At 42.7% G+C, this 72089-nt stretch overlaps 1 long non-coding RNA gene and 15 other non-coding genes across 16 annotated transcripts; 13 read left to right on the top strand and 3 right to left on the bottom strand.

The window, feature by feature from the left end:
* Positions 1 to 29890: 29890 nt before the first annotated feature.
* Positions 29891 to 29962, top strand: trnar-ccu (transfer RNA arginine (anticodon CCU)). The gene has a single exon. It is a non-coding gene; the product is annotated as a tRNA-Arg (tRNA).
* Positions 29963 to 42448: 12486 nt separating this feature from the next.
* On the top strand, positions 42449 to 42532 carry trnal-uag (transfer RNA leucine (anticodon UAG)). The gene has a single exon. It is a non-coding gene; the product is annotated as a tRNA-Leu (tRNA).
* A 1223-nt stretch (positions 42533 to 43755) lies between these two features.
* On the top strand, positions 43756 to 43837 carry trnal-aag (transfer RNA leucine (anticodon AAG)). The gene has a single exon. It is a non-coding gene; the product is annotated as a tRNA-Leu (tRNA).
* A 1254-nt stretch (positions 43838 to 45091) lies between these two features.
* On the top strand, positions 45092 to 45173 carry trnal-uag (transfer RNA leucine (anticodon UAG)). Its single transcript has one exon. It is a non-coding gene; the product is annotated as a tRNA-Leu (tRNA).
* An 884-nt stretch (positions 45174 to 46057) lies between these two features.
* On the top strand, positions 46058 to 46129 carry trnar-ccu (transfer RNA arginine (anticodon CCU)). Its single transcript has one exon. It is a non-coding gene; the product is annotated as a tRNA-Arg (tRNA).
* A 565-nt stretch (positions 46130 to 46694) lies between these two features.
* trnal-aag (transfer RNA leucine (anticodon AAG)) lies at positions 46695 to 46776 on the top strand. Its single transcript has one exon. It is a non-coding gene; the product is annotated as a tRNA-Leu (tRNA).
* Positions 46777 to 49430: 2654 nt separating this feature from the next.
* On the top strand, positions 49431 to 49512 carry trnal-uag (transfer RNA leucine (anticodon UAG)). Its single transcript has one exon. It is a non-coding gene; the product is annotated as a tRNA-Leu (tRNA).
* An 872-nt stretch (positions 49513 to 50384) lies between these two features.
* Positions 50385 to 50456, top strand: trnar-ccu (transfer RNA arginine (anticodon CCU)). Its single transcript has one exon. It is a non-coding gene; the product is annotated as a tRNA-Arg (tRNA).
* A 562-nt stretch (positions 50457 to 51018) lies between these two features.
* On the top strand, positions 51019 to 51100 carry trnal-aag (transfer RNA leucine (anticodon AAG)). The gene has a single exon. It is a non-coding gene; the product is annotated as a tRNA-Leu (tRNA).
* A 1220-nt stretch (positions 51101 to 52320) lies between these two features.
* Positions 52321 to 52402, top strand: trnal-uag (transfer RNA leucine (anticodon UAG)). Its single transcript has one exon. It is a non-coding gene; the product is annotated as a tRNA-Leu (tRNA).
* A 1254-nt stretch (positions 52403 to 53656) lies between these two features.
* On the top strand, positions 53657 to 53738 carry trnal-uag (transfer RNA leucine (anticodon UAG)). The gene has a single exon. It is a non-coding gene; the product is annotated as a tRNA-Leu (tRNA).
* Positions 53739 to 54617: 879 nt separating this feature from the next.
* On the top strand, positions 54618 to 54689 carry trnar-ccu (transfer RNA arginine (anticodon CCU)). Its single transcript has one exon. It is a non-coding gene; the product is annotated as a tRNA-Arg (tRNA).
* A 565-nt stretch (positions 54690 to 55254) lies between these two features.
* On the top strand, positions 55255 to 55336 carry trnal-aag (transfer RNA leucine (anticodon AAG)). Its single transcript has one exon. It is a non-coding gene; the product is annotated as a tRNA-Leu (tRNA).
* Positions 55337 to 56109: 773 nt separating this feature from the next.
* Positions 56110 to 56226, bottom strand: LOC114567421 (U5 spliceosomal RNA). The gene has a single exon (XR_003694183.1). It is a non-coding gene; the product is annotated as a U5 spliceosomal RNA (small nuclear RNA).
* Positions 56227 to 56763: 537 nt separating this feature from the next.
* On the bottom strand, positions 56764 to 57831 carry LOC114566711 (uncharacterized). Its single transcript, XR_003694083.1, has 5 exons — positions 57768 to 57831; positions 57625 to 57675; positions 57415 to 57459; positions 57266 to 57330; positions 56764 to 56911 (listed from the first exon to the last, which is right to left on the bottom strand). It is a non-coding gene; the product is annotated as an uncharacterized LOC114566711 (long non-coding RNA).
* Positions 57832 to 59760: 1929 nt separating this feature from the next.
* LOC114567411 (U2 spliceosomal RNA) lies at positions 59761 to 59951 on the bottom strand. Its single transcript, XR_003694172.1, has one exon. It is a non-coding gene; the product is annotated as a U2 spliceosomal RNA (small nuclear RNA).
* Positions 59952 to 72089: the final 12138 nt, after the last annotated feature.

The following is a 72089-nucleotide window of genomic DNA, read 5'->3' as shown; positions in this document are numbered from 1 at the left end:
GTAGTACCACAGAGACACAGACAGCTAACGGGGACACTGTAGTAGTACCACAGAGACACAGACAGCTAACGGGACACTGTAGTAGTACCACAAAACACAGACAGCTAACGGGGACACTGTAGTAGTACCACAGAGACACAGATAGCTAACGGGGACACTGTAGTAGTACCACAGAGACACAGACAGCTAACGGGAACACTGTAGTAGTACCACAGAGACACAGACAGCTAACGGGGACACTGTAGTAGTACCACAGAGACACAGACAGCTAACGGGGACACTGTAGTAGTACCACAGAGACACAGACAGCTAACGGGGACACTGTAGTAGTACCACAGAGACACAGACAGCTAACGGGACACTGTAGTAGTACCACAGAGACACAGACAGCTAACGGGGACACTGTAGTAGTACCACAGAGACACAGACAGCTAACGGGGACACTGTAGTAGTACCACAGAGACACAGACAGCTAACGGGAACACTGTAGTAGTACCACAGAGACACAGACAGCTAACGGGGACACTGTAGTAGTACCACAGAGACACAGACAGCTAACGGGGACACTGTAGTAGTACCACAGAGACACAGACAGCACTAACGGGACACTGTAGTAGTACCACAGAGACACAGACAGCTAACGGGAACACTGTAGTAGTACCACAGAGACACAGACAGCTAACGGGAACACTGTAGTAGTACCACAGAGACACAGACAGCTAACGGGAACACTGTAGTAGTACCACAGAGACACAGACAGCTAACGGGAACACTGTAGTAGTACCACAGAGACACAGACAGCTAACGGGAACACTGTAGTAGTACCACAGAGACACAGACAGCTAACGGGGACACTGTAGTAGTACCACAGAGACACAGACAGCTAACGGGGACACTGTAGTAGTTGTACATTTTGATTCCCAATTTGTATATACGTTTGTACATTGTTTTCCTTCGTGTTTTTAGTCTTTATTCTTTGAATAGTTGTTGTTATATCCTATTTGTTATGTATTGTGTATGTGTGCTGTGTGTCTGATATTTTGCTGCTGTGGCACTGACATTTCCCAATTTGGGATCAAGACAGACACAGACAGAGACAGACACAGACAGAGAGACAGGCAGACAGACAGACAGACACAGACAGAGAGACAGGCAGACAGACAGACACAGACAGAGAGACAGACCGAGACAGAGACAGAGATAGACAGAGTCAGAGAGACAGGCAGACAGACAAAAAGAGACAGACACAGACAGACACCGACAGAGAGCGAGAGACAGACAGACAGAGAGACAGACACAGAGACAGACAGAGAGAGAGACAGACACAGACAGACAGACACACACACGGTCTACAGGCCTAAGTAGTTCTTTACGTTTAGTTTTAAAAACCTAATGTTTCTATGACTACTGCTCTGTTTTATTGCTCTGTGAAGCACTTTGTAACGTGGAATTGAGAAGTGCTCGACAAAAATAAAGATCATCATCATTTCTGTCTTACACATTCAAACTTTCAGCTTCTCCCTGTGGCATCCGGGGACAATTAGTCCGTCCAACGATATATAAAGACACCACTAGGAGGATCCAGGCTGGAGCCTGAGGCTGAGCTGACGGCAGCTTCCTGCCTGCGCTCGGCACACTCACCTCAAACGATAAAACAAGGCGACATTTTCCGACTGCACGTACGCCCATAAAAAAAAAAAAAAAAAAACCTCTCTGAGGTTAAATTTAGAGCCCTCGCCGCGGTGTACATCCCTCCTTCGTTTCATCTCATCCACTCTCTCACCCACATACTTCCTCTGCTAACCTTCACATTCGTCACTTCGCTGACACTGTGATCCAGACTTAGATTTACAACAACTGAGCCCCGTGTCTCGCTCGAGGACACTTTGGCAGAATGGTGTGGTGGAAGAAGTATTCAGATCCTTTACTTAAGTAAAAGTACTAATACCACACTGTAAAACACTCTGTTACAAGTTAAAGTCCTGCATTGAAAATGTTACTTATGTGGTGCTCATAAGTTTATAAACACATGTTAAAGTTGACTAAAAAGAGGATTAAAAAATAAAATCATCTTTTGGAAATTGTTCTTAATGTCTTAATTAAAAAAAATCCAACCTTTAAGGAGACCAATTTTCTTTGTGAATGAGTAATGTATCGTAAAATAAATGAATAAATAAATGTTCTTCCTTAAAATACAGGGGGCATAAGTCAGTCCACCCCTATGTTAAATTCCCATATAGGCAGGCAGACTTATTTGCAAATGATCAGACACACAGACAGACACACACACACACACACACACACACACACACACACACACACACACACACACACACACACACACACAGACACACACAGACACACACACACACACACACACACACACACACACACACACACACACACAGACAGACAGACAGACACACACAGACAGACAGACAGACAGACAGACAGACACATACACACACACACACACACACACACACACACACACACACACACACACACTCACACACACACACAAACAAACAGACAGACAGACAGACAGACACACACACAGACAGACAGACAGACAGACACACACACACACAGACAGACAGACATTCAGACAGACACACATACACAGACAGACACACACACACAGACAGACACACTCACACACAGACAGACAGACAGACTCAGACACACACAGACAGACAGACTCAGACACACACACAGACAGACAGACAGACACACACAAATCTACGGTTCATGGCTATCCGAGGCGCTAGCGTGCGCCCGGACTTCATTCATCAGTCAGTCGACAAACACCCCCGCTGCTGTAGCGAGCCCGTACCTGGCGTGTGGTGGTGGAAGCTGCCGTTGCCGGCCTGTGCGTTGGCAGCGTTGATGCCCAGCTGGGTGAGCGTGGAGGCCAGGTTCCCCGTGCTGCTGCCCCCGCTCAGAGAGGAGGATCCTGGGTAGCCCGGCTCGTCCTGGTCCAGTGGCGTGGGCAGCGGCGAGGGGAAGTGGAGGCTGGACAGGTCGGGCAGCGAGCCGCCGGTGTTCAGCGCCGACGGGATGCCGTGAGAAGGCGTGGACGGTTGCTCCGGAGACGTAAAGATGCTGGGAGGAAACAGAGAGGGGGGTGAGAACCTCCTGGGCATTAAAACATCCTGAGAAATAATACAATACAACAACATGGAGGCTGCTCGATTATGGAAATAAATATAAATCACGATTATTATTTCGGTCAATATTGAAATCACGATAATTTAACCCGATTACTCGTTGACTTCTGGAAAGATGTTGCAATTATTGAACTTTAAAAAACAGTGGAAAAAGTTAAATAAATACACAAAAAACACACACACACACAACTGTGAAATTTGCCTTAATACTTTTCCTATTTAAAGTTTATTTTTTCATTCAGAACACAAAAGAAAAAATAAGAGTTTACTTGCAAAAGCGTAATGAGCGAAATAATTGTTTTTCTCCATTATTCTGTTTTTGTGATCGTTGGGAGCCAAAATCATAATCACGATTATATTTTTTCGATTAATTGCTGCTGTCCCAACCTCAGACTGTAATGGACAGCAAACTTCATTCAGGGCTAATACTCATTTTAACCAATACTTTTTCATGACTTTTGGCAAATTTCCATGACTATGTGTTCCTGTGAAAATGTCACTCGACATTATACAGTAAGAATACTAATTTGTGTTAAAGTTGTACCCTCAGAGGTTTAACTATAAAATGAATGATAATATCTGTGGTTCATAGAGGGATTACAACGCTGAGGTTAAGACGACATGAAAATACATTTATTAATCACATGTTATTATGCTGTGTTAAAAATAATAATTCCCAATTTCCAAAACTTTCTTGGTCTTTTTATGTTTCCAAAACCTTTCCAGGTCTGGAATTTGTATTACTCCATTCAACTATCAGTCCCTCCAGAAAAAAATTGTGATTATGTGATCGCATAATTCAACGCATAATCAGCCAAAGTCGGCATTTTTTTTTTCAAATACGCCAGACTTTCGCCGATAAATTGCCGATTTCTGCGGAAAATATGCGGTGCTTGCATGATTTCATAATCCAGCATTTTCGTTGCAAAAAAAACACACATATTTTTATTATTTTTTCATAATATGGGCACTTTAATATGCACATAAATAAATAAATAAAATAAAAAAACAATGTGTGCGCTCAGTGTTTTTAGACAGACTTACTTGATGCCAGGGACTTCACAGGACTTGGGTCGGGACGACAACAGAGGCAACTGGGGATACAAATAAAAATAATAAAATAACAAAATTACTTATTACTTACTTAAAAGTATTTATTTTCCTTTTTTTTTTTTTAAACATTTTTGCCACTTTTTCACCAATCCTGTTTGTAATATTTATGGACAGGATATTTAGGCGTAGTTGGGGTGGGGGGGGGTTGCAGTTCGGTGGGCTGGGGATCTCATCGCTGCTCTTTGCAGATGATGTGGTCCTGAAGGCATCATCGGCCTGCGACCTTCAGCACTCACTGGATCGGTTCGCAGCCGAGTGTGAAGCGGTTGGGATGAGGATCAGCACCTCTAAATCTGAGGCCATGGTTCTCAGCAGGAAACCGATGGAGTGCCTTCTCCAGGTAGGGAATGGCCCAATCCCAAAGTCCGGACTCACAGACTCACGGACTTTGGTGCGGCGTTCTGCCGAAATTCGTGAAGGGCTTAGGGTTGTCCCAATGTCGAATTTCAAAGGGTGTGAGGGTTTGAGTACACACTTACCGAGCCCTTTCCGTGAGTCTGCATCGATGCAGACTTCACCAAAGGGAATTACCCACAGTTCAAAGCGTTGTGACGTTTACCGCGGAGACCGTATGGAAATCCGGAAATTACAAAGGTAAACAACAGCATGACACACGGCCACGGAACAGACCCTATTTGAGCCCATGTGGCCTCACACACTCACTCACTTAGCACCTGAGATCAATTAAGTCTGTGAGTCTTTAGTCCTTAGTCCTCAGGGCTCACTTTGGGATTGGGCCAATGAATCCTTACCCCAAGTGAAGGAGTTCAAGTACCTTGGGGTTTTGTTCACGAGTGAGGGGACAATGGAGCGGGAGATTGGTCGGAGAATCGGCGCAGCGGGTGCGGTATTACATTCAATCTATCGCACCGCCAGACGAAAAGAGAGCTGAGCCAGAAGGCAAAGCTCTCGATCTACCGGTCAGTTTTCGTTCCTACCCTCACCTATGGTCATGAAGGCTGGGTCATGACCGAAAGAACGAGATCCAGGGTACAAGAGGCGAAAATGGGTTTCCTCAGGAGGGTGGCTGGCGTCTCCCTTAGAGATAGGGGTGAGAAGCTCAGTCATCCGTGAGGAGCTCGGAGAGAGCCGCTGCTCCTTCGCGTCGAAAGGAGCCAGTTGAGGTGGTTCGGGCATCTGGTAAGGATGCCCCTGGGCGCCTCCCCTAGGGAGGTGTTCCAGGCACGTCCAGCTGGGAGGAGGCCTCGGGAAGACCCAGGACTAGGTGGAGGGAGGTCCAGCTGGGAGGAGGCCTCGGGAAGACCCAGGACTAGGTGGAGGGAGGTCCAGCTGGGAGGAGGCCTCGGGAAGACCCAGGACTAGGTGGAGGGAGGTCCAGCTGGGAGGAGGCCTCGGGGAAGACCCAGGACTAGGTGGAGGGAGGTCCAGCTGGGAGGAGGCCTCGGGGAAGACCCAGGACTAGGTGGAGGGAGGTCCAGCTGGGAGGAGGCCTCGGGGAAGACCCAGGACTAGGTGGAGGGATTATATCTCCAACCTGGCCTGGGAACGCCTCGGGATCCCCCAGTCGGAGCTGGTTAATGTTGCTCGGGAAAGGGAAGTTCGGGGTCCCCTGCTGGAGCTGCTCACCCCGCGACCCGACACCGGATAAGCGGACGAAGATGGATGGATGGATTTTTGCCACTTTTTAACATTTGTCACTTTTTTTCTGACATTTTTGTCACTTTAACATTTCTGTCACTTTTTTCAGACATTTCTGTCACTTTTTAACATTTGTCACTTGACATTTTTGTCAATTTATCACATTTGTGTCACCTTGTGTGAACTTTTTTTCACTTAACATTTCTGTCACTTTTTTCTGAACTTTGTGTCACTTTTTTCTGACATTTTTGCCACTTTTTTTTTTTTTTTTGCCACTTTAACATTAATGTCACTTTTTTCTGCCATTGTCACTTTTTAACATTTGTGTCACTTTTTCACATTTGTGTCAGTTTTTTTTCTGACATTTTTTTTCTTTTACATTTTGTCACTTTTTAACATTTCTGTCACTTTTTCGGGGTCCAAGCCGAAGTCTGGAAGAAACGGGCGTAACCTATTGTTTCTAAGTTTTTAATAGCTACGCCGTTCGCACAGCAGGGCTGTGGAACCCTATTGTTTTTCTAAGGATTTTTAGGGGTCCAAGCCCGAGTCTGGAAGAAACGGCGTGTAGCAATAGCTACGCCGTTCGCACAGCAGGGCTGTGGAACCCTATTGTTTTTCTAAGGATTATTAGGGTCCAAGCCCGAAGTCTGGAAGAAACGGGCGTGTAGCAATTTTTTTGGGCTGGAAACCTATTGTTTTTCTAAGGATTTTTTTTTTATTATTCTTCTTCTTCTTCTCCGCCTAAAACTCCGACTGCAGCCTAAACCGTACATAGTGGGGAGTTGCCATTTTCAGGACTGGTCCCAAACCCCGCAAGGACCTCAGGCGCAAAATTCACCCATTTCCACCACTAGGTGGCGCTATTTCAGACAAAAAACGCGTTTGGCCCCATAACTCCCAAACCGTACACCCGACATTCAAAAACAATACATCTACGCGTTCCCTGGATCCAACTGAATCACGTGATATAGGCCACGCCCATTTCCGCCTGGACTTTTATGCCTTTAAAATCGCAATTTATCAAAAACCTACTTTTTGAACTCCTCCTACACCGTGCGACCGATCTGCACGAAACTTGGACCGTGACATCTCCAGACTGGCCTGACTAAAAGTTATGGAAATAAATTTTATACGATAAAAAAATTGCGCATATAACGCACAAGCAAATTTGCGTAGCTAACTATGAAAACACCAACTTTTCCATATCTCAGCCAAAATGAAAGCTATCAACCCCAAACTTTAGATTATTCTTTGCCATGCCCCTCTGGAGGGACCCCATGCGTTTTACGAAAATTGGTCACTAGGGGGCGCAACAACTAAAAAGTTTATATCTCATGAACGGCTCATCCGATTTATACGAAATTTGATTCGTACCATCTGGGGCCAATCCTGAGGCCATCCCTAGAATGGAGTACCGAGGGGTCAAAGTGGGCGTGGCCTATGGGACCCAATGTGACCCAACTCTAGATTCACCACTTACGCTAATGTGAACAACTTTAAATTTACAGGGTAGATGGACAATGGGCCATGGATCACACCTACCAAAAATTACACATGTGGACCACTAGGTGGCGCTGTAATGGTTTTTTGTCATTAACTCCCACAATACACATCAAACATTAAAAATTCTTACATCCACTTATTCCTTGAATCAAACTGAATTGCCTGATATAGGCCCCGCCCATTTCCGCGCAAACGTTTTTTCGCAGTATCGCGCAACTTGCAAAACAAACTTTCGCGAACTCGTCCTAGGCCGTTCGACCGATCTGCACGAAACCTGGTAGTTAGCATCTCCAGATGGACCTGACAAAAAGTTATGGAAATCGTTTTGCTACGTTGAAGTATGCCAATTTGACAACCAAACAAATTGTCCTAGATAGCTCGACACACGTATCATATCATATCTCGGTTAAATTTAAATTTATCACCAAATGACTTGAGATCCTTGTTCACCATTCCACTACGATACTGTGTACCAAATTTGGCGAAGATCGGCCTTTAGGGGCGCCGTAAGTAAAGTTTATTTGTTTTCCGCCAATTTTCTTAGTACATTTCAAAGGGAAATTTGCTATTGCAATATCTCTGCCACAGTAAAAGCAATCAACACAAAATTTGTGGTGCTCTTTCGGGATGGCTTTCTGAGGCGCTGTACCAAATTTGGCGAAGATCGGCCTTTAGGGGCGCTATAAGCAACGTTTATTTGTTTAAAGCCCACTTACTCAATGCATTTAAATGGGAAATTTGCAATTGCAATATCTCTGCCACAGTAAAAGCAATCAACACAAAATTTGTGGTGCTCGCTCGGCATGGCGTTTAACCAAATTTGGCGAAGATCGGCCTTTAGGGGCGCTATAAGCAACGTTTATTTGTTTAGCCCACTGACTCAATGCATTTAAATGGGAAATTTGCAATTGCGATATCTCTGCCACAGTAAAAGCAATCAACACAAAATTTGTGGCGCTTTCGCTCGGCATGGCGTTCCGGCGCTGTACCAAATTTGGCGAATTTGGTCCATAACTTTTGGACCACCACCCTCTCAGTCACTCTCTCATTTCTCTCTGCTGTCCCCTGTGGTCAGGGGGGTTAAGAAGTTTGTTTATAGTAGAGAATTGTTAAAAGCAGTCTGTGCATGCATGGAGACGAACTGTTAACCACTACATTTTCAAAAGCAGAGTACCGCAGACCTCGCGCATCAAACCTCTCGATATTCACCGACGTGTGCCCCCCTACTCAATGCTTGAGTCCCGCATCGGGCGCAGCTTCGCGCTTCTTGGGCGCGACTGGCGCGGCTCCGGGGCATCGCGGACGACGGGCATCGGGGCGAATGGCGTCCGGAGGCGGGAGCGGCGGAGGCTGGCGGCGATGGAGGCTGGCGGCGTCGGAGGCTGGCGGCTATGGAGGCGGGCGGCGTCGGAGGCTTGGGCCCCGTTCATAACTGCTTGCAGTTCTAGTTAGGGGTCCAAGCCCGAGTCTGGAAGAAACGGCGTGTAGCAATAGCTACGCCGTTCGCTTGCCCCTATTGTTTTCTAAGTGTGGAACCCTATTGTTTTCTAAGGATTTTTTTTTTTTCTATTATTCTTCTTCTTCTTCTTCTTCTTCCTAAAACTCCGACTGCAGCCTAAACCGTACATAGTGGGGAGTTGCCATTTTCAGGACTGGTCCCAAACCCCGCAACGACCTCAGGCGCAAAAATTCACCCATTTCCACCACTAGGTGGCGCTATAGCAGAAAAAACGCGTTTGGCCCCATAACTCCCAAACCGTACACCCGACATTCAAAAACAATACATCGACGCGTTCCCTGGATCCAAATGAATCACGTGATATAGGCCACGCCCATTTCCGCCTGGACTTTTATGCCTTTAAAATCGCAATTTATCAAAAACCTACTTTTTCGAACTCCTCCTAGACCGTGCGTCCGATCCACGAAACTTGGACCGTGGCATCTCCAGACTGGCCTGACTAAAAGTTATGGAAATAAATTTTATACGATAAAAATTGCATATAACGCACAAAGCAAATTTGCGTAGCTAACTAAGAAAACACCAACTTTGCCATATCTCAGCCAAAATGAAAGCTATCAACCCCAAACTTTAGATTATTCTTTGCCATGCCCCTCTGGAGGGACCCCATGCGTTTTAAGAAAATTGGTCGCTAGGGGGCGCTACAACTACAAAAAGTTTATATCTCATGAACGGCTCATCCGATTTATACGAAATTTGATTCGTACCATCTGGGGCCAATCCTGAGGCCATCCCTAGAATGGAGTACCGAGGGGTCAAAGTGGGCGTGGCCTATGGGACCCAATGTGACCCAACTCTAGATTCACCACTTACACTAATGTGAACAACTTTAAATTTACAGGGTAGATGGACAATGGGCCATGGATCACACCTACCAAAAATTACACATGTGGACCACTAGTGGCGCTGTAATGGTTTTTGTCATTAACTCCCACAATACACATCACACATTAGAAATTCTTACATCCACGTGTTCCTTGAATCAAGCTGAATTGCCTGATATAGGCCCCGCCCATTTCCGCGCAAACGTTTTTTTCGCAGTATCGCGCAACGTGCAAAACCAACTTTCGCGAACTCGTCCTGGGCCCGTTCGACCGATCTGCACGAAACCTGGTAGTTAGCATCTCCAGATGGACCTGACAAAAAGTTATGGAAATCGTTTTGCTACGTTGAAGTATGCCAATTTGACAACCAAACAAATTGTCCTAGATAGCTACGACACACGTATCATATCATATCTCGGTTAAATTTAAATTTATCACCAAATGACTTGAGATCCTTGTTCACCATTCCACTACGATACTGTGTACCAAATTTGGCGAAGATCGGCCTTTAGGGGGCGCCGTAAGTAAAGTTTATTTGTTTCCCGCCAATTTTCTTAGTACATTTCAAAGGGAAATTTGCTATTGCAATATCTCTGCCACAGTAAAAGCAATCAACACAAAATTTGTGGTGCTCTTTCGGGATGGCTTTCTGAGGCGCTGTACCAAATTTGGCGAAGATCGGCCTTTAGGGGCGCTATAAGCAACGTTTATTTGTTTTTAGCCCACTTACTCAATGCATTTAAATGGGAAATTTGCAATTGCAATATCTCTGCCACAGTAAAAGCAATCAACACAAAATTTGTGGTGCTCGCTCGGCATGGCGTCCCGAGGCGTTCTACCAAATTTGGCGAAGATCAACCTTTAGGGGCGCTATAAGCAACGTTTATTTGTTTCGCCCACTGACTCAATGCATTTAAATGGGAAATATGCAATTGCGATATCTCTGCCACAGTAAAAGCAATCAACACAAAATTTGTGGCGCTCGCTCGGCATGGCGTTCCGAGGCGCTGTACCAAATTTGGCGAATTTGGTCCATAACTTTTGGACCACCACCCTCTCAGTCACTCTCTCATTTCTCTCTGCTGTCCCCTGTGGTCAGGGGGGTTAAGAAGTTTGTTTATAGTAGAGAATTGTTAAAAGCAGTCTGTGCATGCATGGAGACGAACTGTTAACCACTACATTTTCAAAAGCAGAGTACCGCAGACCTCGCGCATCAAACCTCTCGATATTCACCGACGTGTGCCCCCCCCTACTCAATGCTTGGAGTCCCGCATCGGCGCAGCTTCGCGCTTCTTCGGGCGCGACTGGCGCGGCTCCGGGGCGTCGCGGACGGCGGGCATCGGGCATCGGGGCGGGCGGCGCCGGAGGCTGGCGGGCGGCGGAGGCTGGCGGCGTCGGAGGCTGGCGGCGATGGAGGCTGGGCGGCGTCGGAGGCTTGGCGGTTATGGAGTCCAAGCCCGGCAGTTCGGGTTAGGGGTCCAGCCCCGGAAAGCTGTGGGCCCTATTGTTTTTCTTCATAACTGCTTGCAGTTCTTGTTTTCTAAGGATTTTTTTTATTATTATTCTTCTTCTCCGCCTAAAACTCCGACTGCAGCCTAAACCGTACATAGTGGGGAGTTGCCATTTTCAGGACTGGTCCCAAACCCCGCAACGACCTCAGGCGCAAAAATTCACCCATTTCCACCACTAGGTGGCGCTATAGCAGAAAAAACGCGTTTGGCCCCATAACTCCCAAACCGTACACCCGACATTCAAAAACAATACATCGACGCGTTCCCTGGATCCAAATGAATCACGTGATATAGGCCACGCCCATTTCCGCCTGGACTTTTATGCCTTTAAAATCGCAATTTATCAAAAACCTACTTTTTCGAACTCCTCCGAGACCGTGCGTCCGATCTGCACGAAACTTGGACCGTGGCATCTCCAGACTGGCCTGACTAAAAGTTATGGAAATAAATTTTATACGATAAAAATTGCGGATATAACGCACAAGCAAATTTGCGAAGCTAACTAAAAAAACACCAACTTTGCCATATCTCAGCCAAAATGAAAGCTATCAACCCCAAACTTTAGATTATTCTTTGCCATGCCCCTCTGGAGGGACCCCATGCGTTTTAAGAAAATTGGTCGCTAGGGGGCGCTACAACTACAAAAAGTTTATATCTCATGAACGGCTCATCCGATTTATCACGAAATTTGATTCGTACCATCTGGGGCCAATCCTGAGGCCATCCCTAGAATGGAGTACCGAGGGGTCAAAGTGGGCGTGGCCTATGGGACCCAATGTGACCCAACTCTAGATTCACCACTTACACTAATGTGAACAACTTTAAATTTACAGGGTAGATGGACAATGGGCCATGGATCACACCTACCAAAAATTACACATGTGGACCACTAGGTGGCGCTGTAATGGTTTTTGTCATTAACTCCCACAATACACATCACACATTAGAAATTCTTACATCCACGTGTTCCTTGAATCAAGCTGAATTGCCTGATATAGGCCCCGCCCATTTCCGCGCAAACGTTTTTTTTGGCAGTATCGCGCAACGTGCAAAACCAACTTTCGCGAACTCGTCCTGGGCCGTTCGACCGATCTGCACGAAACCTGGTAGTTAGCATCTCCAGATGGACCTGACAAAAAGTTATGGAAATCGTTTTGCTACGTTGAAGTATGCCAATTTGACAACCAAACAAATTGTCCTAGATAGCTACGACACACGTATCATATCATATCTCGGTTAAATTTAAATTTATCACCAAATGACTTGAGATCCTTGTTCACCATTCCACTACGATACTGTGTACCAAATTTGGCGAAGATCGGCCTTTAGGGGGCGCCGTAAAAAGTTTATTTGTTTTCCGCCAATTTTCTTAGTACATTTCAAAGGGAAATTTGCTATTGCAATATCTCTGCCACAGTAAAAGCAATCAACACAAAATTTGTGGTGCTCTTTCGGGATGGCTTTCTGAGGCGCTGTACCAAATTTGGCGAAGATCGGCCTTTAGGGGGCGCTATAAGCAACGTTTTTGTTTGTTGTGCCCACTTACTCAATGCATTTAAATGGGAAATTTGCAATTGCAATATCTCTGCCACAGTAAAAGCAATCAACACAAAATTTGTGGTGCTCGCTCGGCATGGCGCGTCCGGGCGTTCTACCAAATTTGGCGTTCGACCTTTAGGGGCGCTATAAGCAACGTTTATTTGTTTTTCCCCACTGACTCAATGCATTTAAATGGGAAATTTGCAATTGAATATCTCTGCCACAGTAAAAGCAATCAACACAAAATTTTGGACCACCACCCTTCTCACCAAATTTGGCGTCCATAACTTTTGGACCACCACCCTCTCATTTCATTTCTCTCTGCTGTCCCCTGTGGTCAGGGGGTTAAGAAGTTTGTTTATAGTAGAGAATTGTTAAAAGCAGTCTGTGCATGCATGGAGACGAACTGTTAACCACTACATTTTCAAAAGCAGAGTACCGCAGACCTCGCGCATCAAACCTCTCGATATTCACCGGCGTGTGCCCCCCCTACTCAATGCTTGAGTCCCGCATCGGGCGCAGCTTCGCTTCTTGGCGCGACTGGCGCGGCTCCGGGCGCCGCGGACGGCGGGCATCGGGGCGAATGGCGGGGCGGGCGGCGGCCGGAGGGCTGGCGGCGGCGGAGGCTGGCGGCGTCGGAGGCTGGCGGCTATGGAGGCTGGGCGCGGAGGCGGAGGCTTGGGTTCGGGGGAAAAAGAGGCTGGCAGTTTTTCTATTTTAGGGGTCCAAGCCGAGTCTGGAAGAAACGGCGTCGGAGGCTTGGGCCCGTTTCATAACTGCTTGCTGTTCTAGTTTTTCTAAGGATTTTTATTCTTCTTCTTCTTCTTCCCGCCTAAAACTCCGACTGCAGCCTAAACCGTACATAGTGGGGGAGTTGCCATTTTCAGGACTGGTCCCAAACCCCGCAACGACCTCAGGCGCAAAAATTCACCCATTTCCACCACTAGGTGGCGCTATAGCAGAAAAAAAACGCGTTTGGCCCCATAACTCCCAAACCGTACACCCGACATTCAAAAACAATACATCGACGCGTTCCCTGGATCCAAATGAATCACGTGATATAGGCCACGCCCATTTCCGCCTGGACTTTTATGCCTTTAAAATCGCGATTTATCAAAAACCTACTTTTTCGAACTCCTCCGAGACCGTGCGTCCGATCTGCACGAAACTTGGACCGTGGCATCTCCAGACTGGCCTGACTAAAAGTTATGGAAATAAATTTTATACGATAAAAATTGCGCATATAACGCACAAACAAATTTGCATAGCTAACTAAGAAAACACCAACTTTGCCATATCTCAGCCAAAATGAAAGCTATCAACCCCAAACTTTAGATTATTCTTTGCCATGCCCCTCTGGAGGGACCCCATGCGTTTTAAGAAAATTGGTCGCTAGGGGGCGCTACAACTACAAAAAGTTTATATCTCATGAACGGCTCATCCGATTTATACGAAATTTGATTCGTACCATCTGGGGCCAATCCTGAGGCCATCCCTAGAATGGAGTACCGAGGGGTCAAAGTGGGCGTGGCCTATGGGACCCAATGTGACCCAACTCTAGATTCACCACTTACACTAATGTGAACAACTTTAAATTTACAGGGTAGATGGACAATGGGCCATGGATCACACCTACCAAAAATTACACATGTGGACCACTAGGTGGCGCTGTAATGGTTTTTGTCATTAACTCCCACAATACACATCACACATTAGAAATTCTTACATCCACGTGTTCCTTGAATCAAGCTGAATTGCCTGATATAGGCCCCGCCCATTTCCGCGCAAACGTTTTTTTCGCAGTATCGCGCAAACGTGCAAAACCAACTTTCGAACTCGTCCTAGGCCGTTCGACCGATCTGCACGAAACCTGGTAGTTAGCATCTCCAGATGGACCTGACAAAAAGTTATGGAAATCGTTTTGCTACGTTGAAGTATGCCAATTTGACAACCAAACAAATTGTCCTAGATAGCTACGACACACGTATCATATCATATCTCGGTTAAATTTAAATTTATCACCAAATGACTTGAGATCCTTGTTCACCATTCCACTACGATACTGTGTACCAAATTGGCGAAGATCGGCCTTTAGGGGGCGCCGTAAGTAAAGTTTATTTGTTTTCCCGCCAATTTTCTTAGTACATTTCAAAGGGAAATTTGCTATTGCAATATCTCTGCCACAGTAAAAGCAATCAACACAAAATTTGTGGTGCTCTTTCGGGATGGCTTTCTGAGGCGCTGTACCAAATTTGGCGAAGATCGGCCTTTAGGGGCGCTATAAGCAACGTTTATTTGTTTAGCCCACTTACTCAATGCATTTAAATGGGAAATTTGCAATTGCAATATCTCTGCCACAGTAAAAGCAATCAACACAAAATTTGTGGTGCTTTCGCTATATGGCGTCAACCAAATTTGCGAAGATCAACCTTTAGGGGCGCTATAAGCAACGTTTATTTGTTTTCCGCCCACTGACTCAATGCATTTAAATGGGAAATATGCAATTGCGATATCTCTGCCACAGTAAAAGCAATCAACACAAAATTTGTGGCGCTCGCTCGGCATGGCGTTCCGAGGCTGTCCAAATTTGGCGAATTTGGTCCATAACTTTTGGACCACCACCCTCTCAGTCACTCTCTCATTTCTCTCTGCTGTCCCCTGTGGTCAGGGGGGTTAAGAAGTTTGTTTATAGTAGAGAATTGTTAAAAGCAGTCTGTGCATGCATGGAGACGAACTGTTAACCACTACATTTTCAAAAGCAGAGTACCGCAGACCTCGCGCATCAAACCTCTCGATATTCACCGACGTGTGCCCCCCCTACTCAATGCTTGGAGTCCCGCATCGGCGCAGCTTCGCGCTTCTTCGGGCGCGACTGGCGCGGCTCCGGGGGCGTCGCGGACGACGGGCATCGGGCGCGAATGGCGTCGGGCGGGGGCGGCGCGGAGGCTGGCGCCGGAGGGCTGGCGGCGATGGAGGCTGGCGGCTATGGAGGCTGGCGGCGTCGGAGGCTTGGGCCCGTTCATAACTGCTTGCAGTTCTAGTTAGGGTCCAAGCCGGCTCTGGAAGAAACGGCGTTCAATAGCCGCCGTTCATAACTGCTGTGGAACCCTATTGTTCTCGAAGGATTAGGGGTCCAAGCCGAGTCTGGAAAAAGCGGCGGTCTAGGCCCCGCCCATAACTGTGGAACCCTTTGTTTTTCTAAGGATTTTTTTTCTTCTTCTTCTTCTTCTTCTTCTTCTAAAAAACTCCGACTGCAGCCTAAACCGTACATAGTGGGGAGTTGCCATTTTCAGGACTGGTCCCAAACCCCGCAACGACCTCAGGCGCAAAAATTCACCCATTTCCACCACTAGGTGGCGCTACAGCAGAAAAAACGCGTTTGGCCCCATAACTCCCAAACCGTACACCCGACATTCAAAAACAATACATCGACGCGTTCCCTGGATCCAACTGAATCACGTGATATAGGCCACGCCCATTTCCGCCTGGACTTTTATGCCTTTAAAATCGCAATTTATCAAAAACCTACTTTTTGAACTCCTCCTAGACCGTGCGTCCGATCTGCACGAAACTTGGAGCGTGGCATCTCCAGACTGGCCTGACTAAAAGTTATGGAAAGAAATTTTATACGATAAAAATTGCGCATATAACGCACAAGCAAATTTGCGAAGCTAACTATGAAAACACCAACTTTGCCATATCTCAGCCAAAATGAAAGCTATCAACCCCAAACTTTAGATTATTCTTTGCCATGCCCCCCTCTGGAGGGACCCCATGCGTTTTAAGAAAATTGGTCGCTAGGGGGCGCTACAACTACAAAAAAGTTTATATCTCATGAACGGCTCATCCGATTTATACGAAATTTGATTCGTACCATCTGGGGCCAATCCTGAGGCCATCCCTAGAATGGAGTACCGAGGGGTCAAAGTGGGCGTGGCCTATGGGACCCAATGTGACCCAACTCTAGATTCACCACTTACACTAATGTGAACAACTTTAAATTTACAGGGTAGATGGACAATGGGCCATGGATCACACCTACCAAAAATTACACATGTGGACCACTAGGTGGCGCTGTAATGGTTTTTGTCATTAACTCCCACAATACACATCACACATTAGAAATTCTTACATCCACGTGTTCCTTGAATCAAGCTGAATTGCCTGATATAGGCCCCGCCCATTTCCGCGCAAACGTTTTTTTCGCAGTATCGCGCAACGTGCAAAACCAACTTTCGCGAACTCGTCCTAGGCCGTTCGACCGATCTGCACGAAACCTGGTAGTTAGCATCTCCAGATGGACCTGACAAAAAGTTATGGAAATCGTTTTGCTACGTTGAAGTATGCCAATTTGACAACCAAACAAATTGTCCTAGATAGCTCGACACACGTATCATATCATATCTCGGTTAAATTTAAATTTATCACCAAATGACTTGAGATCCTTGTTCACCATTCCACTACGATACTGTGTACCAAATTTGGCGAAGATCGGCCTTTAGGGGCGCCGTAAGTAAAGTTTATTTGTTTTCCGCCAATTTTCTTAGTACATTTCAAAGGGAAATTTGCTATTGCAATATCTCTGCCACAGTAAAAGCAATCAACACAAAATTTGTGGTGCTTTCGGGATGGCTTTCTGAGGCGCTGTACCAAATTTGGCGAAGATCGGCCTTTAGGGGGCGCTATAAGCAACGTTTATTTGTTTCGCCCCTTACTCAATGCATTTAAATGGGAAATTTGCAATTGCAATATCTCTGCCACAGTAAAAGCAATCAACACAAAATTTGTGGTGCTCGCTCGGCATGGCGTCCCGAGTAAAAATTTGGCAATCAACATAAAACGTTTGTTTGTTTTCCCTTTTCTCAATACATTTCTCTGGGAAATTTGCTATTGCAATATCTCTGCCACAGTAAAAGCAATCAACACAAAATTTGTGGTGCTCTTTAAATTGCGTTCCGGGGCGCTGTACCAAATTTGGCTGAATCGGCCTTTAGTGGGCGCTATAAGCAACGTTTATTTGTTTCTGCCCACTGACTCAATGCATTTAAATGGGAAATTTGCAATTGCGATATCTCTGCCCCAGTAAAAGCAATCAACACAAAATTTGTGGCGCAGTCGCTCGGCATGGCGTTCCTGTTAACTGTACCAAATTTGGCGAATTTGGTCCATAACTTTTGGACCACCACCCTCTCAGTCACTCTCTCATTTCTCTCTGCTGTCCCCTGTGGTCAGGGGGTTAAGAAGTTTGTTTATAGTAGAGAATTGTTAAAAGCAGTCTGTGCATGCATGGAGGCGAACTGTTAACCACTACATTTTCAAAAGCAGAGTACCGCAGACCTCGCGCATCAAACCTCTCGATATTCACCGGCGTGTGCCCCCCCCCCTACAATGCTTGGAGTCCCGCATCGGCGCAGCTTCGCGCTTCTTGCAGTTCTAGCGACTGGCGGCGGCTCGGGGGTCGCGGACGGCGGGCATCGGGGCGAATGGCGTCGGGCCCTAGGCGGACGGGCGGGAGGCTGGCGGCGATGGAGGCTGGCGGCGCCGGAGGCTGGCGGCTATGGAGGCGGGCGGCGTCGGAGGCTTGGGCCCTATTGTTTTTTCTAAGGATTTTTTTCTTCTTCTTCTTCTTCTTCTTCTCCGCCTAAAACTCCGACTGCAGCCTAAACCGTACATAGTGGGGAGTTGCCATTTTCAGGACTGGTCCCAAACCCCGCAACGACCTCAGGCGCAAAAATTCACCCATTTCCACCACTAGGTGGCGCTATAGCAGAAAAAAACGCGTTTGGCCCCATAACTCCCAAACCGTACACCCGACATTCAAAAACAATACATCGACGCGTTCCCTGGATCCAAATGAATCACGTGATATAGGCCACGCCCATTTCCGCCTGGACTTTTATGCCTTTAAAATCGCAATTTATCAAAAACCTACTTTTTCGAACTCCTCCTAGACCGTGCGACCGATCTGCACGAAACTTGGACCGTGGCATCTCCAGACTGGCCTGACTAAAAGTTATGGAAATAAATTTTATACGATAAAAATTGCGGATATAACGCACAAGCAAATTTGCGAAGCTAACTATGAAAACACCAACTTTGCCGTATCTCAGCCAAAATGAAAGCTATCAACCCCAAACTTTAGATTATTCTTTGCCATGCCCCTCTGGAGGGACCCCATGCGTTTTAAGAAAATTGGTCGCTAGGGGGCGCTACAACTACAAAAAGTTTATATCTCATGAACGGCTCATCCGATTTATACGAAATTTGATTCGTACCATCTGGGGCCAATCCTGAGGCCATCCCTAGAATGGAGTACCGAGGGGTCAAAGTGGGCGTGGCCTATGGGACCCAATGTGACCCAACTCTAGATTCACCACTTACACTAATGTGAACAACTTTAAATTTACAGGGTAGATGGACAATGGGCCATGGATCACACCTACCAAAAATTACACATGTGGACCACTAGGTGGCGCTGTAATGGTTTTTGTCATTAACTCCCACAATACACATCACACATTAGAAATTCTTACATCCACGTGTTCCTTGAATCAAGCTGAATTGCCTGATATAGGCCCCGCCCATTCCGCGCAAACGTTTTTTTTGCAGTATCGCGCAACGTGCAAAACCAACTTTCGCGAACTCGTCCCTAGGCCGTTCGACCCGATCTGCACGAAACCTGGTAGTTAGCATCTCCAGATGGACCTGACAAAAAGTTATGGAAATCGTTTTGCTACGTTGAAGTATGCCAATTTGACAACCAAACAAATTGTCCTAGATAGCTACGACACACGTATCATATCATATCTCGGTTAAATTTAAATTTATCACCAAATGACTTGAGATCCTTGTTCACCATTCCACTACGATACTGTGTACCAAATTTGGCGAAGATCGGCCTTTAGGGGGCGCTATAAGCAACGTTTATTTGTTTTCCCGCCAATTTTCTTAGTACATTTCAATGGGAAATTTGCTATTGCAATATCTCTGCCACAGTAAAAGCAATCAACACAAAATTTATAAGCAACGTTTATTTGTTTCACCCACTGACTCAATGCATTTAAATGGGAAATTTGCAATTGCGATATCTCTGCCACAGTAAAAGCAATCAACACAAAATTTGTGGCGCTCGCTTGGCATGGCGTTCCGAGGCGCTGTACCAAATTTGGCGAATTTGGTCCATAACTTTTGGACCACCACCCTCTCAGTCACTCTCTCATTTCTCTCTGCTGTCCCCTGTGGTCAGGGGGGTTAAGAAGTTTCTTTATAGTAGAGAATTATTAAAAGCAGTCTGTGCATGCATGGAGACGAACTGTTAACCGCTACATTTTCAAAAGCAGAGTACCGCAGACCTCGCGCATCAAACCTCTCGAATATTCACCGACGCTGCCCCCCCCCACTCAATGCTTGAGTCCCGCATCGGGCGCAGCCGCGCTTCTTGAGGGCGACTGGCGCGGCTCCGGGCGTCGTGGGCACGACGGGCATCGGAGGCGAATAGCGTCGGAGGCGGACGCGCCGGAGGCTGGCGGCGGGAGGCTGGCGGCGTCGGAGGCTGGCAGCTATGGAGACGGGCGGCGTCGGAGGCTTGGGCCCCGTTCATAACTGCTTGCAGTTCTAGTATTAATTTGTTGCTTTCCTTTTTGTGTTTATTTGTTTCAGAATGGCTTTGAATAAAATTCTGAAAAGTAGACCGGAGACACCTTTTTACAGGCCGTCGCCTATTCATGTTGTAGCGGTAAATACCAAACCAAAAAAGAGAGTGATCTCCTGGTCGTTCGACAGCGGGGCGGTGCGACCCTTGGTCTCCAAAGAAAATGTTACTGTAATTTTGTGTGATGGAAATTCCCTCACAAAAATTACACTGTATGAGGAATTTGCCGCAAAGGTCACTAAAGGTTCCAGCTACATTATGAGAGGCTACGGACTGCGGGGCCAGGCGCCACCATACTCTATTAACGTGACTAAGGAGACACAGTTTTTTCGTTCTGCGTCGGTTGAAGTGACTGATGCACTAAGGGAAGAGGCGGAGAAGCTCCTCTGCCCTACGTCAGTATCCACGGCAATAATGGAAGCTGACAGGGCAGAGGGGCTTCTCATGATCCAAGGACAGGTTGTGGAGGTCAGTTAATGAATTTAAAAAAACAACATTATGTCAATTGTGGTGTTGTGAGTAAAATGTGTTGTAAGTAGCCAATAAAAAGTGTAGCCCATTTAACATTAATACATTGTCCTTGTTTTTCAGGTCTCAGCCATAAAACAGGTCCAGGTGGGCAAAGAAACAGTTCCGTAAAGACCATTTCATTGGCGCGGGTAGCTATAAAGTAGGCCTACTGATAGTGTTTGGGAAGATGAGCTTCAGTTTCAGAACCATGGACAGCTCCAGAAAGAGGAAAAAAGAGTTATGGAGACTTTATATGGCTGCCTCTTGCTAAACAGATGAAAAAAGAATACCAATACTTGAAAGGTGGTCCTGTATTGTTATCTGTGACAGTGTTTCTTGAAGTCAGTCTGTTAAGGGTGGGATATCCTGTCGCAGCCTTGTCAATGAGAATCACAGAAATAATATCGAATCAAAATACAAAAACGTACACAGACTACTCAACTGACTGATTAAGTTGGCTAGTTCTGTTTAGTTAATGTTGTTTTATAGATTTATGTTTGTTAATAATGTTATGTTGTTATTGTTGTTGTTATAGACTACATTCAGTTGACATGTTTAATTATGTTTTACAATATTGGCTGTTCAGTTAATCATTCATCATTTCTTTAGTAAAAAATATTTACACACTTTTGACATTAACATAGTTGCATTTACTGTTGCTTCTGTAAAAGTTTCATGAAAAGGTTTTATGCAAGACTACTAACTACATTAGGAAAAGGCAAGCTATTAGGCTACCTCTATAGTCACCAGTTCACACACTCGGTAAGAAAAAAAGTAGTTTATATAAGATAGATGGGATTAATTATGTTTGAAAGTTTGTAAACACTATATGCAGCTAAAGTTAATACCGATTTATGTTAAATAATGATCGCCGAAAGAGTTTTCCTGCAAGTTCAGCCCGGCGAGCAGTGCAGTAGGCTACCATCTGATGTCCATCAATGTCTGGTGGGTTGCAGTGACCTAATCATAATAAGACAATATTAACATAACATTGGTTATCAGACACTGATAATGTTTGTGACCTGACAAAACATTTTTTATAGTAATTGTAACCCATATAGAATATGCTGTCACTAAAGGGTTAACTAGTTGAGTGTCAAATTACATGATGCCAGTAGAGGGCGCCTTTAGCGCTGTTTTTTACACCGTCATTGGGAATTTTCTGTTGTATCGAGTTGCATTAGAAGAAAGCTCTAGTTCATCTGGTGGAAATAGATCGAAAAAACCGTAACATATCTAGTCAATTCTAATCAGGAGTTGTGTGGATAAGATTATTTTGTACTAAGTAACCCAAGGACTGCATTGTGGGGAACGCTTTTCTGTTGTTCTTCCTGCCGAAACCTCCAGTGAGTTTCTGTTATCTCAACGTGCTCATTAGCTTACCATATTGCTAGCTAGCATGAGGTGATGCTATCAGTAAACACTATGAGGTTTTAAGATCTCATGCTATTATACAACAACAAAAAACAATCTGAGTGACATGAGAGTATGGTAAGATGTTTATATTGCACTTAGCTTGTAAGATGTTTATATTGCACTTAGCTCAGAATGTGTGAATTTAGTGTTTTACTGAATTGAGCATTCAGCTAAGTACTGTGTTATAAATGTGGTTCCTTGACGTAAAATGATGAATGGGGAAATAATGCATTTATTCTTGTTCAATAGTTTAAAAGTATACATTTCATTATATGTTATGATTTAAAAATGCATTAATACTGTAAGGAACATCATTTATTTAGGAAAAGAAATGCTATTGTTTAATTTTGTACCACGTTTTGACTTTGCCAATGCAAAGTATGGTCTCTAGTCAAACAGACTTGTATGGAGCATAGTCGTAGTGTGATTTGAACAGTTCTCTTATAACCGTAGCTAATAGGTTTAAATATGTAACTGGTTTATCGAGAAAAAAAAAGTAAATAAGGTACCGTATATGGAAAAAGAGATAGAAAGAATTATAACTGTGTTTTTTTATCTATTCTGTACTGCTACGTACAGATTGGTTTTTATTCTGGATTTAGTTTGGTTCCAAACCACACCGAGTACGATGGCGAGCCTGTCCCAGTGAGTGATATCCCACAGAAGGAACGTTGGACACAGTGTGGCCAGCTGTGTCAGATTCTCTTCCGCGGAGTGACTGAACTGATTTGTATCCAGATCTCGGATATTGGATTCCATGGATTCCAGATAAGGAAATTGAAGGTTTTTTTGGTTTTCTACCCAGGTAGAGTGACTTTTATTTTGCCAAGGACTATTTATTTTGTTTTCCTAATTTTAAATGAAAGAGCTCTATTTTATTTTGGGGTATTCTCTAATGTAAGGTAAAATTCTGTGAATAGTGTGTTACACTGTGATTGTGTAATAAACCTGCCAGCTGTTCTGTTTAAAAAAAGTAAAGTCTCCTTGTGAGTCTTGTCAATTACTGCTCAGAGCCTAGGTAATAGATATATAGCTATCATTCTAATTCCAGTTAGAGGTGCTACATAATTCTGCTAACGTTTAATTCGGCTTTCAGTTGAACTCCGATTTAATGAATCAGTAGTTATAAATGTGTTACCTGCGTTGTTAAGATAGCAATATCTGGGAAACAACATTAACAAATGTACATGCAGCTAAAGTTAATACCGATATATATTAAATTATGATCGCCGAAAAGGTTATTCTGTTAGTCTGTTTATGAGTCTTAATAAATCATAAATGATCTTATATAAGTAGGCTACTAGATGTTTACTGGTAGGCCTAAGCTCAGCTCCGTTTAATGAACTATATCTTGACGGATGTTTTAGGTATAGAAAACATATTTCTACACTAAAGTGACAAGGTTAAGTTGACTCGGTGTGGTAGGAGATTTAACGTTAGCTAACTGCAACCCCACACTATAGTGTAAAATCGTGAAATATTATAGGCTAATACAAGTTGGATTAGAATTTGGAAACAAGAAGCTGCTTGCCGTCGCTTCTCTATCGTGATTGTGTTAAACCCGCCAATAGCGCGCCAGGTGGATAAGCCAGTTTGTGATTGGTTCCCGCAAAATTGTGACCTGAAGCAGAATTAAACGTGCAGACTGATCATCCAGACGGCGAAATCAAATCGCCGTCAAAGTGGGCAGGGTTTACCCAGTTACCCAGGGGATCAGAGCAGATCTGTAACAGTATGTTGATGACATCAGGAGTACAAGATTCACTCAGTGTTTTTTGTGATATGAGAAATATTGTCAAAGTACTAATTTTTGAAAATACACAGAAGTAGGATCGTAATATTAGGCAACCTTAGCCGATTTAACACAGTGTGAGTTTCTAGGGATGCCTACAAACGTTATAGTAAACAATGACACTACTGTAACCCCTGTTAGCGAATACCATTACACTAATATGGATATGTCAATAGTCTGTATTCCATCGTTGATGGTAAAATTATTCACATATTCAAAGCAGTCACTTTTGATTTAATAGTTTTGTTTTGAATCATATGTCTTAATGCATGTTTCCATTTTTTTCTTCCAGGTGTGCTGCTGCTGCCCTCCATCTTTTCTCCATCTCCTTCTATCTCTATATATTGAAGGTTCTTTTCACCTCTCTCATTTCATGCTCTACCCACTCATCCCTTAATATAAGGTTTTCTATCTCTCCTGTCAAATCTAATAAATCTATCTAAATTTGAGGTTTTCTATCATTCTATCCTTCTAATTCTATCCCACTCTATCTACATTTGGTTCTGCACTTGCAAGTTACCCTTTGGTTCTTGTTCAAAGATTATTATACCCATTTGTTCTGGTTCTAACATTATACCCATTTTGTTCTGGTTCAGACATTATACCCATTTGCTCTGGTTGCTGCCATATTTATGGTACTGAAGCTACAGATTATTGGTATCTGTTTTTGGTTCTCCAGGTTGTTTGGTACCTGATCATTCTGTTTTATGGTTCTGTGAGTTTCTCTGCTCACACTTTTTCTACCTCTCCTGTCTCTCTCTGACATTTGATTTGATCTTTTCAATTGGCAGAAACCTAATTATTGTATTTTTTAATTATCCATATTGTTTTAATATATTCTATTTGGTAACAGTCATAATTAAATAAATTAAGAATAGAATTTAAATTAATTGAAAATACTAATACTAATACTAATAAACACATATATAACACATATATAACATACATTTTATCACAAACATTGGACTGTAAAAACTAATTCAAATCTGGTACATTTCCAAATATATAATTTGCTGTTATAAAGTATATCATTAAAGAAAACTCTTTTGTTAATGTACATAATAAATTGAAGTCCCTGTTTGACAATTCACTGACAGCCAATGTTATGCTGGTGTTTTTTTTCCCCCACAATCAGAGTAAAGTTACATATAAAGTTACATATTTGCATATATTTGTAGTGTTTATTTAAGCAAGATAGGCCACAGAACCAACAACCTCTTTTTTTTTATTTAGTTGTTTTTTTTCAAAAATGGTTACTACATGTACCTGGATTTAATAACATAAAGCTACAGCAAAGAGAGGGGTTAGGGCATGGGTGAGTCTCCCCACCCACACCCTTCCTACCAGTCGGCCACCCTTGATCACAAGTCCGATTCCCTAACCAGAAAAGGGCTTTGTTGTGATATGATACATAACACGATGCAGGGTTTATGAGTCAATGTATTGAAATTTTTTTTTTATTTGTATAGCACATTTCAGCAACAGGGCAATTCAAAGTGCTTTACATAAAACATTAAAGACCAGTTAGAAAACAATTTAAAACAATTTAAAAACATTAAAAGACAAGAATAAAATTTATAGTGCAATATAAGAATTTAAAGACAGATATCTCAAGCAGTTCGGTCCATATTTTTGGCTCATCTCACCAACAATGGGTCCTGAGGCTTCACATGGCTTGGAGGTTTCGTTACCCATGATGACAGAAACTTTAGTATATTTTTCAATGTGATCGTCACCACAAGGCTAGGTTATTTTTTTCGGCAAACCTTTGTCAAAACCCGGAACGGACTCGCAGACCGTCTCTTATCTTTGTTTTTAATTGAATAGTCTACTTGAGACTACGTCTGTTCAATTGTAATTGTGTAGACTCTCAACCTATCTTTGTGTGTAAGGAGATATTCTAATTTCTGTGACATTATAAAGGCATTATCATGTGCATAACATTGTTTTGAAAATGTATACAGTATATATACTGTATATATGTCTGTATATACAGTATAGTAAAATATCGCAATACTCAAATGTATTGATTTTACAAAAAATGGTATATAAACATTACAAATAACGGTATAAATTGAGTTAATTAATAATAGCATACAATTACAATAGAGGTACAATATGAATATTGAGGTAAATGTTTTGAGCCTGCAAGACTTAAAACGTGTCCCACACTAGCCTCATTATGTCTGTGAATACAATGCATATTGAATGTAATGCATATTTTTATGTCAACAGTTTTTATATTTGTGACATTTCTCAACTATAACCCTTCATAACAGTAATGAAGAGACTGTGATTACTTACATTTTATATTTATTCCATAGTGCCTAAGCCTGCTGCATCCACCTATCTTACACCTTACACCAGCACTCCCACCCTGGCTCCCCCTCCCCTCACTACCCTCACCCTACCTCCACCAACCCTCAAGACTCTCCCACCCTGATTCCCCCAACCATCACCACCGTGCCTCCCCCTACAATTTCTACTCTCACCCTGCCTTCCTCTGCCCTCAACCTGTCTCCCCTCACCACTCCCACCTTACTAACCCTCACCACTTCCAATCTACCTACCCTCACCACTCACATCCTACCTCCTCCTACCCTCACCACTCACATCCTACCTCCTCCTACCCTCACCACTCCCACTCTACCTCCTCCTACCCTTCTCACTCCCACCCTACCTCCTCCCCTTCTCACTCCCACCCTACCTACCCTCACCACTCCCACCCTACCTCCTCCTACCCTTCTCACTCCCACCCTACCTCCTCCCCTTCTCACTCCCACCCTACCTACCCTCACCACTCCCACCCTACCTCCTCCCCTTCTCACTCCCACCCTACCTCCTCTTACCCTTCCCACTTCCACCCTACCTACCCTCACCACTCCCACCCTACCTCCTCCTACCCTTCCCACTCCCACCCTACCTACCCTCACCACTCCCACCCTACCTCCTCCTACCCTTCCCACTCCCACCCTACCTACCCTCACCACTCCCACCCCTACCTCCTCCTACCCTTCCCACTCCCACCCTACCTACCCTCACCACTCCCACCCTACCTCCTCCTACCCTTCCTACTCCCACCCTGCCAGCCACTGTCACCACTTTACCTGCCTCAGCTGTAGATCTCAGTAGGAAGAAAAAGGAGAGGAGAAAAAGTAATGGTAGGGAATGTATTGAAAATTTGTTAACTAAATAGAACAGAGTATCAGTTGACATGTACATTGTAGCATAATACTTCATAGGACATATATATTTATTTTCTGCTGTTTAATTCTTTTGCTTTCCAGTAGGATACATACTCACTCAAGTATATCTTTATTTCAGACTGTTCCTATTGTCACCAGGAAATTTTTGATGGGAATGTCCTTTGTGAAAGACATAAAAAGGTTGGTATCTGAGGGAAAAGAAAGTGCATTAACAGTAGATAGGCTGTGAAAGTCTCAGTTAAAGTGGGGTAGCATAGTGGCTAAGGAACTATGCTAGCATTCATTAGCCAGAAAAAGTTGTGGGTTCAATTCCCAGTTGCCACCGTTGTGCCTTTGAGCAGGACACTTAACTTCTAGTTGATCTGGGGAGACTGGCCCTTGTAATAATTGACATATGTAAGTTGCTTTAGATAAAAGCGATAAGTATAACTAGAAATGCAATTCCAAGAAATTACCAGTGCATGAAAATGCAAAAGATGATATGTAAAATATCATATGGGTCATTCTGTGTCGAATCAGACAAAATCCAGGAAAATGGTTGCTGGACCATCTCAGATTTTGCTCAAAGTTTGTTTACCTAATATTTAGGTCCCAAAACTAAGACCTGTAAAAATATTTGTATTAAATTCCAATGTTTTCATACATTTTTTCACCCTTAACGTATCATTTTTACTATCTCAGAAATACCTCATGTTGGAGGCCGTGTTTGGGCATTAATATCTTGAAAAGTATAATTCTTAACCGGCCCAAACTTTGTAGGGTGGAACGTAGACATGTTCTTGGTATGATTGTACTGCATGCCCATTAGTTTTATATAAGGCCCTAGATATGGAAAAAAATGTGGAAAACTGGTGATTTTGAGGGCCTTGTAAACAGATTTTTCTGTATCCACATGGCACCAATAATGCTTTGCTTTGTCTAATACTTAATTAACGTTGAGGCAGTATTTAGATTAGATTAGATTAAACTTTATTGTCATTGTGCAGAGTACAAGTACAAAGACAACAAAATGCAGTTTGCATCTAGCCAAAAGTGCAAAAAAAGTGCAATGTGATTTTCAAGTATAGACAGAACAAAAAAAAATATAGTGCAGTGTACAGTTGGTTTACAGAAGGTGGTTTGGAGTAATATAAATTAAATATACATATTAGGGCTGCAACGATTCTTCGAATAACTCGAATAATTCGATTACAAAAAATCTTCGAAGCAAAACTTTGCCTCGAAGCTTCGTTAAATCAATGTAATTAAGGTTGTACGGCTCACTGTGTATTAGGCTTCTGAAAATGTGTCCCCCAGAACAGTGTAGTTGAGTAGCCCTGCTGTAAATCCTCAGGTCAGTGAACAGCTCTTTTGCATATCCAGTGCAAAGAGCCAGAGGCAAGAAGGGGAATTGGGTAAAAAAATATTAACATTTGGGCCACCAAAAATTTACTATTGTAATGTATTTCTTTTTAAGGTTCTTGGAATTTGGCAATAAAAAAAGGTTGCTTTTTCTAAAAAAGGAAACCAGTCTTTTGTATATATACAAGCGACAGGTTTCCTTGTTTTTTAGTAAACAGCAATAATAAATATTTACTATTGCTGTTTACCAAGTATTTCTTACTAAGTATTTCTTATCCGATTAATCAATGGAATAATCGTAGAATATTCGATGACTAAAATAATCGGTAGCTGCAGCCCTAATAAATATGTGTAGTGTATTAGCAGCTACCTTATAAGAGCAGAATAAATATGGCTATGTAATATGAACAACATGTACAGATACGGGCAATGTAGTAGCATTGACATAATAATGGTTGTAAAATATAGATATACTATGCAGTGTATATATTATAAGAAAAACTGAATAAATATGGATATTCAGTATGAACCATATAGACAGATATGTAAAGTATGTACAGCTATGTGCAGTGTGGTAACAGTACCATTGTATTGCAGAAACAGTAACATTATAAGAGTAGTAAGAATAAGTGTATGTGCAGGATAAATAGTATGAAGAGCAGTAGAATATGGCTATGTATAAGTGTAATTACAGTATGTACATTTGTAAATAAATATAACACTGGGTGGGATAGGGTAGTGCAATTGTCGGGGGGGGGGGGGCACACATAACTGTGGTATGTCGGTGGTCAGGGTGATGGTTGAGGAGGTGTTATTATCTAACCTAGCAGACTGAGGTCTGTTGGTTAGGAAGTCCAGAATCCAGTTACAGAGGGAGGTATTGATGCCCAGTTCACTGAGTTTGGTGATCAGTTTGGAGGGGATGATGGTGTTGAATGTTTATGTTTTTAGAAGACTAAGAATCCATTGCCACAAGATTGTCCAAAGTGAAATGTCCCCGTTAATTATTGCTTCAGAAGACTCCTTCAACATTCTTGGAGGTAATCAGGAAAATCACAAAAAAGATTGTTGCACGGTTTACCAAAAGCTTAACTTTGCAACCCACAAGCTGCTGGAACCTTGGTTTCCATAGGTTCCCAAACATTCCCACAATGTTTGAACCACAGATTTTCCAACCCTTGCATCTTAAAGAGAAGAGCAGAGTGGCGCAGCGGAAGCGTCCTGGGCCCCTAACCCAGAGGTCGATGGATGGAAACCATCCTCTGCTAAATGCGATGCTTTGGATCAGCGTGAAGTCTATATCCTCTCTAATGCTATATCCATTTGACATACTATACTTTGCCACAAGTGTCTAAAGTGAAATGTCTCTGCCTTCTAAAGGCTCCTCCCTTAATGACATGACTTCACTCATTATGACAATCACTTGAAGTGATTCTTCATGTACCAATCACAAACACTTTCACTTGCTCCATTGTTTTTGGACTGTTCATTTGCAATGAAAAATGTATGTCCTATTGTTTTGGGAACAATTGTTGGCAGTGGGAGGGGTAATGGCTCTTTACAGTGAATATGCAAAAGGTGATGTTCACAAGTTCAGCCCAGGTAAATTCTCAACCCATATTCACAGACCTAAACCTACTCACTGGCTGCTGGTTACAATATTCTAAAATAAATGATGCCAGAGAAATAAGACAAAGACTTAAGGGAGTTGATAACATGTATTAATAAAGTATTGGCTATTAGTAGTAGTAATAGGATGGCGTTTTCGCGCGTGCATATGTGACATCATCACACGCACGCGCAAACCCGCCATGTAATCTGGTGATATGCGCGTGCGTGTAACGTCGCGGGCGCACGTTGGTACTCGCTATCGCCATCTAGTGGCCGAATATGGTAGTGCATCTAATCGTCGAAGCTGCGCGCGCATACCGCGAACGTAATGACATCGCGGTCGAACGTCGGCACCCCGCGAGCGCCATCTAGCGGCCGAATATGGGAGCATATCTCGTCGTCGAAACTGCGCATGCATACCGCAAACGTAATGACGTTGTGGTCGAACGTCGGCACTCCGCGAGCGCCATCTAGCGGCCGAATATGATAGTGCATCTAATTGTCGAAGCTTCGCGCGCATACTGCTCGCGTAATGACGCCGCGGTCGAACGTCACCCCTCCGCGAGTGCCATCTCGTGGCCGAATATGGTAGTGCATCTCGTCGTCGAAACTGCGCACGCATACCAGGGGTGGCGTAGGTAGTGGTGCCGCTTGACGCAGCAGGGGTCTGGTGCCTTGAGCGGAGCCTGCCTCTGCAGGCGTAGCTATACCGACGGAGGACACTCGTTCATAGTGCGTGGTCGTGTAGCCCTCTTTTACCACGTTGCGTTTTTTTCCACAACAAAAGGCCATCTGGCGTTTGTCTTATGTTTTGGTGAAAACAACTAAGAATCGTTTCTCAGCAGTACCCTGTTTAGCCTTTTGTTTCATGCTATTTAGCTCTTTTTTTTAGATTCTTTTTTACCTGTTAGCTAGATTGCTACCACGTTTTTTCCACATCAAAAAGCCCTCTGGAGTTTCACTTTTTAATTCTTCTTGGTGCAAGCAACGCAGATTTGTTTTTTCATCACTACCTACAAGTGGTAAGTAAAGCTTGTGTTTAAGAATGTTCAAAGATATTTAATTCATTCAGTCATTCATGAATTAGCTAAAACTTTGATGTGTGTTCGTAATGCTGGTGGGTTGTACCACATGACGCTAGTGTTAAAAAAACTTGTGTTAGACCAGTGGCTAGCTTGTAAATGTGGGGTCTATTGTTGTGAGTGTTAAATCATCATAAAGGGGTTTGGTTTGTGGTGTTTAAAACCCCTTGTTTCAAGACGGGGTCTGCTCACTTTTTTACCTGCATTTTGTAGCTACGTGGCTAGCTAAAACTTTCCCTCATTTTCTCAGACTTCCTCAACAAAGTCCTCTGAAGAAAGAGGATTCGTTTCTACAGCAATGGCTTCATTTGGTGAGTAAATAAAAAAAAAAAAAAAAAGCTTATTGTAAGGTATTTAATTCATTCAGACATTTGTGACTTAAAAACGTTTTTTTTTGTGTGTTATAATGTAGTTTGCATCATTAGGTGATCATGCAAAGAGCTGGGATAACGTGGCTGTGTTAGTTGATGAAACTATTAAACCACAAGGTAAAAACTTATAAATATATTATACATTAATTGATTTAGTACTGTGTTTTCATTCATTTTGTTTTTGTTTTTAAAAAAGCTCCGTGTAGCCCAATCCTACAGACCCCAACACGCCAGAACATTAAACCAAAGGCTGCTCTAATAAGGAATAAGAACACAGCAAACAGGTATTTACGGTTTATTTATCTCTTTCAGTATGTAATATTTATTACTGTTTAATTTATCACTGTGTTTGTAGTCATCTAATATATATATATATATATATATATTTCTGTGTCTAGACAATCAGCCCCTAAACAAAGGATCCTCGCTCTCCCATGTGGCTGAAATCAACCCTGTTGAAAGACCATGTGCTTCTATGCCCATCTCTGTGAAAGATGCTACGCCTAACGTTCGCCATCGTAAGCCTAAGAAGCAATTTATTGAGGTGAGTTGAAAAGGAAAACCCAAATAGCGTTTTTGTATTTAAAAAAAAGATTTTTTTCTAATCTAATGCTAATTGCTGCCTGTGAAGCCATACACGACCGGTTTCCCGCCCAAAAGTAGCCGCCCTTCCTTTGTTCCGGTCTCGTCTTACCCGGCCACTGTATCTTATGATAGTAACACAGCAGCTGAGGTGAGAAACCCTTTTGTAGCTAACAGAATATATTTACATAGTGTTGTAAAAGCTTTTTAAATAAAATGTATATATTTTTAAAAAGGCTTTTTCCTTTGTTTTAGCAACTAAAGGCGACGGAAGACTTAGTTTCATTGTATTTGACGCCTGAGGACGATTTCACACAGTCACCCCCGTGGAGCAGATACGTATGTCCACACAAGCCTAAGAAGAGATCTAGGAAGAGATCTATTGATATGAGTTTAAAAGGAAAACAGTAAAATAGCGTGTTGTATTTAAAAAAAAAAAAAAAAAAAAAGATTATTTTCTAATCTAATGCTAATTGCAGCCAGTGAAGCCATACACGGACAGTGCCCCACCCAAAAGAAGAAGCCCTTCCTTTGTTCCAGACACGCCTTACCCAGACACTGTATCGGGTGTTCCTAACACCACTGCAGAGGTGAGAAACGCATTTGTATCTAGCAGAATATATTTACATAGTGTTGTAAAAGCTTTTTTTTAAATAAAATGTATATATTGTTAAAAAAGCTTTTACTTTGTTTTAGCAACTAACAGCGAGCGAAGACTTAGAGTCCTTGCATTGGTCGTTGTCTAGTACACCAACGACCTACCATCCACCAAGTGTCTCCATTGAGAGGGAACAAAAGGCATCTGAAGAGGTGTGTGTGTGTGTGTGTGTGTGTGTGGGTGTGTGTGTGTGTGTGTGTGTGTGTGTGCTTGTGTGTGTCTTTATTTAACCAAAAATATTTTGTTATACCTCTAGACAATCCATGCCATAGAAGTAGGCGAAGTATCTGAAGACACCGGACTAACAGCGACAGCCCCTACATCACGCCAAACAAATCGTGAAGCTACAGGAGAAGGGTCTGAAGACACAGGGCTAACAGCAGCCGTCCCTACATCACGTCAAACAAATCGGGGAGCTACAGGAGAAGAGTCTGAAGACACTGGACTAACATGACACACCGCTTACACCCCACCAACCGTGTCAGGCTGCTTTGCAGGAGGCCCCTGAATATAATGTAGGTGAATACCTCTTTAACTGTATCTATAGCACCGAGGAAGGCACCAATTATGTCAGCTGTATACCACACACCTCTGTTATAACTGTGTCAGATAAAAAGTGTAACAGCGATAATACCCCAGTAACCACTCCTGTAAATGTATTAGAGGTTAACGTTCCATTCCTTGATATCAAGCAGTACCTAATTATATTACTAACAATCGGTTTGAACAAGGTGGGGCACTAGGAGGTCCTGAGCAGTTAACATTACTTCAGAGTGCAGAGTTTTTTGAGTATTGCGTCAACACTTCCCCTCAACAACCTGCAGTCGCTGACCCTTATAAACAAATACAATCAGAATTAGCCGAATTACGAAAACAAAACGATAGTCTTATGAATAAATTAGATGTCTTGCAAACAGCTAACACACAATTGACCGGATTGGTCACAGACTTTGGAACGGCTCTAGCCAGTCAGGTCAGAGCTAACACGCATTTGGTTGATATGGTCACAGGATTTGGCGCAACTATTGCCACTCATGTCAGCTCTCTCAATACACTGCTTGTACCTATGATAGTATGCCTTAAAAACACAATGAATATGACCCCGCAGTAAAAAAGTGTTAAAACAGTCTATAGTTTGTGCAAAATATATAAAAAATAAATAAAAAAATAAAAAAAATGTCATCCCCACCCAAAAAAACAAAAAAATCTGAACCCCTAGGGGGGTGTGATGCTCGTATTGATGAGGAACTAGAATGGCCGTGCGAGGACGATTACACAAGAGCAGTAAGCAATCCTCAGGATTTTGCACGATTGTGCGCAGTACATGCAAAAATATTCGAAGCCTGGGCCCGATCTATGCCTAGCGCTAGAGCTAGTGAAAGCAACAGTGAGAAAACACACGCATCAGATAGTCCTGCTCCTGCGCAGTTGTCACATAATGGTCCTTCAAGCGTATATTCCAACAATACACAGTCCAATACAGACGCTACACAATCATCAAATACAGACCCCACATGCATAGATCAGAGTAATAAGAAACCTGCATGTTTTCCGAGTGTTCAGCCATCAAAACGATCCTGTACAGATGAGCAGACCGGTACCCAACCGTCCACAAGCACTTATAGACCCCCTCCATCACCCTCAGAAAATCCTCAGGCTAGTGTGCAGTGTGGTGCGGGGCGAATTTCTAAGGTAACATCTGAAATAGCATCCAGACAGATACCCCTTTTTAATGCTGCTGAATTTCGTCAAGATGTTGACCTGCGAAATATTGATTTGACGGATATTGGTAGTGTTCCTGAAAGGGTGTATAGCACCCTAACAGGTTTAATAGAGAGGGCTTTGGGCAATGCAACACAGGACAGCGTTTTAAATGTTGAGTTAAGGGGTCCGGCCGTAGATGTCCCTATCCAAACAATGTTGAACTCAAGCGACGGCTATAACACAGACACATTTCTGGAGCAAGTCGCACAAGCGATGCAGAGTAACGATAATTCACTGACCGAAGACTCTTTAGAATTAATTGTGACAATAGCGCGCAATATGTCGGGGGGACGTCGTAAACTAGGAAGCATTGGTTACGATCAAATATTGTCAGAAAAAGGTAATGCTTTGTATAATCCCAAGAATAACGCCAGTAACGACAATCTCTGCTTTTCTCTCTGCCTGGCACATTATGTAAACAGCAGATTGTCGCATGATGAAAAGATGAATTATGCCAAGCAGCTGCATAGTGATTTGGGTTTTGACTACACCCATAAGGTTTCGTTCTCTGATGTTGACAGATTTCAGAAACATTTGAAAATGAAAATTGTGATATTCCATCATGTAGCCGGCTGTCCCACAATCTTCAAAACGCACGACAAACCCGATGTGAAAACAGCGTGGTTGTATTTGCATGACGAGCATTATTATCTCATCGTAAATAAAACGGCTTTTTTTTTGGGGCGTCTTACGTTTGCGAGGGGTGTTACAAGACCTACCAGAACCCTCTGGGACATCATTGTAGTTGGGATTGTAATGTGTGTTACACTGCTTGTATACCTGACAAGACCATTAAATGCACAGACTGTAGACACATATGTAAATCGCAACAGTGTTTTGAAAACCATAAAAAACCCGATGGGAAACATGGCCTTATACCCTGCAATACAAACAAATATTGCGAGGCCTGTCACGCAACATATCGTGTGTCGAAAAATCCACACAGCTGTCAAAAACCTAAATGCCTACATTGTAGAGAGCCTTTAGGTGCTACTATGCACTCTTGCTACATACAACCTGTCGAACGCAAAGAAAGTAGTGATAAGTATCTCTTTTACGATTTCGAAACACGTTATCAATGTGGGCGCCATGAAGCTAATTTTGTATGCGTTATGGATATGGACGGGCAAAAAAACTGCTACGAAACAACAAACTGCGTCGCATCATTCATTAACAACTACAGACAGGAGAAATACAAAGGCTATACTTTTATAGCACACAATGCATCAGGTTTTGACAGTTATATAGTTTTAGAGTATCTGGTGAGTCAGAAACTTTGTGCAACTATTACCATGCTAGGGTGCTTCTGATGATCGATTCTACTTTCAATCAGCGTTGGATCGATTCGTTCAGTTTTATCCTTATGGCTCTGTCTAAAACTCTGGCAGCCATGGGGTTCTCAGATCTTCTCAAAGGATTCTTCCCACATGAATTTAACAAGCGCGAGAATGAGAATTATATTGGGCCGTATCCTGCACCTGCTCTATATGGTTATGATGCTATGAGCGACGCCTCTAAGAAAACGTTCATGGCGTGGTACGTTACGGTCCGCGACACGCCTTTTGACTTTCGAAAAGAGCTGCTCAGCTATTGTGTTAACGATGTAACGGTTTTGATTAAAGCATGCAAAATATACAGAGAGGCCTTCCACGAGTGCACAGGCCTCGACCCGTTTGCATACGCTACATTGGCCTCCTCATGTATGGGTGTATTTAAAACGCTGTTCCTCCCCAAAGACACTGTTGCTCTGACATACGAAGGTGCCTACATTAGGCAAAACAAGACATGTTCTGATGTGTCAATACAGTGGCTTGAGTATGTTGCAGACAGAGAGGGCCTTGACATACAACACGCTCTGAACAGAGGTGAAGTCATTCGGTCAGTTCTTTGTAGATGGCTACTGTGAAGACACACACACGTGTTATGAATTTAATGGCTGCTTCTTTCACGGCTGTGATAAGGGCTATGCTTCAGGTGAGATCAATCCTCTCACCAAAAACAAAAAAAAAACACAGGGTGAGCTGCGCTCGGAGTTCCATAACAGAGTGGCTGTTCTAAAAAATAAGCATCAGCTGAAAGTTGTGGTGATGTGGGAATGTGATTGGAGACAGGCTGTGGACACTAACCCTGACGTTAAGGAGTTCATGTTAACATATGAAAAACCAGGGCGTCTCAATCCACGAGAATCACTCTTTGGAGGCCGCACAAATGCAATGAAACTGTACCACAAGGTAGAAAATGATGAAAAGATCAGATACTATGATTTCACAAGTTTGTACCCAACTGTTCAGTCCAAAAGAGATTATCCAATAGGACATACCCAAATAATACACAAGGATTTTGATGACATAAACGCATACTTTGGCATTGTGAAATGTACAGTAGCACCGCCCAGAGGCCTGTATCACCCTGTGTTGCCCTACCACTGTAACGGTAAACTGATGTTCCCCCTAGGTGCTGCGTGTGCTGTTCAGATGAATCAAACAACACCTTGCACACATAGCGATCAAGAGCGGTTGTTGTCTGGCGTTTGGGTGACGTTTGAATTACAGAAAGCTGTAGAGAAAGGGTACAAGACTGTTTCCATTGCTGAAGTTTGGCATTTCCCAGAAAAAACTGATCAGCTTTTTAAAGCCTATGTTAAAACCTTTCTTAAACGTAAGCAGGAAGCTTCAGGATACCCGGGACATATCAAGACGGAAGACGAAAAACAAAAGTACATAGATGACTATTACGCACATGAAGGCATTCGTCTTGATCCGGCCAAGATATGTTTTAACAAAGCTGTCAGGCATACAAATAAATTGCTTCTGAATAGTCTTTGGGGAAAGTTCGCAATGCGCAGTAATATGACTACTGCTGAGCTCATAACGGAACCATTCCGCTTCACACATCTCATGTTCAGCGACACTTTTGATGTTCGCCAGTTCTCATTCATCTCACCAGATGTAGCGATTGTCCAGTGGAGATAACACCAATGGGGAAGCATCCAGAGTAAAAGACGTGAATGTTTTTATAGGAGCCATGACCACCGCCTATGCTCGCATGGAGCTATATGATTTGTTGGATAAACTGCAGGAACGTATTTTATATGTTGACACTGACAGCATTTTGTTCACAAGCAGAGACGGCGAGTGGATCCCACCTCTAGGGCCTTATCTTGGCGATTTAACGGATTAACTAAATAGCGCTCAAGTCTGTGGGGCTTCTACCAAAGATTATATAACGGAGTTTGTTTCCGGGGGTCCTAAATGCTATGCTTATAGGACCACTCAAGGAAATACACAAGTTAAATGCAAGGGTGTGACCCTTAATGCTGCAAATGCCAAAGTGGTTACACATGAATCGTTAATTGGTCTTGTTCAATCCTTTGTGACCAACCAGCAGCATCCTAGCCGTCTGACCACAACAGCATTCACAATAAAGCGCGACAAAAAACAGTTCCATCTCAAAAACGACACCTTGACAAGGAAAGTACAGGTCGTTTACAACAAACGATGTGTGCTCCAAGACTATACAACAGTCCCTTATGGCTACTAGGGATGTTTCAGGATTTGATGGTAGGCTTCAACACCCTTTTAGCCTTGTTATCAGTGGGCCTTCGAATTGTGGAAAAACATATTTTGTCAAAGACATTATTGAAAACATGTCCTCTGTTATTTCACAAAAAATAGATAACATAGTATACATCTATTCATGCTGGCAACCAATATACGATCAATTGCTTAAAACAGTGAATATAAATTTTGTACAAGGTCTCCCGAATCGTTCTCTTGACGAGACACTCTTGCCTACTACTAAGAATAATTTGCTCATTATAGACGATTTAATGAATCAAGCCTGTGACAATTTGGAAGTTCAAAAAGTTTTCACACAGTATGTCCATCATAGACGTCTTAGTTGTATATATCTAGTGCAGAATCTGTTTATTCAAGGTAAAGCTAGTCATACAATCAGTTTGAACACCAACTATATGATTATTTTCAAAAATGCTAGAGATCAACATCAAATAAGCTTGCTGGCACGCCAAATGTTCCCGGAAATACTAAATATTTTTAGAGGCTTTTAACGACGCCACTAGTTACACCTTTGGCTATCTATTGATAGATTATAAATCCACAACCCCCGATATTTTAAGACTCAGAACAGCTCTGATATCCCCCCAGCAGGTTGTATATGTTCCTAGAAAAAGGTGTAATAATGTCAAGCCGAATGGAGAGGAATTTTACATTGTTGGACATGCTACATAAGGCATCACCCAGAGCGAGAGGTGTCATTGTGAGCAACGCTAGTCCGGACTTTATCAATGCGCTTTGTGAAATAGCTTTGAACGTCCTAAGAGGCCACATACCACTGTCTAATATTCAGTACAGGCTGTTAAAGAAGAAGAAGAAAGTTATTAGACTAATAGCTGATAAAAAAGTTAAACATTTAAAAAAAAAAAAAAAAAAGACAATAAATCAAACAGGTGGGTTTCTACTGCCTCTACTGGGGGCCGCTATCCCATTCATAGCAAGTCTTATCAACAGGAATTGAGATGGAACACACACAGAAAATGTTTTTGGTTCCACAAAATCAATTAGCGGCATTACAACCTCCTCAAACATCGGACTCCTCAAATGTATCTCTGCGAATATAAGTGATATATTGAACCAGCCTGACATTGATGTATATGAAAAAGCTAAAAGATATTCAAGTATTCTACAGAGGTACCTAGTCATGCTAAAACAGGGTGAACGCGAGAAAAGTGTGATTACATTATTGATACCTGAAGTTGATTCAAAGGATGATTCAAAAGATGAAGAAGAAAATATGTTAAAGACAGAAGTGTTGAAACATATGCCTATAAGAAACAAAAGAAATGCTGAATACATATTGGCTTCATTATCCTGCCACAATGACCAGTTATCTTGGACAAACCAAGGGGAAATAGTTGTTGAAAATAAGAATGTGCCTGGCAGTCATCTGTATGATCTGCTGAAAAGTGTCACAACCCATAATAATGTTCCAGAACACTCTAGACCAAAAGGGTGGAACATATTTTTAAAAACGTTAGCTAGCTTAAATGTGCCACTATCCGTAATCCCAAACACGAGGGTACGCCGTTCTATTGAGGCTTTTAAAACGGTTGCATCATCTGAAACTAATACACAAACGCCTATGACTGCTTCACGAATATATTCAGTTTTTGCAAATCCTGCAAGACATCAGTATACTGTTTTTCTTGCACATACAAACTCACTGTATCTACAAGCATTGTATACATAGTAAGTAGGTGATAAACTTTCAGCATCTTAAAATTGCGTGTAATGTTGGCTATGACGTCACAAAATGTTTCCACTATACTCTCACGTGTCATTAACATTGATAATAACATCTGCAGCAGATCCTCCCAAGGAGGGGTGTTATGTTGTCTTCTTACAATCACCATCAGTTTTTCTAACCTACTCACAACTGTACGATCTACATCAGCACTCTTACATTGGTATTTTTCAACGTCGTTCACATTATTAGCAATGGCTTGATCTAAAATACCAGATAAATGCGATACGTGATATCGCTCACTGATATGGTTATACATTACACATAAACAATTCCCCATATTTCCACCCTGTTAGTTTTTTCTTGCATATAAATCGCGCCAATAGTCCCCAATCTCTCTAATTTCGGCTATTTTGAAAACGTCGTCCCCTATCATAGAGTCATACATAGCACTGATTTTAGTCGTAACATCTTCAGCCGTTTTCAACTCGTACAAAACTGTTTCGGATACTCGGATGTTTCAAGGACAGAAAACGTTGCACTACACCAATGAATTTATCAGTAAGGAGTCTTTTCATAAGCTGATCAAAGTGGACAGTGTAGAAGTGTTCTGGTAGCCCCTCTAAACAGGCATGCTGTTTCTGGCTTGGATGATTGATCTGACAGCCCAAACAAAGCTCTTCCAAATACTTGTAAAGAACAATGTTAAGAAGATGTAGAGACGCTGTTTTAACGCTATCTATAAACAAAGATGACACCACACCATCCGTCTGATCAGGCGCCTCTGTGTCCGAACAATCAGCAATACCTCCCTGTTGTAATACAGCATTTGTTGAGGGGGTTGTTTGATATGCACATGTCTGAGGGGGAAGTGCCCCAAACAATAGAGATGGTGGCAGAGGAGGTGTAGGTGGGGATGGTAGGAAGTGTTCCGGCGATAGAGGTGGCGATGATGACGATGATGAAAGGGATTGAGGAGATCCGGATGCCTTTAGGGGTGCAAATAGACCAGGGGTGTTAGGAGGCGTACATGTGGGGGTCAAATGAAACCACTCCAGATCCTCTGGGAAGAAAAAAAATAACACATTACAATCACAGTAGCAAAAAAATAAATAAAATCATTTTAACTATTTTGGGCAAATAATTAGCACATTAAAATTAGACCCACCATTTTGCTAGTCTTTGTGTCTGATGATTTTAGGTCTATAGAGGTTCCGTGGCAGGGGTAGAGACTGTTGGTCAGTGCCCCCAAATATCAATCTTTTTCTTATGTTCTCATAAGAACTCCTTATTTTGTCTCTTCTGATGACATAGTCGATGGTATCAAACTGTTTCTTCAAAATCTCCCAGTCACACCATTGTATAAAGAACACATTTTTAAACCATTTGTTGTATTCCTCGTTAGATACAGGATACGGTTTTAACTTCCATTCTTCATGACCACGGGCAGCAACTAACTTCTCCCTTTCACTGCACAAGCTAAGGAAAATAAAATCCTCTGTAGGTCTAGTGAAACGGTCTGCTTCCACATGATAGATAATGGAGCCATTGCGACTATCCCATTGAGACACATACACCAGCTCAGGTAAGCCAGGATTGTCAAGGTCCGGACAGACGACATCACGAAAAAGGCCTCAGTCTTTCACAGAGATTGTACAGGCTGTTTTGGCATTGCTAGATAGTTCCACAGCAACACTAGTGTAAACAGCTAATGTCACGTATCCTGCATTGAAGCGAATTGAATAACTGTATCCGTGGACACCAACATATTCCAGATCGGATGTACATGACTCAGTCATGCTTGTAGGAAAGATCTCCGAACGGAATCGCTTCTTTCTGGGAGCCTGACTCAAACTGCCTGTTGTTCCAGTATTAGGCTCTTTGCATCCCCATAACTCTTCTCGGTGGGCTAGGCTCAAACCAAATGTAGTGGGTCCTATTCTAGATGTCTCACCTTCTTCAACAAAAGATGATCCAGATTGTTGTCCAAATGTGTGGAAAGACTTGGCTGAAAAACGATTCCTCTTTGCTTGCACCTAGAAGAATTAAAAAGTGAAACCCCAGATGGACTTTTGTTGTGGAAAAAAACGTGGAAACAAGCTAGCTACCAGAACAGCTAAAAATGGTGGATAAAAAAGTGAGCAGTCAGCCTCGAAACAAGGGGTTTTAAACACCACAAACCACACCCTGTAGGGCGTTTTTACAACCCACCAATAACCATTGGTCTAACCCCTTTTTACAAAATGTAAATAGCCTAACCCCATTGGTCTATCAGACGTTTTAACACCTTTTTACAAAATGTAAATAATGCCTCACCCCCATGTAAACCATGACGCCAGCTATACCTACGCCATCACATCCGAACAGGGGTACCATTAGTTACGGTCCCAGCGTGTGTCACCACGTGGAGGGTGCTGCTGCGCAGGTAGTGTGTTGCCGAGTGGTCTAAGGCGCTGGATTTAGGCTCCAGTCTCTCTGGAGGCGTGGGTTCAAATCCCACCACTGCCATTTGCAAATGTCACACGTCTGGTGTAACAACTCATCTGATGGCCTGATAAACCTGTAACATGCACAGAAGACTTATAACAGCTTGGTGAAGCAACTAAAATGGCAATGTGGTACTCTCCTTGCCAACTCTATTGTTTATAGCTATACTGGCGTTGCCCTGTTTTCAAAAGACCACACACAATCACAAGTGTTCAATGTGAAACACTCATTCATTGCCACAAGTGTCTAATGTCAACTGAGCATTTATTATTGAGTCGAAAACACTCCTAAACCAGAGGGTGATTAAAACTATAGTCTACCAATACTAAATGCTTTGGATCGCATTACCATGTTTTTAGAAGACTAAGAATCCATTGCCACAAGATTGTCCAAAGTGAAATGTCCCCGCTAATTATTGCTTCAGAAGACTCCTTCAACATTCTTGGAGGTAATCAGGAAAATCACAAAAAAGTTTGTTGCACGGTCTACCAAAAGCTTAACTTTGCAACCCACAAGCTGCTGGAACCTTGGTTGCCATAGGTTCCCAAACATTCCCACAATGTTTGAACCACAGATTTTCCAACCCTTGCATCTTAAAGAGAAGAGCAGAGTGGCGCAGCAGAAGAAGCGTCCTGGGCCCCTAACCCAGAGGTCGATGGATGGAAACCATCCTCTGCTAAATGCGATGCTTTGGATCAGCGTGAAGTCTATATCCTCTCTAATGCTATATCCATTTGACATACTATACTTTGCCACAAGTGTCTAAAGTGAAATGTCTCTGCCTTCTAAAGGCTCCTCCCTTAATGACATGACTTCACTCATTATGACAATCACTTGAAGTGATTCTTCATGTACCAATCACAAACACTTTCACCTGCTCCATTGTTTTTGGACTGTTCATTTGCAATCAAAAATGTATGTCCTATTGTTTTGGGAACAATTGTTGGCAGTGGGAGGGGTAATGGCTCTTTACAGTGAATATGCAAAAGGTGATGTTCACAAGTTCAGCCCAGGTAAATTCTCAACCCATATTCACAGACCTAAACCTACTCACTGGCTGCTGGTTACAATATTCTAAAATAAATGATGCCAGAGAAATAAGACAAAGACTAAAGGGTGTTGATAACATGTATTAATAAAGTATTGGCTCTTTACTTGCAAAGGTTTTGTTGCACTGAAATTAACAGGGGTACCATTAGTTACGGTCCCAGGGTGTCTCACCACGTGGAAGGGTGCTGCACGCAGGTAGTGTGGCCGAGTGGTCTAAGGCGCTGGATTAAGGCTCCAGTCTCTCTGGAGGCGTGGGTTCAAATCCCACCACTGCCATTTGCAAATGTCACACATCTGGTGTAACAACTCATCTGATGGCCTGATAAACCTGTAACATGCACAGAAGACTTATAACAGCTTGGTGAAGCAACTAAAATGGCAATGTGGTACTCTCCTTGCCAACTCTATTGTTTATAGCTATACTGGCGTTGCCCTGTTTTCAAAAGACCACACACAATCACAAGTGTTCAATGTGAAACACTCATTCATTGCCACAAGTGTCTAATGTCAACTGAGCATTTATTATTGAGTCGAAAACACTCCTAAACCAGAGGGTGATTAAAACTATAGTCTACCAATACTAAATGCTTTGGATGGCCTGATAAACCATGTTTTTAGAAGACTAAGAATCCATTGCCACATGTGGCAAGATTGTCCAAAGTGAAATGTCCCACACACAATAATTATTGCTTTCAGAAGACTCCTTCAACATTCTTGGAGGTAATCAGGAAAATCACAAAAAAATGCTTTGGATCGATTGTTTGTTGCACGGTCTACAAAAAAGCTTAACTTTGCAACCCACAAGCTGCTGGAACCTTGGTTGCCATAGGTTCCCAAACATTCCCACAATGTTTGAACCACAGATTTTCCAACCCTTGCATCTTAAAGAGAAGAGCAGAGTGGCGCAGCAGAAGCGTCCTGGGCCCCTAACCCAGAGGTCGATGGATGGAAACCATCCTCTGCTAAATGCGATGCTTTGGATCAGCGTGAAGTCTATATCCTCTCTAATGCTATATCCATTTGACATACTATACTTTGCCACAAGTGTCTAAAGTGAAATGTCTCTGCCTTCTAAAGGCTCCTCCCTTAATGACATGACTTCACTCATTATGACAATCACTTGAAGTGATTCTTCATGTACCAATCACAAACACTTTCACCTGCTCCATTGTTTTTGGACTGTTCATTTGCAATCAAAAATGTATGTCCTATTGTTTTGGGAACAATTGTTGGCAGTGGGAGGGGTAATGGCTCTTTACAGTGAATATGCAAAAGGTGATGTTCACAAGTTCAGCCCAGGTAAATTCTCAACCCATATTCACAGACCTAAACCTACTCACTGGCTGCTGGTTACAATATTCTAAAATAAATGATGCCAGAGAAATAAGACAAAGACTAAAGGGTGTTGATAACATGTATTAATAAAGTATTGGCTCTTTACTTGCGAAGGTTTTGTTGCACTGAAATTAACAGGGGTACCATTAGTTACGGTCCCAGCGTGTGTCACCACGTGGAGGGGTGCTGCACGCAGGTAGTGTGGCCGAGTGGTCTAAGGCGCTGGATTTAGGCTCCAGTCTCTCTGGAGGCGTGGGTTCAAATCCCACCACTGCCATTTGCAAATGTCACACGTCTGGTGTAACAACTCATCTGATGGCCTGATAAACCTGTAACATGCACAGAAGACTTATAACAGCTTGGTGAAGCAACTAAAATGGCAATGTGGTACTCTCCTTGCCAACTCTATTGTTTATAGCTATACTGGCGTTGCCCTGTTTTCAAAAGACCACACACAATTTCAAAAGACCACACACAATCACAAGTGTTCAATGTGAAACACTCATTCATTGCCACAAGTGTCTAATGTCAACTGAGCATTTATTATTGAGTCGAAAACACTCCTAAACCAGAGGGTGATTAAAACTATAGTCTACCAATACTTTGGATCGCATACTCATCCGATGGCCTGATAAACCTATAACATGCACAGAAGACTTATAACAGCTTGGTGAACCAATTAAATGACATGTGGCAACGTGGTACCCTCCTTGCTGACTCTATCCTTCATAGCTGTACTTGCATATCCCTGTTTTCAAAAGACCACACACAATCACAAGTGTTCAATGTGAAATACTCATTCATTGCCACAAGTGTCTAATGTCAACTGAGCATTTATTAATGAGTCGAAAACACTCCTAAACCAGAGGGTGATTAAAACTATAGTCTACCAATACTAAATGCTTTGGATCGCATTACCATGTTTTTAGAAGACTAAGAATCCATTGCCACAAGATTGTCCAAAGTGAAATGTCCCCGTTAATTATTGCTTCAGAAGACTCCTTCAACATTCTTGGAGGTAATCAGGAAAATCACAAAAAAGATTGTTGCACGGTCTACCAAAAGCTTAACTTTGCAACCCACAAGCTGCTGGAACCTTGGTTGCCATAGGTTCCCAAACATTCCCACAATGTTTTCCAACCCTTGCATCTAAAGGAGAAGAGCAGAGTGGCGCAGCGGAAGCGTCCTGGGCCCCTAACCCAGAGGTCGATGGATGGAAACCATCCTCTGCTAAATGCGATGCTTTGGATCAGCGTGAAGTCTATATCCTCTCTAATGCTATATCCATTTGACATACTATACTTTGCCACAAGTGTCTAAAGTGAAATGTCTCTGCCTTCTAAAGGCTCCTCCCTTAATGACATGACTTCACTCATTATGACAATCACTTGAAGTGATTCTTCATGTACCAATCACAAACACTTTCACCTGCTCCATTGTTTTTGGACTGTTCATTTGCAATCAAAAATGTATGTCCTATTGTTTTGGGAACAATTGTTGGCAGTGGGAGGGGTAATGGCTCTTTACAGTGAATATGCAAAAGGTGATGTTCACAAGTTCAGCCCAGGTAAATTCTCAACCCATATTCACAGACCTAAACCTACTCACTGGCTGCTGGTTACAATATTCTAAAATAAATGATGCCAGAGAAATAAGACAAAGACTAAAGGGTGTTGATAACATGTATTAATAAAGTATTGGCTCTTTACTTGCAAAGGTTTTGTTGCACTGAAATTAACAGGGGTACCATTAGTTACGGTCCCAGCGTGTGTCACCACGTGGAAGGGTGCTGCACGCAGGTAGTGTGGCCGAGTGGTCTAAGGCGCTGGATTAAGGCTCCAGTCTCTCTGGAGGCGTGGGTTCAAATCCCACCACTGCCATTTGCAAATGTCACACATCTGGTGTAACAACTCATCTGATGGCCTGATAAACCTGTAACATGCACAGAAGACTTATAACAGCTTGGTGAAGCAACTAAAATGGCAATGTGGTACTCTCCTTGCCAACTCTATTGTTTATAGCTATACTGGCGTTGCCCTGTTTTCAAAAGACCACACACAATCACAAGTGTTCAATGTGAAACACTCATTCATTGCCACAAGTGTCTAATGTCAACTGAGCATTTATTATTGAGTCGAAAACACTCCTAAACCAGAGGGTGATTAAAACTATAGTCTACCAATACTAAATGCTTTGGATCGCATTACCATGTTTTTAGAAGACTAAGAATCCATTGCCACAAGATTGTCCAAAGTGAAATGTCCCCGCTAATTATTGCTTCAGAAGACTCCTTCAACATTCTTGGAGGTAATCAGGAAAATCACAAAAAAGATTGTTGCACGGTCTACCAAAAGCTTAACTTTGCAACCCACAAGCTGCTGGAACCTTGGTTGCCATAGGTTCCCAAACATTCCCACAATGTTTGAACCACAGATTTTCCAACCCTTGCATCTTAAAGAGAAGAGCAGAGTGGCGCAGCAGAAGCGTCCTGGGCCCCTAACCCAGAGGTCGATGGATGGAAACCATCCTCTGCTAAATGCGATGCTTTGGATCAGCGTGAAGTCTATATCCTCTCTAATGCTATATCCATTTGACATACTATACTTTGCCACAAGTGTCTAAAGTGAAATGTCTCTGCCTTCTAAAGGCTCCTCCCTTAATGACATGACTTCACTCATTATGACAATCACTTGAAGTGATTCTTCATGTACCAATCACAAACACTTTCACCTGCTCCATTGTTTTTGGACTGTTCATTTGCAATCAAAAATGTATGTCCTATTGTTTTGGGAACAATTGTTGGGAGGGGTGGCTCTTTACAGTGAATATGGGTGATGTTCAATTCAGGCTCAACCCATTTCACAGACCTGAATATAAAATAAATGATGCAAAGGTGAAAGGGTGTGTTCATTAAAGTTCAGGCTCTTTACTTGCAAAGGTTTTGTTGCAAAAATTCTCAACCCATATTCACAGACCTAAACCTGTCACTGGCTGGAGGGTTTTGCACAATATGTCTAAAATAAAAAAATCCACCACTGCCATTTGCAAATGTCACAGAAAACTCATCTGATGGCCTGATAAACCTAGAACATGCACAGAAGACTTAAAGACTAAAATAAATGGTGAAATTGATAACATGTATTAATAAAGTATTGGCTCTTTACTTGCAAAGGTTTTGTTGCACTGAAATTAACAGGGGTACCATTAGTTACGGTCCCAGGGTGTCTCACCATGTGGAAGGGTGCTGCATTCATTGCCACAGTGGTCTAATGTGGATTGAGGCTCCAGTCTCTCTGGAGGCGTGGGTTCAAAACCCACCACTGCCATTTGCAAATGTCACAATATCTGGTGTAACAACTCATCTGATGGCCTGATAAACCTGTAACATGCACAGAAGACTTATAACAGCTTGGTGAAGCAACTAAAATGGCAATGTGGTACTCTCCTTGCCAACTCTATTGTTTATAGCTATACTGGCATTGCCCTGTTTTCAAAAGACCACACACAATCACAAGTGTTCAATGTGAAACACTCATTCATTGCCACAAGTGTCTAATGTCAACTGAGCATTTATTATTGAGTCGAAAACACTCCTAAACCAGAGGGTGATTAAAACTATAGTCTACCAATACTAAATGCTTTGGATCGCATTACCATGTTTTTAGAAGACTAAGAATCCATTGCCACAAGATTGTCCAAAGTGAAATGTCCCCGCTAATTATTGCTTCAGAAGACTCCTTCAACATTCTTGGAGGTAATCAGGAAAATCACAAAAAAGATTGTTGCACGGTCTACCAAAAGCTTAACTTTGCAACCCACAAGCTGCTGGAACCTTGGTTGCCATAGGTTCCCAAACATTCCCACAATGTTTTCCAACCCTTGCATCTAAAAAGAAAGAGCAGAGTGGCGCAGCAGAAGCGTCCTGGGCCCCTAACCCAGAGGTCGATGGATGGAAACCATCCTCTGCTAAATGCGATGCTTTGGATCAGCGTGAAGTCTATATCCTCTCTAATGCTATATCCATTTGACATACTATACTTTGCCACAAGTGTCTAAAGTGAAATGTCTCTGCCTTCTAAAGGCTCCTCCCTTAATGACATGACTTCACTCATTATGACAATCACTTGAAGTGATTCTTCATGTACCAATCACAAACACTTTCACCTGCTCCATTGTTTTTGGACTGTTCATTTGCAATCAAAAATGTATGTCCTATTGTTTTGGGAACAATTGTTGGCAGTGGGAGGGGTAATGGCTCTTTACAGTGAATATGCAAAAGGTGATGTTCACAAGTTCAGCCCAGGTAAATTCTCAACCCATATTCACAGACCTAAACCTACTCACTGGCTGCTGGTTACAATATTCTAAAATAAATGATGCCAGAGAAATAAGACAAAGACTAAAGGGTGTTGATAACATGTATTAATAAAGTATTGGCTCTTTACTTGCAAAGGTTTTGTTGCACTGAAATTAACAGGGGTACCATTAGTTACGGTCCCAGCGTGTGTCACCACGTGGAGGGGTGCTGCACGCAGGTAGTGTGGCCGAGTGGTCAAAGGCGCTGGATTTAGGCTCCAGTCTCTCTGGAGGCGTGGGTTCAAATCCCACCACTGCCATTTGCAAATGTCACACGTCTGGTGTAACAACTCATCTGATGGCCTGATAAACCTGTAACATGCACAGAAGACTTATAACAGCTTGGTGAAGCAACTAAAATGGCAATGTGGTACTCTCCTTGCCAACTCTATTGTTTATAGCTATACTGGCGTTGCCCTGTTTTCAAAAGACCACACACAATCACAAGTGTTCAATGTGAAACACTCATTCATTGCCACAAGTGTCTAATGTCAACTGAGCATTTATTATTGAGTCGAAAACACTCCTAAACCAGAGGGTGATTAAAACTATAGTCTACCAATACTTTGGATCGCATACTCATCCGATGGCCTGATAAACCTATAACATGCACAGAAGACTTATAACAGCTTGGTGAACCAATTAAACAGAAGACATTGTTGGTGAAATGTGGTACCCTCCTTGCTGACTCTATCCTTCATAGCTGTACTTGCATATCCCTGTTTTCAAAAGACCACACACAATCACAAGTGTTCAATGTGAAATACTCATTCATTGCCACAAGTGTCTAATGTCAACTGAGCATTTATTAATGAGTCGAAAACACTCCTAAACCAGAGGGTGATTAAAACTATAGTCTACCAATACTAAATGCTTTGGATCGCATTACCATGTTTTTAGAAGACTAAGAATCCATTGCCACAAGATTGTCCAAAGTGAAATGTCCCCGTTAATTATTGCTTCAGAAGACTCCTTCAACATTCTTGGAGGTAATCAGGAAAATCACAAAAAAGATTGTTGCACGGTCTACCAAAAGCTTAACTTTGCAACCCACAAGCTGCTGGAACCTTGGTTGCCATAGGTTCCCAAACATTCCCACAATGTTTTCCAACCCTTGCATCTAAAAGAGAAGAGCAGAGTGGCGCAGCGGAAGCGTCCTGGGCCCCTAACCCAGAGGTCGATGGATGGAAACCATCCTCTGCTAAATGCGATGCTTTGGATCAGCGTGAAGTCTATATCCTCTCTAATGCTATATCCATTTGACATACTATACTTTGCCACAAGTGTCTAAAGTGAAATGTCTCTGCCTTCTAAAGGCTCCTCCCTTAATGACATGACTTCACTCATTATGACAATCACTTGAAGTGATTCTTCATGTACCAATCACAAACACTTTCACCTGCTCCATTGTTTTTGGACTGTTCATTTGCAATCAAAAATGTATGTCCTATTGTTTTGGGAACAATTGTTGGCAGTGGGGGGTAATGGCTCTTTACAGTGAATATGCAAAAGTGATGTTCACAAGTTCAGCCCAGGTAAATTCTCAACCCATATTCACAGACCTAAACCTACTCACTGGCTGCTGGTTACAATATTCTAAAATAAATGATGCCAGAGAAATAAGACAAAGACTAAAGGGTGTTGATAACATGTATTAATAAAGTATTGGCTCTTTACTTGCAAAGGTTTTGTTGCACTGAAATTAACAGGGGTACCATTAGTTACGGTCCCAGGGTGTCTCACCACGTGGAAGGGTGCTGCACGCAGGTAGTGTGGCCGAGTGGTCTAAGGCGCTGGATTAAGGCTCCAGTCTCTCTGGAGGCGTGGGTTCAAATCCCACCACTGCCATTTGCAAATGTCACACATCTGGTGTAACAACTCATCTGATGGCCTGATAAACCTGTAACATGCACAGAAGACTTATAACAGCTTGGTGAAGCAACTAAAATGGCAATGTGGTACTCTCCTTGCCAACTCTATTGTTTATAGCTATACTGGCGTTGCCCTGTTTTCAAAAGACCACACACAATCACAAGTGTTCAATGTGAAACACTCATTCATTGCCACAAGTGTCTAATGTCAACTGAGCATTTATTATTGAGTCGAAAAACCACTCCTAAACCAGAGGGTGATTAAAACTATAGTCTACCAATACTAAATGCTTTGGATCCAGCATTACCATGTTTTAGAAGACTAAGAATCCATTGCCACAAGATTGTCCAAAGTGAAATGTCCCCGCTAATTATTGCTTCAGAAGACTCCTTCAACATTCTTGGAGGTAATCAGGAAAATCACAAAAAAGATTGTTGCACGGTCTACCAAAAGCTTAACTTTGCAACCCACAAGCTGCTGGAACCTTGGTTGCCATAGGTTCCCAAACATTCCCACAATGTTTGAACCACAGATTTTCCAACCCTTGCATCTTAAAGAGAAGAGCAGAGTGGCGCAGCAGAAGCGTCCTGGGCCCCTAACCCAGAGGTCGATGGATGGAAACCATCCTCTGCTAAATGCGATGCTTTGGATCAGCGTGAAGTCTATATCCTCTCTAATGCTATATCCATTTGACATACTATACTTTGCCACAAGTGTCTAAAGTGAAATGTCTCTGCCTTCTAAAGGCTCCTCCCTTAATGACATGACTTCACTCATTATGACAATCACTTGAAGTGATTCTTCATGTACCAATCACAAACACTTTCACCTGCTCCATTGTTTTTGGACTGTTCATTTGCAATCAAAAATGTATGTCCTATTGTTTTGGGAACAATTGTTGGCAGTGGGAGGGGTAATGGCTCTTTACAGTGAATATGCAAAAGGTGATGTTCACAAGTTCAGCCCAGGTAAATTCTCAACCCATATTCACAGACCTAAACCTACTCACTGGCTGCTGGTTACAATATTCTAAAATAAATGATGCCAGAGAAATAAGACAAAGACTAAAGGGTGTTGATAACATGTATTAATAAAGTATTGGCTCTTTACTTGCAAAGGTTTTGTTGCACTGAAATTAACAGGGGTACCATTAGTTACGGTCCCAGGGTGTCTCACCACGTGGAAGGGTGCTGCACGCAGGTGTGGCCGAGTGGTCTAAGGCGCTGGATTTAGGCTCCAGTCTCTCTGGAGGCGTGGGTTCAAATCCCACCACTGCCATTTGCAAATGTCACACATCTGGTGTAACAACTCATCTGATGGCCTGATAAACCTGTAACATGCACAGAAGACTTATAACAGCTTGGTGAAGCAACTAAAATGGCAATGTGGTACTCTCCTTGCCAACTCTATTGTTTATAGCTATACTGGCGTTGCCCTGTTTTTCAAAAAACACCACACACAATCACAAGTGTTCAATGTGAAACACTCATTCATTGCCACAAGTGTCTAATGTCAACTGAGCATTTATTATTGAGTCGAAAAACACTCCTAAACCAGAGGGTGATTAAAACTATAGTCTACCAATACTAAATGCTTTGGATCGCATTACCATGTTTTTAGAAGACTAAGAATCCAATACTAAATGCTTTGGATCTAAGAATCCATTGCCACAAGATTGTCCAAAGTGAAATGTCCCCGCTAATTATTGCTTCAGAAGACTCCTTCAACATTCTTGGAGGTAATCAGGAAAATCACAAAAAAGATTGTTGCACGGTCTACCAAAAGCTTAACTTTGCAACCCACAAGCTGCTGGAACCTTGGTTGCCATAGGTTCCCAAACATTCCCACAATGTTTGAACCACAGATTTTCCAACCCTTGCATCTTAAAGAGAAGAGCAGAGTGGCGCAGCAGAAGCGTCCTGGGCCCCTAACCCAGAGGTCGATGGATGGAAACCATCCTCTGCTAAATGCGATGCTTTGGATCAGCGTGAAGTCTATATCCTCTCTAATGCTATATCCATTTGACATACTATACTTTGCCACAAGTGTCTAAAGTAAAATGTCTCTGCCTTCTAAAGGCTCCTCCCTTAATGACATGACTTCACTCATTATGACAATCACTTGAAGTGATTCTTCATGTACCAGTGACAAACACTTTCACCTGCTCCATTGTTTTTGGACTGTTCATTTGCAATCAAAAATGTATGTCCTATTGTTTTGGGAACAATTGTTGGCAGTGGGAGGGGTAATGGCTCTTTACAGTGAATATGCAAAAGGTGATGTTCACAAGTTCAGCCCAGGTAAATTCTCAACCCATATTCACAGACCTAAACCTACTCACTGGCTGCTGGTTACAATATTCTAAAATAAATGATGCCAGAGAAATAAGACAAAGACTAAAGGGTGTTGATAACATGTATTAATAAAGTATTGGCTCTTTACTTGCAAAGGTTTTGTTGCACTGAAATTAACAGGGGTACCATTAGTTACGGTCCCAGCGTGTGTCACCACGTGGAAACACTGCTGCACGCAGGTAGTGTGGCCGAGTGGTCAAAGGCGCTGGATTTAGGCTCCAGTCTCTCTGGAGGCGTGGGTTCAAATCCCACCACTGCCATTTGCAAATGTCACACGTCTGGTGTAACAACTCATCTGATGGCCTGATAAACCTGTAACATGCACAGAAGACTTATAACAGGCTTGGTGAAGTTTAACTAAAATGGCAATGTGGTACTCTCCTTGCCAACTCTATTGTTTATAGCTATACTGGCGTTGCCCTGTTTTCAAAAGACCACACACAATCACAAGTGTTCAATGTGAAACACTCATTCATTGAAACACTCATTCATTGCCAGTCTAATGTCAACTGAGCATTTATTATTGAGTCGAAAACACTCCTAAACCAGAGGGTGATTAAAACTATAGTCTACCAATACTTTGGATCGCATACTCATCCGATGGCCTGATAAACCTATAACATGCACAGAAGACTTATAACAGCTTGGTGAAGCAATTAAATGACATGTGGCAACGTGGTACCCTCCTTGCTGACTCTATCCTTCATAGCTGTACTTGCATATCCCTGTTTTCAAAAGACCACACACAATCACAAGTGTTCAATGTGAAATACTCATTCATTGCCACAAGTGTCTAATGTCAACTGAGCATTTATTAATGAGTCGAAAACACTCCTAAACCAGAGGGTGATTAAAACTATAGTCTACCAATACTAAATGCTTTGGATCGCATTACCATGTTTTTTAGAAGACTAAGAATCCATTGCCACAAGATTGTCCAAAGTGAAATGTCCCCGTTAATTATTGCTTCAGAAGACTCCTTCAACATTCTTGGAGGTAATCAGGAAAATCACAAAAAAGATTGTTGCACGGTCTACCAAAAGCTTAACTTTGCAACCCACAAGCTGCTGGAACCTTGGTTGCCATAGGTTCCCAAACATTCCCACAATGTTTTCCAACCCTTGCATCTAAAGGAGAAGAGCAGAGTGGCGCAGCGGAAGCGTCCTGGGCCCCTAACCCAGAGGTCGATGGATGGAAACCATCCTCTGCTAAATGCGATGCTTTGGATCAGCGTGAAGTCTATATCCTCTCTAATGCTATATCCATTTGACATACTATACTTTGCCACAAGTGTCTAAAGTGAAATGTCTCTGCCTTCTAAAGGCTCCTCCCTTAATGACATGACTTCACTCATTATGACAATCACTTGAAGTGATTCTTCATGTACCAATCACAAACACTTTCACCTGCTCCATTGTTTTTGGACTGTTCATTTGCAATCAAAAATGTATGTCCTATTGTTTTGGGAACAATTGTTGGCAGTGGGAGGGGTAATGGCTCTTTACAGTGAATATGCAAAAGGTGATGTTCACAAGTTCAGCCCAGGTAAATTCTCAACCCATATTCACAGACCTAAACCTACTCACTGGCTGCTGGTTACAATATTCTAAAATAAATGATGCCAGAGAAATAAGACAAAGACTAAAGGGTGTTGATAACATGTATTAATAAAGTATTGGCTCTTTACTTGCAAAGGTTTTGTTGCACTGAAATTAACAGGGGTACCATTAGTTACGGTCCCAGCGTGTGTCACCACGTGGAAGGGTGCTGCACGCAGGTAGTGTGGCCGAGTGGTCTAAGGCGCTGGATTAAGGCTCCAGTCTCTCTGGAGGCGTGGGTTCAAATCCCACCACTGCCATTTGCAAATGTCACACATCTGGTGTAACAACTCATCTGATGGCCTGATAAACCTGTAACATGCACAGAAGACTTATAACAGCTTGGTGAAGCAACTAAAATGGCAATGTGGTACTCTCCTTGCCAACTCTATTGTTTATAGCTATACTGGCGTTGCCCTGTTTTCAAAAGACCACACACAATCACAAGTGTTCAATGTGAAACACTCATTCATTGCCACAAGTGTCTAATGTCAACTGAGCATTTATTATTGAGTCGAAAACACTCCTAAACCAGAGGGTGATTAAAACTATAGTCTACCAATACTAAATGCTTTGGATCGCATTACCATGTTTTTAGAAGACTAAGAATCCATTGCCACAAGATTGTCCAAAGTGAAATGTCGCAGCCGTTTTAAAACCGGGCGGGCTATTTGGGCCGTGGCTGCAGCCATCCTGATCACAGCCACGGGGGGGATCTGCATGTGCTTCCTTACCAGCAAGTTTCTGGAGGTCCAAATGGCGTCTTTTATGGCGGCCAGGGTGAGCCACTGATTTGCAAAGTCACATGCTGGCATCTGTTTCTTTGGGCTCACCCCATACAACACTAGATGTGCTGTGAGGACCTCCCTTGCTGGTAAGTACGGGAATTCCAAGGAGCCGGCCATTGCCCACTGGTCTACGGCAGCGCTGCACTCCCAGAGCAAATACGATCCCTTGGTGTCCTGTTTCTTAGCTGTTGATAATGACAGAAGACAACTTACGGACAGCTTATTTGCTTTTCACAAGTACACAAGGCTCAGCCAAACAGCAGAGCCCACCAAAAATAGGTTCAACTCATTTGTGTTCCTCTCCACGGAAGTCTTTAGTAAAAGGCGAAAGACTTGTGCGTTATGAAAAGAAACCAGAGTAAGTACAGCCCTCTGGTCGAAAGCATCGCAAAACCCTAGTCGTCCCAGTCCAAACCCTTGCGGTAAGACTCACTTGGTGTGCCGCTTTCCAAGGCCACACCCATTCCCACATTGCCAATATGATCGCTCTGCTATTTTTCCCAAGACTGTATGGCGGCAGCATGGAGCGTCCCATGTCATGCCGCCCCGTCTCATGCCGTCCCGCCTGGGGCCATCCCCGACCTTCTACTTTTCAAAATAAAAGCTTGCGTCCCCGTCTCATGCCATCCCGCCTGGTGCCGTCCGGAATAAAATACGTATTAAAAATACATTTTTGCATCGACTATCATGCTAATGAATAAAATACTTAAAAATATATTTGGTGTTTAAGTAAACAGTAAGATAAATGCAGACTATCATGCTAATGAATATATTTGGTGCAATATAAAAATAAAAAGCAGTCTTGGAAAGAGTGTAACATGTTTATTTCATTATAAGTTCAGAAACATTGATGACCTCCAGAATCCCCTCCTTGGTCAGGTATACAGGTTCCTGAATGAACACATTTAACACTTATTTTGAGAATTCATTATGTAGACAGTTTGTAGTATTTTGAGGCATCAAGTTTACTTCATTCACACTAACCGACTGTTGAAGAGGGATTGTCCTGGGCCTCTTTGCCTCCTCCTTATCCTTATCTGCTATTATCTGTACACAGACAACGATTATTTAATCATCACAGGGTGCAAATACATATTTAAATATTTAAGTCAGTAAAAAGTATGCATATGAAGTGGGAGGTTTGGATCCAAAATGAATCAAATCATATAATAAATAATCCTTAGCATGCAGGTCACAACATCGTCAACAACTATCAAAATGTGATTCTTGCGATTTGATCTTCATATTTCCTTTTCTGTGCGAACCTTTAAAACAGACAGATTTTCTTAAATTACATGTTAGAGATTAAGAAGAATAGTAATTTGATCTATATGTATAATTTTGGCTTTGTTACACATTTTTATGTTACAGTTGTACATGTAATAATGAAATCAGACACACCTGACAACTGAATGACCAGACAGGAGCAACAGGCACCACCATTTCCTGATTGTGTCCATGTCACCCTAGAAATACAACATTTTAAACAATGAAGTCATGTTCTACAAAAACCGTACTGTAATATGTCTGTAGACTTTCTGGGCACTTACAGTTGTGAAGTCAAAATCTGCCCCCAGCACAATGTAAAGAGCATACTGTAATAAAAAAGAAAACGTATTGCTCTGTGTACTAGTCTTGGAAAAACATACTAAGCTATATTCCCCTGGTATTTAAATAAAATAACAGATCTACAGCTAATATGTTGTCAGGAAAATTATATTTAACACCATTAAGTGACATTTGAGGACAACACACAATACCATTAACATGAAGATCCCACAGGCATTGCCATCTTCCTGTCTTGGGAGACCCTGAACATCAGAAATACAGTAAGACAGTGTACAACATTCAGAACAGCTCATTCATGGAAAATAAACAATAAAATACGTAGAAACCCATTTACTTTGATGTCCTTGCTGTAGATCGCAGTCCATTCTCCTGGTTTAATCCTCTGCGCAAGATCGCTGCAATTAAAGTATTAATCAGCATTTTATTTTCCAAAATTACTAAAACAGATATAACTAAATATGTTATTGAACAACTTAATGTGGTCAGGAACAGACCAAAAGCACCTAGAATAACTTTAACAACTTTAAATCCAAAACAGATGGATTGAACGTCTGAACTTAATGAGTTGAAACCTGTAAATCTGAATGTAACATTGATCGCCAAAGCCAACATAGGCTTCCAGATGTTTATGGAATAAGGAGTCTGGGAAAAGAATGTGTCTCTCTCAGCTTCAAAACCTAGCTGTACACATATATTTTTAGGAATTTTAACGTAAACGAATGTAATATAATTTCTCAAATTAAAGGTGCAATATGTAATATTGTATGTAATACTGGGAGCTAGCGGTTAAAATAGTTACTGCACTACCAATTCAGGTAGCCTTGCCAGGCTGAGACCGCAGCATTCACAACAATGTTGCTAGACGCTTTTCTCACATAGCCAGACGTTACTCCACAGCACAGCGGAGTAGGTAACGGTAGATGCTGGCTATATTGACAGTCATAAAAGCCCGTGCTCATGCGGAGCTCTGTAACCAACTGACAGACACACTTTTTCGGCTTAAAATTACAGTATGAACCGCTAAAAACACAACAACCTCACTGTCCTCTCCACACGCCAGTCAGGCACACTTCCTCGGCTTAGAATTACAATACGAAACGCTAAAAATACCACTACCTTGCCGACGGAACACACTTCCTCGGCTTAGAATTACAATACGAAACGCTAAAAATACCGCTACCTTGCCGACGGAACACACTTCATTGGCTTAGAATTACGGCAACAATCGCTAAACACACTGCAAACTCACAGTCCTCTCTTTCCGATTTACAGCCCCTCTCTCGTGGCTTAAAATAACTCACCGTCGTCGTCTCCAGCCGCTGAACTACACGTTGTAAACAGCCATGGGCTGTTTGCCTGGTCCTCCTGGTAACGTTAGCAGTTAGCAGGGTTAGCATGGCGGCGTTAGCCAGGACCAGTCGGGATCACTTTACTGGCTATGTCTCAATTGTTTTTGCGAGTAACCAACTCGGGTACTCTAGCTATATAATTCAATGTGAGTACACAAATGTTGAAATGACAAAAAATGCCCGTCCCTAGTAGCTGTGATAAATTAGCTTGAAGCTATGCTTACCTGTTCAGGAGAAAATAAGCCAACTCAAATAAGCCGACTGGGATCTAAGCTGTCTCCATCTTTCAAATACATCTCCAATATTTTCCAGGGGGTTGTTACGCCTCTGGTCACGCAACTGTTAGAAACATGCTGTTTTCTTTTTTTTATGTCATGTAGAATCTATCTCCGTTGATCCTGTTCGTTTATTTGCTGCTTTCATGGCTGTACTACCGTTACAGCTGTAGCGCGCTGGGTTTACGTTTTTACAGGTATATCTGGCAACCCGGCCTGCCTGTCAAACTGGGCCGTTGATAACAACACACAGATCAAAACATAAACATAAATTCCTGCACGGAATGTAAATTTAAAAAAAAAAAGCATCCCAAAACCCTAGTCGTCCCAGTCCAAACCTTCACGGTAAGCCTCACTTGGTGTGCCGCTTTCCAAGGCTACACCCATTCCCACGTTGCCAATATGATCTCTCTGCAGTTTTTCCTGCCAATCAATAGTGCAAATCTCGCAACACTTTTGTGAGACTTCATGTTGCTGTTATTCGCTGCTGTGTTTTTCACCCCAGTTGTCGTGTCTTAGAGTATTATAACAATGTTTTGATACCAGGAGCCCAATGAGGTTTTACAAATCATTCAGTCAAACGGAGCGGTTCTTGCCACAACTCCTGGCCATGAAGTCCGCCAGCCACTGCGACGCGTGTCTCTTTTGGTCCAGCATCAATCTGAACGACAGGCGTTGTTATTTGGTTTTCCACAAGACAGAAGAAGGGTGCACCGTTTCCGCCGGCGCTGCAATACCAGGTCGATGCGTGGAGTGAACGGAGCAAGCCCCTTTTTCAACTCCCATTGGCAAAAATCCATTTAATATGTTGTCCCCTGATAGAGGACATATCAGATATTAAACTGATAAGAACAGATACTACACTTGATCTTAGCCAAAAGGCAGAGAAGTGATGAGCACAGTTGGCTGTAGAATAGGTCATGATGATGGGCAAGACAGGGTCTAAAGAAATTGGTTTAATTTGAGTGAAAGTCCTAAGTGACCAGCGAAGCATGGTGTAAGAGTAGCCTCTAGTGGTGAGTGAGGAAAAAAGTGTTTTGACCGCTTCCTTAAAGTCATCTTGTCTTGTACAAATCCTTTTAAATCTAATTAACTGTGACTTTACCAGGCCTGCAAATGTGTGCTTAGGATGGTAGCTTGTTCGAAATAAGAGGGAATGTGTGTCTGTTTCTTTAAAAACTACTTGTGATTGGTGATGTTGTAAAAAATCTGGGCCTTTATAGTTCATAGTGTCAAGGAAGTCGATTGATGTCTTGCTGAGTGTAGCTTTCAGTTTAATGGAATGGCTGTGATTGTTGAGAGTCTCTAAAAATTGGAAAAGATCTTCCTCTGAGTGATCCCAGATTCCCCAAATGTCATCCAGGTACCTGAAATAGTGTGTCGGTGTTTTTGGCATGTAGCTAGGGCCCCTTCTTCCCAGTGGGCCATAAAAATGTCAACATATTGGGGAGCAAACCTCTTACCCATGGCTGTTCCGGAAATTTGTAGGATGTATTGATTGTTAAATTCGAAATCGTTTCTAGTAAGGTTTATTTCTAATAATTGCAATATTTCTTTTTCAGATCTTTTGCTATTGGGATGCCTTTGGAAGATCTGTTCGACAGCTGCAATCCCCTCAGAGGTTGAAATATTGGTGTAGAGAGACTCAACATCAAGCGAAAAAATGAATGCAGTCGGATGTATTTTAATTTTTCTAATTTTGGTAATGAAATCATACGTGTCCTTAAGGTAGCTACTATGTAATTTGGCAAGGGGGTTCAAATAATATTCAATAAATTCAGCCGTATAATAAGATTCACTTTTGCAATCCGAAACTATAGGGCGGCCTGGAGGGATCCTGTGGGGAACACTCCAGGTTTCTGTTTTTTTATGGATCTTGGGGAGAGTGTAAAAACGCCTGATACGAGGTTCCTTGTTGCCCAGGAGGTAAGTTCTTTGTTTATTGTTGATGAATTTCTTATGGTATAATGTTGTAATATGTTTTTCAATCATAGGCATTGTTTCCTTATAAATAGTTTTTTCCAGTTTGACATAATATTTTTGGTCAAAAAGCTGTCTGTATCCCTCAGAAATGTAATCTTCCCTATCCATGATCATTAATTTTTGAATTAATGCTTCAATTTTGAATTTTGAAAGGTTGGATTTAATCCAGCCCACTCTATGGTGTTCTTGGAAGGTTTGGTTAATTATGTTAGTTTTGTCATTTCAGGTGAGAGCTGTGCTGAGGAGGGAAACCAGGTGGATTTAGGAAGGAAAGGTAGGTACACAGAATCTGGTTTACCTTCATAGTAGGCTGCTAATTTCAGCCTCCTATGGTACTCCTGGAGATTGAGTTTGGCTTTGTCCTTGGTATTCCTGTGGTGTGACTTATAGACAGAAGCAATAAAAGTTAGCCCTTCATTGAGAATCATTGTCTGTGCTGTGGTGAGCTTAAAAGTTTGAGAGAGGTTGATCACAGTTTTAAACCCTGGCTGCAGTGAAGGGTTCACGGGGTGGGGGAGTTTAAATGGTCAAGCCAGTGGGTGAGCATATGACTGGCTGCTGGGCGTGACCAGTTGATCAGGTCCTTCTCAGTAGAGAATGAGTTGCTGGGGAGTTGGGGGATGTGGTCGTAGTGTGAAACAATGTGGTTATTGATGATTCTGAGATTTTCTTGTTCTTGGTGCGGAAGGGCTCTACAGAAGTTGGGGGGGGAGGAGGAGCCATCATGGGGATGAAAGAGAGTTTACTCTGTATTGGACGTGTAGGGTAAGGAACCAATCTAGGGAGGGGAAGTCTATGTGATGTGATTTTTCTACCTGCAGATGTCATGTCTGGATCCAGGGAGACCAGGCCCAGCTGTTCAGTGGGACCAGAAGTGGTGTTCAGTGGTCCGAGCCTTGGGATGAGAGCTGGAGCAGAGGCTGGGCGGAGATTTGGACGCCTGCGTTCCCGTCTCTGTTCTTTGGGCGTGGAGAGGACCGGAATGACCGGTGAGTCGATAAGGAGGGGTGAGGATGGAAAAAGGGGGGAAGGGGAAAGGGTAATTGGGAGGGGGGAGGTGGGGAATGGAGGGGAGAGGAGAGAGGTAAGAGGGAGAAGGGAGGAGGGGGTCAGGGAGATTGGGTGGGAGGGGAGGTGAGGCTGGGGGAGGGAATCTCCTGTCTTGTGGTTTGCTGTTGGTGTGTTGTCTCTCCTACAGGTGCAGTGTGTTCCTCTGGTGGGTGTGGGGCTGTGTGGATTTCTGCTGTCACCTGGATCGCATTCGTCCTGGAAGCCGGTGGTGGGCCTGAGAGGGGGGTTCGACGTTGTGTGCGTGGAGGAGGTAAGGTAAGTAGGGGTATTTCTTCCTCCAATAGGTGTGTAATGTCAGGTTCTCTGTTTTCATCCATCCTGGGCAGAGGATGTGTAGATCTGGGGGAGGGAGGGGGTGTGGAGAGCGATTGTTGTGGTGGTGGAGCAACTTGCCTGGGTTGTGGTTGGGGCTGTGAAGCTGCCTCTGTCTCCGTTGCAAGGGGGGGAGGAGGGTGTGGCTGTTGAAAGACTTTTTTTGCTTTTTGCTTTTTTCTCAATTTTTGACGGGTGCGGGGAGAATGCATTGAGTTCAACATGATGATACTAATAAAAGATATAAATGTATAAAAGAATATATAAAAAAATATATAAAAAGAATAAATAAAAAGGAATATAGTGATAAAAAATAGAAAATATAATTAAAGCTGCGAGCAGCGATGGACGGGCGGACGCTGCTCCTTGCGACCGCGCACTCAGACGCCGCAAACCGTCATCGATGAAAAGGAAACTCCCCGCCGAGTTCAACGATACCTCACACAAGACTCTACGTCATACGGTTCATTAGTTGTGAAATGGGGCGTGGCTAAAGCATAGGGGGCGGGTCCAACCATCACCAATTAAAAATGAAGCCTCTGCTGAGATGAATGATACCTCACACAAGACTCTACCTTAAATGGGTCAGCATGTATGAAAGGGGGCGTGGCTTGAACATAGGGGGCGGGCCAAACCATCACCAATGAAGAAGGAAGTCTCTGCTGAGTTTAATGATACCTCACACAAGGGTATAACTTAAACGGTTCAAATGTTATGAAAGGGGGCGTGGCTTATGCATAGGGGCGGGCCAAACCATCACCGATAAAGAAGGAAGTCTCTGCTGAGTTCAATGACACCTCACACAAGACGTTGTGTTATGATAAATGTTATGAAAGGGGGCGTGGCCATATTATAGGGGGCGGCTCAGTATCACACGTAGACCACACATTCTGAGTTTCTTGCAAATCGGATGTTTGTCGTATAAGGCAGATTTCCTGTTGCCAGCGGGGGGCGCTATGACCAAAAGTCAATTTTGGCCTGTAGGTGTCCTCAGGCCTGGACCCTTGTCAATTGTGAGAAATTTCGGGCAGATACGACAACGTACACTCAAGTTACAACAACTTCTTTGTTCATCGCTAAACACTCAAAATGGCCGCCACGCCACGCCCACACCGTCTGACGAAAAGTTTTTCTTTTAATAACTTTTCATCGTTAACATGTTGGGATGGTTCAGACCAAGTTTGAAGTCCATCGGATGAAATCTCTAGGAGGAGTTCGTTAAAGTATAGCACCTTGACTTTTAGGCCTACTTCCTGTTGCCACTAGGGGGCGCTATGACTTTAAGTAAATATTGGCTGTTATTTGTCCTCAGGGTTGGACTCTTATGAATCCTGAAAAGTTTCGAGGTAATCGGACAATGTACACTCGAGTTACACCCACTTCCTGTTTTGGTGGCGAAACGCACAAAATGGCCGCCCTGCCACGGCCACGCCCTATGACAAAAAGTTTTTATTTTAACAACTTTTCATCTTTAACATCTTAAGACAGCACAGACCGAGTTTGAAGTTGATCGGATGAAATCTCTAGGAGGAGTTCGTTAAAGTACGACATGTGGAAATGGCCAAAATCGCACTAATTTTGAACATTTAATTCAAAATGGCGGACTTCCTGTTGGGTTTAATGTATGGCTCTAATGAAGTTGTTTGTCTATCTTGACAAGTTACATATGTGTACCAAGTTTCGTGAGTCTACGTTAAACGCACTGCAGGGGCTCAATTTTCTTAACTTTCTAGGGGGCGCTAGCGAGCCATTTTTATGCGCCTATTCCCGAAACCCTTAAAATACGTAAATCTTCACCAGACTTGATGCGGCCGCCAAATTTGGTGAGTTTTTGAATATGGTAAGCCCCTCAAAAAGGCAATTCAGTTGACGGGAAATTAATAATAGAAAAATAATAATAATTCCTTCAGTTTCAATAGGGCCTTCGCCGCTGTCGGCGCTCGGGCCCTAAATATATATAAATCTATGTATATATATATATATATATATATATGGAGGGGAGATAAAAGAAGAGAAATAGACCCATAAAAATGATATATATATATATATATATATATATATATATATATATATATATATATATATATATATATATATATTCATGTAAAATAAGGGATAGAAAAAGACCCAGAAGGGGTTATATATGGTGTAAACATTAAACCTGCAATTGTATGCATTTTGTAAAGATTAAAACATAATTGCATACATAAAGGGGTGAGTTTTTAAGTGTCCCAACTGTGTTTTTTTCTGGTCATGGTAATTAAACCTTTTATATGTATTTTTCTCTTTTCCTTTTATAGGTCTATAGGGTGGAGGTTGGAGTCCAATGAAAAGTATGTAATTAGATAGGTTCCAATTGGTTAGGTTTAGATGCAGGTAAGTGATTATCTCCTCAGGTTAAGGTTAGGCACCAATAGGGTTAATTGGTTAAGGTTAGAAAATCAATAAGTATGTAGGGTTAATTGAGTTGGGGTTGAGGTCAGGCACAGTTAGGGTTAAGGGGGGCATTAGAATAAGGATTGGATGGATTTGGATATTAGTAGGAGTACTGAAGAGGTTGCAAGTGGCAATAGCCACCTTTCACATGCTATACAGAAGTTTCGACTTTGTATATATACCCCTCTGAGCACACATGCACTTCTGCGGCGGCTCAACATTTTTGAGCATGTTGTTTTTTTAGCATAGTCTGATAGAGGACATGCTAACGAACATGGGGATGTATAATACTTTGCATTTAATGTTTAATGGCTGAGATATGGCCAATTGATTGTCCAAGATTTGCAAACCGCAAAGCATCATGGGATACAGTTGACGTTTTGGGCTGTATCTTAAGAAGGGAAGGCGGTAGCGACTTGAAACCAATGTTTAGCCCCCCTTTGTCGATGATCGACTTTCCAACGGTACCACCCACTTGTGTCTACGAGCTTCCAGCTCCGAGATACGTCACTTTTTGTTGTCAAAACGTCTGTATCTCCTGAACAGAAGGTCATAGCGACTCGAGGACAAGTTCTGCTTGTTCAGCACCCCCTAATTATGTGTGACGGAAGTTGTTTCCAGTTACCTAGGACGTACCGTTCTGGAGTTATAAGCAAAAACGTTGGCGCCATAGACTTTGATGGTAGGAATTAGTGAAAATTTTAGTGTTTTTCTCAGACAATGTTTCTCCAGGACCTTTTTAGAAGCACGTTTCATGTCATTTTGAGTCGATTGGTAGCAATTTGTAGTGTAACTTTTTGTCACCCAGTGACACTTAGAAATTTGGTGTGAAATACTGCTACGGACTAAAGCATATATAAAGTCATGTGTGAATCTTGAGTGTGTCTGTGTGTCTGTATGTGTGTCTGTGTGTGTGTGTGTGACAATTAAGCAGCAATGGCCATATGTATCGTGGGGAACGTTTTTGGTTCCCCGTTTTTGTTCAGTTTTTAACAAGATATATGTGATATATGTCTGTGTGTGTGTCTCTGTGTGTTGTGTGTGTGTGTGTGTCTCTGTGTCTGTGTTGTGTGTGTTTGTCTCTGTGTGTGTGTCTCTGTGTGTTGTGTGTGTGTGTGTGTGTGTGTGTGTCTCTGTGTGTGTGTGTGTGTCTCTGTGTGTTGTGTGTGTGTGTGTGTGTGTGTGTGTGTGTGTGTGTGTGTGTGTGTGTGTGTGTGTGTGTCTGTGTGTGTGTTTGTGTGTCTCTGTGTGTGTGTGACAATTTAGCAGCAATGGCCATATGTATTCCCATAGCGTTTACATATCTTGCTAAATTCACCACATATGGTGAATTTAGCAAGATAGGGAATGTTTTTGGCGCCCCGTTTTTGGTCAGTTTTTAACAAGATATATGTGATATGTGTCTGTGTGTGTCCGTGTGTGTGTGTCTTTATGTCTCTGTGTGTTGTGTGTGTGTGTGTGTGTGTGTGTGTCTGCGTGGAGGAGGGGTGATGTGTTTAGGGCTTAGACAGGGTCAGGCTTGGGGCTGTGTCAGGGGTTAGGAGCCCAATTAGGGGTTCTGAGCCTAGGGGCTTGGGGCCCTGGTTAGGGTTAGGTAAGGGGGTAATAGCCACGATCATCAAGTGATGATCCTCAACCGTGTGTTGGCCGACATTGTAAAGCCATCTTTGCAAGGGTGAAACGGAATGCAACAGCTAGAATCAAAGTGTGAAAATGTGTTTCATTGTAAAGCCAGATTCGCAATCTCATCTAGCAAAGCCAGCTTCGCAATGAGTGTGTTTCTGACACTTTGAAATTATCTGTTGGATGCTCAAAGTGTGAAAATGTGTTTCATTGTAAAGCCAGATTCACAATCTCATCTAGCAAAGCCGGCTTCGCAATGAGTGTTTTTCTGACACTTTGAAATTATCTGTTGGATGCTGTTCCGCTGGCAGCATATATGCCGCATTCGCTACGGAATCCTACAGCTAGATTCAAAGTGTGAAAATGTGCTTCATTGTAAAGCCGGCCTCGAAATTTCACCTCGCCATTGTAAAGCCGGCCTCACAATTTCACCTTGCCATTGTAAAGTCAGCCTCGCAATTTCACCACTCCATTGTAAAGAAGGCTTCGCAAGAGTGAAATGGTATACCAGGGGCACGAAAATATTTAAGTGTGGGTTCCCGGTACCAACTGGACGTCAAGGTGCCCAGGGGTGGGCCTTTTAAAGTCGGTTTTGCAATGCCAACTATCCATGCTGGCATTGTAAGGCCAGTTTTGCAAATAATGACAGTTGCATTTAGGCACCACTGTGCTAGAATGGTTAAGTTTAGGTGATGGGGGGAGGTGACAGCGCTCACCCGTGGGTGCTAGTCTGGCATCTCCTAGCAGGAGGGTGTTGGTTGGCACTGTGAAGCCAGCATTGCAAATTCTGACGGTTGGGCTTAGGCCCCACTGTGCTAGAATGGTTACGTTTAGGTGAGGGGTGGGGGGTAACAGCCCTCACCCGTGGGTGCCTGTCTGGCATCTCCTAGCAGGAGGGTGGTGGTTGGCACTGTGAAGCCAGGATTGCAAATTCTGACGGTTGTGCTAAGGCACCTCTGTGCTAGAATGGTTAAGTTTAGGGTGGGAGGGGAGGGGGGGGTAAAAGCCCTCAACCCGTGGGTCCTAGTCTGGCACCACAATTCATCGAATTCAACGGGGAGTCATATTTGGCCTTTTGGGGGCACTGCAAAGTGAGTCACCTTAGCAATAGAATGGTCAAAGGCATTTTAGCACTATAATGGTCAAAATCTTGATTTCTCCATTATTCCAGGGTAGATATGGACATGCTGGGCATCAGTGGGTCACTGAGGACCCGTGTTATGTGAATCAGGTTTCGAATTCAAAGGGAAGTCATATTTGGCCTTTTGGGGACACTGCAAAGTGAGTCACCTTAGCAATATAATGGTCAAAGGCACTTTAGCAATAGAATGGTCAATGGTACTTTAGCAATAGCATGGTCAAAATCTTGATTTCTCCATTATTCCAGGGTAGATATGGACATGCCGGACATCTGTGGTACAATGAAGAGGAGCTGTGTTATGTGAATCAGGTTTCGAATTCAAAGGGGAGTCACATTTGGCCTTTTGGGGGCACTGCAAAACAAAGCACTTCAGCAATAGAGTGGTCAAAGGCACTTTAGCAATAGAATGGTCAAAATCTTGATTTCTCTATTATTCCAGGGTAGATATGGACATGCTGGGCATCAGTGGGTCGCTGAGGACCTGTGTTATGTGAATCAGGTTTCGCATTCAACGGGAAGTCATATTTGGCCTTTTGGGGACACTGCAAAACAAGTCACCTTAGCAATATAATGGTCAAACGCACTTTAACAATAGAATGGTCAATGGCACTTTAGCAATAGAATGATCAAAGACACTTTAGCAATAGAATGCTCAAAATCTTGATTTCTCCATTATTCCAGGGTAATTATCGACATGCTGGGCATCAGTGGGTCGCTGAGGACCTGTGTTATGTGAATCAGGTTTCGAATTCAACGGGGAGTCATATTTGGCCTTTTGGGGGCACTGCAAAACAAGGAACTTTAGCAATAGAATGATCAAAGGCACTTTAGCTATAGAATGGTCAAAATCTTGATTTCTACATAATTCCAGGGTAGATATGGATATGGGTCGCTGAGGACTTGTGTTATGTGAATCAGGTTTCCAATTCAACGGGAATCATATTTGGCCTTTTGGGGACACTGCAAATTGAGTCACCTTAGCAATAGAATGGTCAATGGCACTTTAGCAATAGAATGGTCAAAATCTTGATTTCTACATAATTCCAGGGTAGATATGGATATGGGTCGCTGAGGACTTGTGTTATGTGAATCAGGTTTCCAATTCAACGGGGAATCATATTTGGCCTTTTGGGGACACTGCAAATTGAGTCACCTTAGCAATAGAATGGTCAATGGCACTTTAGCAATAGAATGGTCAAAATCTTGATTTCTCCACAATTCCAGGGTAGATATGGACATGCTAGACATCAGTGGGTCGCTGAGGACCTGTGTTATGTGAATCAGGTTTCAAATTCAAAGGTGAGTCAAATTTGGCCTTTTGGGGACACTGCAAAGTGAGACACCTTAGCAATATAATGGTCAAAGGCACTTTAGCAATAGAATGGTCAATGGCACTTTAGCAATAGCATGGTCAAAATCTTGATTTCTCCATTATTCCAGGGTAGATATGGACATGTCAGACATCAGTGGGACAATGAAGAGGAGCTTTGTTATGTGAATCAGGTTTCAAATTCAAAGGGGAGTCATATTTGGCCTTTTAGGGACACTGCAAATTGAGTCACCTTAGCAATAGAATGGTCAATGGCACTTTAGCAATAGAATGGTCAAAATCTTGATTTCTCCACAATTCCAGGGTAGATATGGACAGGCTGGGCATCAGTGAGTCGCTGAGGACCTGTGTTATGTGAATCAGGTTTCGAATTCAACGGGGAGTCAAATTCGGCCTTTTGGGAATACTGCAAAGTGAGTCACCTTAGCAATAGAATGGTCAAAGGCACTTTAGCAATATAATGGTCAATGGCACTTCAGCTATAGAATGGTCAAAATCTTGATTTCTCCATTATTCCAGGGTAGATATGGACATGCTGGGCATCAGTGGGTCGCTGAGGACCTGTGTTATGTGAATCAGGTTTTGAATTCAACGGGAAGTCATATTTGGCCTTTTCGGGACACTGCAAAGTGAGTCACATTAGCAATAGAATGGTCAGTGGCACTTTAGCAATAGAATGGTCAATGGCACTTTAGCAATAGCATGGTCAAAATCTTGATTTCTCCATTATTCCAGGGTAGATATGGACATGTCAGACATCAGTGGGACAATGAAGAGGAGCTTTGTTATGTGAATCAGGTTTCAAATTCAAAGGGGAGTCATATTTGGCCTTTTGGGGGCACTGCAAATTGAGTCACCTTAGCAATAGAATGGTCAATGGCACTTTAGGAATAGAATGGTCAAAATCTTGATTTCTCCACAATTCCAGGGTAGATATGGACAGGCTGGGCATCAGTGAGTCGCTGAGGACCTGTGTTATGTGAATCAGGTTTCGAATTCAACGGGGAGTCAAATTCGGCCTTTTGGGAATACTGCAAAGTGAGTCACCTTAGCAATAGAATGGTCAAAGGCACTTTAGCAATATAATGGTCAATGGCACTTCAGCAATAGAATGGTCAAAATCTTGATTTCTCCATTATTCCAGGGTAGATATGGACATGCTGGGCATCAGTGGGTCGCTGAGGACCTGTGTTATGTGAATCAGGTTTTGAATTCAACGGCAAGTCATATTTGGCCTTTTAGGGGCACTGCAAAACAATGAACATTAGCAATAGAATGGTCAGAGGCACTTTAGCAATAGAATGGTCAATGGCACTTTAGCAATAGAATGGTCAAAATCTTGATTTCTCCATTATTCCAGGGTAGATATGGACATGCCGGGCATCAGTGGAACAATGAAGAGGAGCTGTGTTATGTGAATCAGGTTTCGAATTCAAAGGGGAGTCATATTTGGCCTTTTGGGGGCACTGCAAAACAAGTCACCTTAGCAATAAAATGGTCAAAGGCACTTTAACAATAGAATGGTCAATGGCACTTTAGCAATAGAATGATCAAAGACACTTTAGCAATAGAATGGTCCAAATCTTGATTTCTCCATTATTCCAGGGTAATTATGGACATGCTGGGCATCAGTGGGTCGCTGAGGACCTGTGTTATGTGAATCAGGTTTCAAATATTTGGCAAAAAGGGAATAGAATGGTCAAATTTGGCCTTTCTTGATTTCTCCATTATTCCAGGGTAGATATGGACATGCTGGGCATCAGTGGGTCAATGAGGACCTGTGCAAATTCAAAGGGGAGTCACCTTTGGCCTTTTGGGGAATATAAAACAAGTCACAAAGGCTTTAGCAATAGAATGGTCAATGGCACTTTAGCAATAGAATGGTCAAAATCTTGATTTCTCCATTATTCCAGGGTAGATATGGACATGCTGGGCATCAGTGGGTCACTGAGGACCTGTGTTATGTGAATCAGGTTTCAATTCAACGGGAGTCATATTTGGCCTTTTGGGGACAAAACTGCAAAAATTGTCAGGCACTTTAGCAATAGAATGGTCAAAGGCACTTTAAATCTTGCAATAGAATGGTCAAAATCTTGATTTCTCCATTATTCCAGGGTTATGGACATTTAGCAATGGGCAAAATCATTTCTCCATTATTCCAGGGTAGATATGGACATGCTGGGCATCAGTGGGTTGAAGAGGACCTGTGTTATGTGAATCAGGTTTCAAATTCAAAGGGAGTCATATTTGGCCTTTTGGGGACACTGCAAAGTGAGTCACCTTAGCAATAGAATGGTCAAAGGCACTTTAGCAATAGAATGGTCAATGGCACTTTAGCAATAGAATGGTCAAAATCTTGATTTCTCCATTATTCCAGGGTAGATATGGACATGCTGGGCATCAGTGGGACATGAAGAGACCAGTGGGTTTCAAATTCAAAGCCTTTTGGGAGTCAAAAAGTGAGGACCTGCAATGCTGGGCATCAGGGTTCAAATTCAAGAGGACATTCCTGTGTTATGTAATCAGGTTTCTCCATTATTCAAAGGGAGTCATATTTGGCCTTTTGGGGAATCACTTTCAAAACAAGTCACTTTAGCAATAGAATGGTCAAAGGCACTTTAGCAATAGAATGGTCAATGGCACTTTAGCAGTAGAATGAATGATCAAAGACACTTTAGGAATAGAATGGTCAAAATCTTGATTTCTCCATTATTCCAGGGTAATTATGGACAAGCTGGGCATCAGTGGGTTGCTGTGGACCTGTGTTATGTGAATCAGGTTTCGAATTCAACGGGGAGTCAAATTCGGCCTTTTGGGAATACTGCAAAGTGAGTCACCTTAGCAATAGAATGGTCAAAGGCACGTTAACAATATAATGGTCAATGGCACTTTAGCAATAGCATGGTCAAAATCTTGATTTCTCCATTATTCCAGGGTAGATATGGACATGCCGGGCATCAGTGGAACAATGAAGAGGAGCTGTGTTATGTGAATCAGGTTTCGAATTCAAAGGGGAGTCATATTTGGCCTTTTGGGGGCACTGCAAAACAAGTCACCTTAGCAATAAAATGGTCAAAGGCACTTTAACAATAGAATGGTCAATGGCACTTTAGCAATAGAATGATCAAAGACACTT

The sequence above is a fragment of the Perca flavescens genome, chromosome 13, assembly GCF_004354835.1.
Source record: "Perca flavescens isolate YP-PL-M2 chromosome 13, PFLA_1.0, whole genome shotgun sequence".
Lineage (NCBI taxonomy): Eukaryota > Metazoa > Chordata > Actinopteri > Perciformes > Percidae > Perca > Perca flavescens.
This window is presented reverse-complemented; position numbering and strand designations above follow the sequence as displayed.